Genomic DNA, 72,089 nt, shown 5'->3' with positions numbered 1-72,089 from the left:
CCCCCTTGGTTAGAAGAAAATGCCGGTCACACCCGTATTCATAAAGGACAGCAGAAGTGATACATAAAACTAGCGTTCAATATCCTTTATATCCAACTGTTGTAGAATCTTAGAATATAACCTTTGCCCAAATGTAAGGAGGTATCCCGAACACAATGACCTCGTCCATTCCTAGCAGTATGAAATGCAGTAACATCGATCATCTGGAACATAGCTCGCGCTCTTGTCGCTTGACATGCTGAAAGTCATGGACCAAGACAGTCAGGTAGATGCAGTATTTCTCGAATTTTAAAAGGCATTAGACTCTGTAGCACACCTACGTATCGGGGTATGAAGTGAAATTTGTGACTGGATTGAGGCTATCTTGTTAGGGCGCAGTATGCTACCTTGGATGGAGAACCACGGCACATGCAAAAATACTATCAGATACGTCCCAGAGAAATGTGTTGGAATACTTGAAGTTCATATTGTAATGATATGGCAAACAATATTGATAGTAATACTTATCATATGGTGTAGTTGTGAAATGTCCCCTTTTTAACAATTATACATGACTGTGCTTAAACTGACACACAATATTTTGTTAGCGCAACGCAATCTGACTTTCAAAATTCCCTACAAAAGAATGGCCCTGACTAACATTAAACTATACCTTTCACAAATCACTTGCCTCACAAAAATCTTCGCTGCTCAAGCTACTGCAATACAGCGAGCGCCACTACTGCCAGCTAAATAAAAGATTCAAACTATGGAAGGCACTAACTACTGATAGGGATAGTTAGCAAATGAAAGATATTAATAGAGAACAAACAATGTATTTACCTTGATATCATCATATATAAATATAGCAGTTCATGACAAATTTCAAAACTCCGCCATCTCTCTCCCCACATCCACCACTGCAAAGCAGCCACAGACTGCACACAGCACAGCCAGTGATTTTCATACAGAGGTGGCGTTACCAATAAAAAAACCTAAACAGCCTACTTACATAGAGAAAACATAAACAGCCTACTTACATAGAGAAAACATAAACAGCCTACTTACAGTTGTCTATAATGAAGTACTGTCAGAAAAGAACTGTACAAATATTCATTCAAATCGTGATAGGATTTCAAATATTATCTACATGCCTTACACTGAGGTGACAAAAGCCATATACAAGTGGCAGTAGTACTCATATACAAGGTACAAAAGAGCTGTGCATTGTTCATGAGATACACAGTGTCAAGAGTATGACGAGAATAACGAATCTGAGGCATTGCCTCCCACCACGGAAAAAGCAGTGGCGGAGTTTGCGTAGAGTTTTCAGTACTAGAGACAAGCAACACTGCGCGAAATAATCGCAGACATCAATGTGGGACGTACGAAGAACTATCCGTTAGGACAGCGCGGGGAAAATTGACGTTAATGGGCAATGGCCGCAGATGACCGACGCGAGTGTGTTTGCGAACAGCACGAGATCGCCTGCAGCCTCTCTCCTGGGCTCGTGACCATATGAGCTGTATGAGCTGGACCCTAGACGAATGGAAAACCGTGGCCTGGGAGTCCCAATTTCTGCTGAAAAGAGTTTGTGGGATTCGAGTGTGGCGCCAGCCCCTCAAAACCATCGACCCAAGTTCTCAGCTAGCCACTGTGCAAGCTAGTGGTGGCTCCATAGTGGTATGGCCAAGTTTACGTGGAAAGGACTGTGTCGTCTGGTCCAATTGAACCGATCATTGACAGGAAATGGTTGTGTTCGGCGACTTGGAAACCATTTGCAGCTGTTTATAGACGTCTTGTTCCCAAACAACGAAGGAATGTTTACAGATAACAACGCACCATGTCACGGGGCCACAGTTGTTAGCGACTGATTTGAGGAACATTCTGGACAGTCCGAGCAAATGGTTTGGCCACATAGATCCTCCAACACGAATCACATCAAATGTATGGGACACAATCAACACTGTCAACACTTTCACAATAGTGGACGGCTATAGAGGCAGCATTGCTCAATATGACTGCAGGGGACTTCAAATGACTCGTTGAGACCATGCCACGTCCAGCTGCTGCACTGCACCGGGAAAAAAGAGGTCCGACACGATATTAGGAGGTATCCTATGACATTTGTCATAGCATAAGTATTCAGGAATGCAAAATTGTGTACTTCATGAACCGTAAATGCGGAATACCATATGACTACATTATCAGTGTGTTACATTCGGAATCGGTCAAACCACATATATATCTGGGAAAAGCCAAGGAACGTTCATATACGCTAAGTCGTAGGTAAAGCGGTATTGATATAATACTATGGAAATACGAGCAATCTAGAAAGGAGATCGCTTACACAACGCTCGTGGGACTAACACTAGAATACTGCTCAAGTCTGTGGATCTCGTCCCAGATAGAAACTACAGACAGTAATGTACAAGGGCACCTCGTATGTGGACAGCTTTGTTTGACCTGTTGGAGGCCATCATGGAGATGCTGAAAGAACTGAAATGGCAAGCGCTTGGCGAAACACGTAAACTACCCCGTAGAAGTCAGTAAATTTCAATAAGTGATATACGACAAAAGCCTTGGTATCACTCCCCTATAGATCGCACAGACAAGATTAGACTAATTAATGCGCACACAGAGGCGTTTCAACTGTCATCCTGCGCTTCATACAAGAATTGAACAGAAAGCCCTAATAAGTAGTATAATGGAAAGTAGCCACAGACATGCAGTTGTAAAATAGTTTACCTATTTTGGACGTGGGCGTAAAAGTTGATGAGCTCAGTTACAGACGCCACCGACAAAACGATCCATCATCAGGAGCTGGGACTGGATTTTCATATCACGCCACAGCTGAGATTCGTTGATCACAAGAGCTTTAGAATGGTATTCGATGCTGAAAAAACAATACATACGTTGTTTATCTAGGCGTGACGGTAATAGTGGACAACACCCTTTCACGTACCAGTCTAATGATTAACCTACCCATAAAACATCTGTTAAGACGTCAGGGAAAAACTTCTGTGGTATTAGAGCTGTAGAGGGTAAAATCAGTATACGAAGAAAGCCAGAAGGATACATCGAGCAAATAAGTGAGGACGTAGGTTGCAAGTGCTACTCTGGGATGAAAAGCTTGGTGCAGGAGTGGAATTCGTGGCGGGCCGCTTCAAACCAGTCAGAAGACAATGAAACGCGCGCTAAATATATGAGGAAACAACTGTAGATAAGTTGTAAAGCTGACCTTCAACTTCGGCAAAGTGGGTGCTGCCACAGACGGTATCAGTTTAAGTGTTAGAGGAATGTCATTCTCTCTGGTTTGTATTACATCTAAAAATGCCTCCAGATGCCAACTGGCTGGCAGCGTTAAATGGCGAGGTGCGTGTCACTGGGTGAAAATTACTGGGATTAGAGAAATCAACAAGCAAGACACAGTAATGAGTGTGCAGAGATATGGATGTGTGTGATGTCCTTAGGTTAGTTAGGTTTAATTAGTTCTAATTTCTAGGCGTCTGATGACCTCAGAAGTTAAGTCGCATAGTGCTCAGAGCCATTTGATTTGAACCAGACGAACGATATTTTCGGAATCCATGCCGATTAGCATGGAGAACCTTATTCTGTTCGTGAAAACTCATTATGTTTCAGGTCAGAATATGTTCTAATATTCTACAACAAACCGATGTCATTGATACTTGACAGTATTTTTGTGGATCACTTCTGCTGCCCTTCTTGTAGACGAATATGATCTGCGCTCTCTTCCAACTACGGAATACAATCAAACTGAAGGTGTTCAGAGTGCTGCATTGTGTACACGTTCATCAACCAGTAAGTTTGCGGAGAATGCTAAAGAAATAATGGTTCTACTTTCTACCACCAGGAGCAAATTTGTCGCTGTCAGCAGTCAGGATGTGATGTGGGTGCAACAAAAGGGGAGGAACGATCAAACACATGTTAACGTGGTTCAGGCACGTTTAGTATTATACGGTTACAAGTTACAACATGTGTTCTGTTTGGTTTCCCGACTCAGCAACGTGCTGCGTCCATAACAAGACATAGTAGATAGCTGCTCGCAACACAGCCACTGTCATTAGAGTGACAGGTCTTCGTATCAGGAAATGTCCTAGTACATTCTTGATGGACAAATATCCCCACAACCAGAAGTCTCTTAGATTTAGGTCGGGGGATCTAAGGCCACGCTTCTTGAAATTGCCTAGGGATGATGCAGTCGTTACCGAAGATTGCCCAAAGCAAATTTTTCATGTGGCAAGCGACATGTGGTGTCGCCGAATTTTGCATGAAAATAGTGTGTGGACGCAGTTACGTTCCTGAAAATCTGGAATCACATGTTGCACAAGGACGTCCTTACGACGTGCAGATTTCACTGTACTTCTAACAGGAGCGCGAGGGGTCATTTCCTAGAAGAGGAACGGATAGAAAATTAAAGAATTTGTGAAACCACACAAAGCTGAGTGCAGTGGATGTTCCTGCACGGTATGTGGCGGCATAGAACCTCATATGCGACTGCTCTGTGCAGAGTGAAACGAGCCTCATCCAGCCTATCTTGGGGCTTCATTTGGTTCACGTTCTGAAAGTTGTATGCATATCAATATAAAATGCGCCGCAAAATCTTTGATCTTGCCGGCGAAAGGCAAAGGTCCCGAACTCGAGTCTCGATCCGGCACACAGTTTTAATCTGCCAGGAAGGATCAATCTTTGAGCTGTTTGACAGGGGAGAGACAATTCCCGTGACACAGCTCAATCACTGGTTGCAGAATCTGAGGCATATACTGCACGGTCAACTACAGCTACAGCAAATTCCTAACAACTGACATGGGAAAGGGCCGCCTACCTTTCCCTACTGCACTGCCTAATTTACCTGTTTCTCCAAATTTCTTGATCATATTCTTTAGTCCATTTATTGACTTGGGGCCTCTTCTCAACTGTTTCTGAAAGCGACATTTCCGCTGTTCGACGCTGCTATAGGTGCCATGCTGACAAAACAACTTTACCAGTAGCGCACGGTCTTTCTTCTCAGTGCAGTTGCGTTTCGTACGGAAAGCTGTAATTATTTTAACCCTCTACACCAACAGTAACTTCACTATAGAGATTAATACGTGTCGACAACTGACAAACAGCATACTGACGGCAAAGCAGGCAAATTCCACATTCTGGCTGCTTACAGCGCCGTACTTCCACCTGGTGCTAGGTACTGGAAATGTGTTTTCTTTTTTTTTCAGCAGTGTCTGCGAGCGCACCGATTAATGAACACATCTGCGACATTTCACCTTCCTGCAACGTATACAGCCTGTGCTGTAGCACTAGGAACATTGGCAATTTCATTATAACAAACCGACAACTGTCATGGTTCTTGCTCTAGAACTCTACGGTACATTATCGCTAAAGGACGGCTAACTCAGCTGCATGTTCGATATAGTGACTGATACCGATTCCGTAGGTTCCTAGAGCTGTGTTGAATTTTAGAAATATGACCTGTTTCCAGAGATCACTGACATCCAAATCACTCATCTTTGAAGTGATGCGACAGTTAAATTGGCGCTATAAGGTTAGATTTTACTTTGTAAAAGGGACATTTAGAAACAGATTTCAACATATCTCCTTTAGCTGCGTTACATTAAATTTTAGATCCCGTCTCGTCCATGAGAGTGCGGGCACTAACTTTCGTACCACTAACAGTCTTAATATACGAAAAAAATTTCTTTGGATATTATGAGAGGTTTTTCGATAGTGTTCTGCTAAGGCAGTCGTTGAAAGCTTCACGCATTAAAATCTTGACAGTCAAACTCGTTCCTATCAGTATCTCTATACATAGCCTATGATTTATTTTATACCTATTGTACAGTATCTTATGTTTATTTAGAAGTTTCGTTACACTGACATTATACTATGGAGGATCCCTCCCATCCAGATTTGTTCTACTAGGCATATATCTGTCGCATACATGGGCAACTATTCTGTTACACTTGATTCACAGTTCTTCTACACGCTCCTGTCCATTGCTAAATATTTCACCTTGTCAGAGTAGCACAATCTATATGATAATGTATTTATTTACAATAACCAGTATCAATTAGTGCAGGTCATCTTCAAAACTTCAAATTAATGTTAGTCTTAAAATTAAACTGCTGAACGAAACAACACGAAAGTTACTACTACCAGAGAAGTTGCTGTCAGCTCCGAATGTCCCAGAAAATCAACGAGGTGTAATGGGTGTGATTGACTACATCATATCACTATCAGTGATAGGATGCCATTATTCGTGCCTGTCGGCGCATCACAACTTGACAATTCGCTCTACAGTTGTCGCTCAGCATTGGAAGTTCCTCTTCCAATGACCGAGCCTCTCGGATATTCAAAGAGGTGCTGACGATGGATTCCACGAATACTCAAAGCGGACCACAAGTTTAAGAGAAAGGGCATTTCATCTTAATTGTTGGAGCTTAAAGATTCTCTACGGGGAACACACTTTGAAGATGACGAGAGTGTCTGTCATGCAGTGAAAGCATGGCTATGCCTACAGGACGAGAGCTTTTACCAGCAGGGAATACATGCTCTTCCACATCGTTGGCGTACGGCCATAGAAACTGATGGAAACTACGTAGAAAAATAGGACATGGAAAAGACATGATGATGTATATTGTCAACAAATTCTGACTCTTAACAACAAATACGTTCTGAGAAAAGAAACTGGGGCAAAAGTAATTCTGGCTTTCATTTCTATATTTTCTAGCTCCCTTCAGTTGTTAAACTGGGTAAAATAACGACTAGCATTTGATAATTACTCTTTAGTATGAACATTGGTGTATGCTGTACTCACACATACCTTGAACTGAATGGTCAGTGTGCATTTGCCTTGTGTTTTCATTTGTTTACTCTCATCTCCAAAAAGCTGGTGAGTTACGTCACTATATACTTACAGTAGAGTCGAAGTCAGTTCAGTGTAATGTTTTTAATAATGTCATGTTTACGTGAGTGGTACAATGTGATAGACACGTTCCTGAAAAATTCTTGATGAGAGGAAGTGGCCTACCGCATAAGAAATAGAGGTTGCTACTCAAAAAGAGACGCACTGCTGTTCATGTCTTCGTAACTAACAAAGTTACAAGAAAGACAAAAACGCTGGTAATGTCTCCCTAGTAAGTACTCAATATTGGCTTGGAACATTGATTATTTTCCTTCGGGACGAAAAATTATTAAAGTAATGATTTATTTTCACGAAAACAATGTATTCAATTCTTCTTTCATAGCTCTTGAAGACTGTATCTACATCTACATCCATACTCCGCAAGCCACCTGATGGCGTGTGGCAGAGGGTACCTTGAGTACCTCTATCGGTTCTCCCTTCTATTCCAGTCTCGTATAGTTCGTGGAAAGAAGGGTTGTCGGTATGCCCCTGTGTGGGCTCCAATCTCTCTGATTTTATCCTCATGGTCTCTTCGCGAGATATACGTAGCAGGGAGCAACATACTGCTTGACTCCTCGGTGAAGGTATGTTCTCGAAACTTCAAAAGCCCAAAATCCCATACCGAGCTACTGAGTGTCTCTCCTGCAGTCTTCCACTGGAGTTTATCCATCACCTCCGTAACGCTTTCGCGATTACTAAATGATCCTGTAACGAAGCGCGCTGCTCTCCGTTGGATCTTCTCTATTCTTCTATCAACCCCATCTGGTACGGATCCCACACTGGTGAGCAATATTCAAGCAGTGGGCGAACAAGTGTGCTGTAACCTACTTCCTTTGTTTTCGGACTGCATTCCCTTAGGATTCTTCCAATGAATCTCAGTTTGGCATTTGCTTTAGTGACGATCAACTTTATATGATCATTCCATTTTAAATCACTCCTAATGCCTACCCCCAGATAATTTATGGAATTAACTGCTTCCAGTTGCTGACCTGCTATATTGTAGCTAAATGATAAGGGATCTTTCTTTCTATGTATTCGCAGCAGATTACACTTTTCTACATTGAGATTCAATTGCCATTCCCTGCACCTTGCGTCAATTCGCTGCAGATCCTCCGGCATTTCAGTACAATTTTCCGTTGTTACAACCTCTCGATATACCACAGCATCATCCGCAAAAAGCCTCAGTGAACTTCCGATGTTATCCACAAGGTCATTAATATATATTGTGAATAGCAACGATTCTACGGCACTCCCCTGCGGCACACCTGAAATCACTCTTACTTCGGAAGACTTCTCTCCATTGAGAATGATATGCTGCGTTCTGTTATCTAGGAACTCTTCAATCCAATCACACAATTGGTCTGATAGTCCATATGCTCTCACTTTGTTCATTAAACGACTGTGAGAAACTGTATCGAACGCCTTGCGGAAGTCAAGAAACACGGCATCTACCTGGGAACCCGTGTCTATGGCCCTCTGAGTCTCGTGGACGAATAGCGCGAGCTGGGTTTCACACGATCGTCTTTTTCGAAACCCATGCTGATCCCTACAGAGTAGACTTCTAGTCTCCAGAAAAGTCGTTATACTCGAACACATTACGTGTTCCAAAATTCTACAACTGATCGACGTTAGAGATATAGGTCTATAGTTTTGCACATCTGTTCGACGTCCCTTCTTGAAAACGGGGATGACCTGTGCCCTTTTCCAATCCTTTGGAAGGATACGCTCTTCTAGAGACCTATGGTACACCGCTGCAAGAAGGGGGGCAAGTTCCTTCGCGTACTCTAAGTAAAATAGAACTGGTATCCCATCAGGTCGAACGGCCATTCCTCTTTTGAGCGATTTTAATTGTTTCTCTATCCCTCTGTCGACTATTTCGATATCTACCATTTTGTCATCTGTGCGACAATCTAGGGAAGGAACTACAGTGCAGTCTTCCTCTGTGAAACAGCTTTGGAAAAAGACATTTAGTATTTCGGCCTTTAGTCTGTCATCCTCTGTTTCAGTATCATTTTGGTCACAGAGTGTCTGGACATTTTGTTTTGATCCACCTACCGCTTTGACATAAGACCAAAATTTCTTAGGATTTTCTGCCAAGTCAGTACATAGAACCTTACTTTCGAATTCATTGAACGCCTCTCGCATAGCCCTCCTCACACTACATTTCGCTTCGCGTAATTTTTGTTTCTCTGCAAGGCTTTGGCTATGTTTATGTTTGCTGTGAAGTTCCCTTTGCTTCCGCAACAGTTTTCTAACTCGGTTGTTGTACCACGGTGGCTCTTTTTCCATTTCTTACGATCTTGCTTGGCACATACTCATCTAACGCATATTGTACGATGGTTTTTAACTTTGTCCACTGATCCTCAACACTATCTGTACTCGAGACAAAACTTTTGTGTTGAGCCGTCAAGTACCCTGAAATCTGCTTTTTGTCACTTTTGTTAAACAGAAAGATCTTCCTACCTTTTTTAATATCTCTATTTACAGATGTATAAGAAGGAATACACATTCTTTCCTAGAAAACCGATCGTAAGACGTACGAGGAGGTGGGTGAGCTGTAGCATCGAAGAGATGGAATAGAGCCATCGACGAGAACCAACATCAGGCCTCTTGTCGACAAATTCAGGAGATGGGGAAGTATACTTAACCAGGAACGTCCTGGACGACCATCAGCACCTGGAGCTACAGTCCGGAGCATTGCTGAGACCATTGAAAGAAGACCACGCGCTTCAGTTCGTTGGCTAAGCCGTGATCCTCGAAATTGCACGACCTATGTCTGACGTACTTTTTGGTTACGATTACAAAGGCGACGTATCGCATCCAGGATATGCATCACCTGGAGGATGAAATTAATGCACCCATAAGGAAAAGTGTTATGACATTTTGCAGGCCATGTTAAACGAAAACCTATTGGATGACATCCTTTCTTTAGACGAAGCCAAATTTTACAAATGTGGTTTTGTTGTCAGTCTCAGCTGCCGGATATGGGCCGGCAACAATACCCCTGAAGTGCAAGAATAGCAGAGAAACACCCTGAAACTGAACGTATAGCTAGGTATGGCCAAGGCTAATATTAGTGAAACATTCGTTTCTGCAAAGCAGACGATAACAAAGACATGTTACGTTGACGTGCTTGAGCTTTTCCTGTAACAGCGACTGGAGTTTTATAGATTTCTGAATTCTGTTGTGTACCAGCAAGATGAGCCACCTTTCATTTTGCTCTCATTGTTCGATATTATCTTAACCGCATGCAGCCTGGATGGTGGAACGGTAGAAGTTCATTGCGTAGATGGGCTTCTAGGTCGCTTGACTTTCCACACATTCCATGTGTACAAGATTCAAGTCAGTACCCTGCCATAGCTGCACGGCCTGATTGTGGAGGCAGGTAAGAGTATCACACCTGACGTGATCAGCTACCGAACGTATTGTAGTGGGAGTGAAAAAAATGGTTCAAATGGCTCTGAGCACTATGGGACTCAACATCTGAGGTCATCAGTCCCCTAGAACTTAGAACTACTTAAACCTAACTAACCTAAGGACACCACACACATCCATGCCCGAGACAGGATTCGAACCTGCGACCGTAGCTGTCACGCGATTCCGGACTGAAGCGCCTAGAACCGCACGGCCACCGCGGCCGGCGGGCGTGAAAAGGTGATGTCTTTTTCGTTGACGTGCAGCTTGGCCACGTTGAACATTCGTGATTTCTTATGCTTCATATGTGCCATATATATGTGTGTGTGTGTGTGTGTGTGTGTGTGTGTGTGTGTGTGTATGTGTGTGTGTTTTAAAAAGGTGTTTCATCAACACCCATTATATGTGTTATCACAGATTGAATTTTAGTACCAATTCGTGGCCTTACCCCTACGGTAATTTTCGTCCTAACTCATACATTTACGAATGTGGTTGGTTGAAGTTGCTCCTGCCGTTTCCGAGCCACTCACCCACATACACTGACAACCTTTCTGTGTATGTGTGTGTGCGTGTATATATGTGTGTGTGTGTGTGGGTGACACTATCCTCCGCAGTGATAATTTGTGGGTGTAATGCTTGCGCAGGTTCGAGACGGGCAACGGCATCAGACAGGAGCAGTTCGGCACCGAGGGCGACGGCGTGCGCCTGCGGGGCAGCTTCTCGTGGCAGCCGCCAGACGCTGGCGGCGCCACCTACAGCGTCACCTACGAGGCCGACGAGAACGGCTACCGGCCCGTGGTCGCCTTCGGCAGCCGACCCGTCGCGGTGCGCCCCACACCGCTGCCACGTCCGACGAAACCGACACTCCAGCAAGCTGTGCCGATCATTGGAAGTAATGCGGCACTTACACTGGTCGGCTGAGCGGCCGGTCACTTCATGTCACCGAATTATTCACGTGCCTGAATATCAAAACCAGTTTTTGACCCGACCCTTCAAATCAGTCGATAAAGTGTGCAACGCCTACCCCTGTCACCTGGTACATTGCTGTTAACTTTTGGCAGCTAACAGCTCTAGTTTTCAGGAGATGTCACGGTCAGATTTATTTGTAATTTGTACAAATGCTTCAACCAACAACAAGATAGTTTCTTAAATTTAGAACAGAGCTGCATTAATTAAATTTGTGTAGTGACGTGTTCTTTACTTTTCCCTGTTTACATACCCTGTTATGTTTTAAATGGCAAAACTGCTATATTCTGGCGACAGTACAACTCATCCTCAAGTATTTTGTAATGAAGGCAATTACTCAAACTTGTTTTGAGCGACGTGCCTTCCAGCCAAAATTGTTAGATCAATGACAAAATTTTCCCAACATCATATGGCATCGCCAAAAATTTAATCTATTTATCGACACCCGGACTTGATAAATCCTCTGTCGAGAATCACACCTGTCTCAAAGTAACAACTTTACCGTTATAAATTTACAGGTTCTCATAAATAAGATACTGAGGTAGCAGTATTTTGTTTATGAATATGATGTCTCTGAGAAATCAAATAGTTTTGGCTCTGAGTTATCAGTGTCACAGGATGATTAATAACAATACTGGTTTGCTCAAACAGTGTCCTAAAAATAATGACACTACTATCCAAGCCTATTCTTTGTCATGCATCTCTCATGAGAGTCTGCTACAATAACTTACACTTACGTAGCACTAAGCAAGATATTCCATATTCTTTCAGAATATCGCATGTAAAAAGTCTTTATTATTACACACGTGTTAGATTTTCGGTTCTGATTATATCATATACCGAAAATTCATGATCTATAAAGATGAAGTCTCAAAAATCAAGAATTATTCTTCCTATAACCGTAATAGTTTCAACGATAGGATTATATATAATTAAACTTGAAGTTAAATGTATTTTATAATTATAAGGAATTCGTGTAAGAAGCGACTGCGTTAAAACGCTTTATAATATAACTTTGAGCTGAAACACATTAGCAATATCCAGAGGAAGAAACTAGCTCATCTGACAGAAAAACCTATATGTAAACTGTGAGAATAGGTATGAGAAATTCGGCATACGGCAGATCAAATAAAGCAATGTGTATAGAATCTCACAAAATCAAGGTTATATGTTCACAAAAGATTGAGACAGTAAACGAAGGCTCTTAACCAAAATGTGGCTTGCTGGCTAAGTAGCAAAATAGAAACATAAATGTGCAAGACTCAGTCCTAGGATCTAATCTCTCCTGTATTACTTCTTTTATCTTTGGGAATTATTTAAGAATGTAGAATGAAGTAAATTGCATGGTGGTTGACAGCCCTCATGTAAATGGGTGGTTAAGACAGTTCAGAGCAAACCGAAGGAGCACAAGCACGTGTAATAGAGACTTGTAGTTTGCGTTCTTTCAATAAAACTATACCTTACTTAGCCAGAAACGAAAATATGTTGCGGGTTTGAAAAATGCAAAAGAAAGTAAATGACAAACGTAAAATAGCTTCTACAACGGAAAATGTGAGAGTTTCTGGGAAATTATGAAACGAACTTGGGACAAAGTATGGTAGGCTTCGAAAATTTGATAATACGAACAGATCAAACTACAAGAAAAATAAGGAAACGAATAGCGAGGTCTTCGATGAATACTGTATGGATATTTGCGTAGTTGAAGCAATGAACAACACTAGTTTCTAAAGAAAATAATGACTTTCCAAACGTAATAGCCAATATGATAAGTAAAGTTGAACGAGGTGTAATGGAAGGTGTCTGATGATGTTGGTGCTTAAATTTTGGTACAAAGGTGGACTAAAAAAAGGAATTTGATCAATTACCAGTAGAATCTGCTTCATTTGGAAGAAGGAAAGGATCCTAGAATAATGGAAGGAGTCTGTCATCTGCCCTATACTAAAGAAGGGAGACCCAATGAGATGTAGAAACTATAGAGGAATCACACTACTACATACAGCTTATAAGATCTTGACATGTTGTTACTATACCCACTAACACCACACGTGGAGAAAGTACTATCTCCGGCGTTGCTGCAACCAGTACCTGTGTCACATAAAGAGCGCGAAGAGACAACCACGTCTTCATGGTACCAAACATCTAAAATTACTGAAAGTTAGTTACCAAGTGTCAGGAGACACCCGTCTTAGCGCTCTGAAATATTCCTCGTTATTTAGCGCAAATATCAACACAAAGGGAAATTACGCTCTTTTCCCGACATAAGGACACGTCCCTTCGTCGCTCATACCAGTGCACTGAAGTAAACGAACAAGTGGTTGGAGAACATGTTATTTCGTAACATCCAGTGGGGTAAAAGGTATCCTGTGAACACGCAGACCTAGCAAAGATACGCAGCGCTAATTGTGCATAACGCGGCGAAGATTCTAAGGTGTGTTCTCTTCTCTCTCAACGCTAATTGATACTGGTCCCGAGTTACTCGTCTCAGCGAAGCGCAGAACATCGCTTTCCTTGCTCATGTATGATTCAGTTACATTGAAATGATTCTGGTGGGAGACTAGCGTTGAGTATGTACGAGGATTCTCTTGTTGTGTCGACATCTTCACTCTTTTTGGAGACATCTATTCTCTGACAGCAGAAGTTGCACAGAGTCACCAAACTACTGTAAGTAGTCAAATGATGTCTCCTCGAAAAGAGAATGTGTGGTTAAATGCGGAGCTCATCTCGTTCGGAGAACATCCAAACTCATCGGGTTTCCATTTACCACATTTTGTCGGTGAGAAACATCGCTTCTGTCTCGTGATGTGATGTGACATGTAGCTTCCGGTGTCAATGTCGGTTTATACATCACTGTCGAAACACAGAATGTACGGTGGTGTAAAACAGGGCATCAAAACGATAACGGAAATATAACACACAAGAGTCCTCTAGTGGTCTTCTTCCTCTACAGTTTTATTGAAACGACTTGCTTCCATTTAACAATACGTCCATATTTAGTGGCAGCTTCTCGTCGAACGTAAAATTTGCTGTGTGTTTTTGTCTACTACGAAAGACGCTGTTCCCCATTGATATTTCATGCGTTTTAAGTAAATGGAACAGCTACGTGCACGAGAATTTATTGACTGACACTAACTTTGAATGCTCTCAAACTGAAAGTCGGCTGGAACCATGACGACTTCATTTATTATCGTAGGGATTATTAGTTGGACGTTTACAAGACATTCACAAAATTAGGTATGCTCTGACTATTACTAAACTTCGCCACACATACCTGTCCATAACGAGTCAGACAATTTCACATTTATCACAAATCTCACTTGCAATGATCGGTACTTCTAACTGAAAAGAGCTCTAACCAATGCTTAATGTACACGTATAAACAAAAAGGTACACAGAATCAGGAGATATCGCTTGAGTAAAACACAGCACAGTTGTTAACGAGCAGAGAAGTTCATGTATGTGTGAAAGGCATTAGCTACAGTACTAGACCAGGAACATGATACAAGACATCGAATGTTCAACCTAAATGGAAATAACTTGGATATTACACTAGGTTAGATTTACTTTCATTCCAATTGATCCGTAGTGAGGAGGTCTTCCAGAATGTAGAACATGTCAGAAAAACAATATTACATGACAAATATTTACAACTGAAACAAATAAGCTAATGTACTTTCCACAGGTACAAGTGGAATGATCATCATTTTTTAATGAACACTATATGAAAGAATCATTTTACAAATACAAATGCACTGAATTTAAAATAAAATAGATTTTATTTATAAGGAATAAACATATAATAGAACTCCTATAATACTTATTTACCATGAACACATTACTGCACTGAAATGGTGCAAAAGTTAGTTTGTACTAACACACACACATTTACAATGAACACATTACTAAATTGAAATTGTGCAGAAGTTATATATATATATATATATATATATATATATATATATATATATACTCCTGGAAATGGAAAAAAGAACACATTGACACCGGTGTGTCAGACCCACCATACTTGCTCCGGACACTGTGAGAGGGCTGTACAAGCAATGATCACACGCACGGCACAGCGGACACACCAGGAACCGCGGTGTTGGCCGTCGAATGGCGCTAGCTGCGCAGCATTTGTGCACCGCTGCCGTCAGTGTCAGCCAGTTTGCCGTGGCATACGGAGCTCCATAGCAGTCTTTAACACTGGTAGCATGCCGCGACAGCGTGGACGTGAACCGTATGTGCAGTTGACGGACTTTGAGCGAGGGCGTATAGTGGGCATGCGGGAGGCCGGGTGGACGTACCGCCGAATTGCTCAACACGTGGGGCGTGAGGTCTCCACAGTACATCGATGTTGTCGCCAGTGGTCGGCGGAAGGTGCACGTGCCCGTCGACCTGGGACCGGACCGCAGCGACGCACGGATGCACGCCAAGACCGTAGGATCCTACGCAGTGCCGTAGGGGACCGCACCGCCACTTCCCAGCAAATTAGGGACACTATTGCTCCTGGGGAATCGGCGAGGACCACTCGCAACCGTCTCCATGAAGCTGGGCTACGGTCCCGCACACCGTTAGGCCGTCTTCCGCTCACGCCCCAACATCGTGCAGCCCGCCTCCAGTGGTGTCGCGACAGGCGTGAATGGAGGGACGAATGGAGACGTGTCGTCTTCAGCGATGAGAGTCGCTTCTGCCTTGGTGCCAATGATGGTCGTATGCGTGTTTGGCGCCGTGCAGGTGAGCGCCACAATCAGGACTGCATACGACCGAGGCACACAGGGCCAACACCCGGCATCATGGTGTGGGGAACGATCTCCTACACTGGCCGTAAACCACTGGTGATCGTCGAGGGGACACTGAATAGTGCACGGTACATCCAAACCGTCATCGAACCCATCGTTCTACCATTCCTAGACCGGCAAGGGAACTTGCTGTTCCAACAGGACACTGCACGTCCGCATGTATCCCGTGCCACCCAACGTGCTCTAGAAGGTGTAAGTCAACTACCCTGGCCAGCAAGATCTCCGGATCTGTCCCCCATTGAGCATGTTAGGGACTGGATGAAGCGTCGTCTCACGCGGTCTGCACGTCCAGCACGAACGCTGGTCCAACTGAGGCGCCAGGTGGAAATGGCATGGCAAGCCGTTCCACAGGACTACATCCAGCATCTCTACGATCGTCTCCATGGGAGAATAGCAGCCTGCATTGCTGCGAAAGGTGGATATACACTGTACTAGTGCCGACATTGTGCATGCTCTGTTGCCTGTGTCTATGTGCCTGTGGTTCTGTCAGTGTGATCATGTGATGTATCTGACCCCAGGAATGTGTCAATAAAGTTTCCCCTTCCTGGGACAATGAATTCACGGTGTTCTTATTTCAATTTCCAGGAGTATATATATATATATATATATATATATATATATATATATATATATATATATATATATATAGGATGGTCCATTGATCGTGACCGGGCCAAATATCTCACAAAATAGGTGGCAAACGAAAAAACTACAAAGACCGAAACTTGTGTAGCTTGAAGGGGGGAAAACAGATGGCGATATGATTGGCCCGCTAGATGGCGCTGCCATAGGTCAAATGGATATCAATTGCGGTTTTGAAATAGGAACCCCCATTTTTATTGCATATTCGTGTAGTTCGTAAAGAAATATGAATGTTTTAGCTAGACCACTTTTTTCGTTTTGTGATAGATGGCGCTGTAATAGTCACAAATATATGGATCACAATTTTAGACGAACAGTTGGGAACAAGTAGGTTTTTTAAATTAAAACATTGAACGTAGGTACGTTTGATCATGTTATTTAGGTTGTTCCAATGTGATACATGTACCTTTGGGAACTTATCATTTCTGAGAACACATGCTGTTAGAGCGTGATTACTTGCAAATACCACATTAATGCAATATGTGCTCAAAATTATGTCCGTCAACCTCAATGCATTTGGCATTACGTGTAACGACCTTCATCTCAACAGCGAGTAGTTTGCCTTCCGTAATGTTCGCACAATCACAGACAACGTGCTGCCGCATGTTGTCAGGCGTTGTCGGTAGATCACGATAGTACATATCGTTCAACTTTCCCCACAGAAAGAAATCCGGGGACGTCAGATCCGGTGAACGTGCGGGCCATGGCATGGTGCTTCGACGACCAATCCACCTGTCTTGAAGTATCCTATTCAATACCCCGCCGGTCGAAGTGGCCGTGCGGTTAAAGGCGCTGCAGTCTGGAACCGCAGGACCGGTACGGTCGCAGGTTCGAATCCTGCCTCGGGCATGGATGTTTGCGATGTCCTTAGGTTAGTTAGGTTTAACTAGTTATACGTTTTAGGGGACTAATGACCTCAGCAGTTGAGTCCCATAGTGTTCAGAGCCATTTTTTTTTTCAATACCGTTTCATCCGCACGCGAGCTATGTGCCGGACATCGATCATGTTGGAAGTACATCGCCATACTGCCATGCAGTGAAACTTCTTGTAGTAACATCGGTAGAACATTATGTAAAAAATCAGCATACATTGCACCACTTAGATTGCCATCGATAAAATGTGGGCCAATTATCCTTCCTCCCATAATGCCGCACCATACATTAACACGCCAAGGTCGGTGATGTTAGACTTGTCGCAGCCATCGTGGATTTTCCGTTGCCCAATAGTGCATATTATGCCAGTTTACCTTACCGCTGTTGGTGAATGACGCTTAGTCGCTAAATAGAACGCGTGCAAAAAATCTGTCATCGTCCTGTAATTTCTCTTGTGCCCAGTGGCAGAACAGTACACGACGTTCAAAGTCGTCGCCATGCAATTCCTGCCGCATAGAATTATGGTACGGGTGCAATCGATGTTGATGTAGCATTTTCTACAGCGACGTTTTTGAGATTCCCGATTCTCGCGCAGTTTGTCTGCTACTGATGTGCGGATTAGCCGCGACAGCAGCTAAAACACCTACTTGGGTATCATCATTTGTTGTAGGTCGTGGTTGACCTTCCACATGTGGCTGAACACTTCCTCTTTCCTTAAATAACGTAACTATCCGGCGAACGGTCCGGACACTTGGATGATGTCGCCCATGATACCGAGCAGCATACATAGCACGCGCCCTTTGGGCATTTTGATCACAATAGCCACACATCAACACGATATCAACCTTTTCCGCAACTGGTAAACGGTCCATTTTAAAACGTGTAATGTATCACGAAGCAAATACCGTCTGCTCAGGCGGAATGTTACGTGATACCACGTAGTTACACGTTTGTGACTATTACAGCGCCATCTATCACAAAGCGAAAAAAGTGGTCCAAGAAAAACATTCATTTTTCTTTACGTATTACACGAATATGTAATAAAAAATGGGAATTCCTATTTAAAAAAACGCAGTTGATATCCGTTTGACCTATGGAAGCGCCATCTAGTGGGCCAACCATAGCGCCATCTGGTTTCCCCCTTCAAGTTAGACGAGTTTCGTTCTTTGTAGTTTTTTTCGTTTGATGCTTATTTCGTGAGATATTTGGCCCGGCCACTATCAATGGACCACCCTTATATGTAAAAATCAGTTGGTTCTACTGAGAAATTCATCAATGGAGTAGAAAGAGTTGGTCACCAATAAATCCTTTAGGCTTCTCTTAAACTGAATTTCATTGGTCATTAAGCTTTATATGGCTGCTGGAAAGTTATTGAAAATGTGTGTTGCTGCATAATGCACACCCTTTTGCTCTAGAGTAAGAGACTTTAAATCCTTGTGAATATTATTCTTATTTCTACTATTTATTCCATGAATTGGGTTGTTGGTTTGAAAAAGTGATACATTTTAATGACAAATTTCATTAAGGAAAAAATATATTGGGAAGCAGTAGTTAGTATCCCTAGTTCCCTAAACAGACCTGCAGGACGTTCTTGAGTTCACACCACATGTAACTCTTACTATACGTTTTTTTGCCTCGAAAACTTTAGTTTGGCTTGATGAATTACCCCAAAAAGTAATCCCATATGACATTATGGAATGAAAGTAAGTATAGCATGCCAGCTTTTTCATTTTTATATCACCTATGTCTGACACAATTCGAATTGCAAATAGAGATTTGTTAAGACGCTTCAGCAGTTCCGTGCTGTGCTCCTCCGAGTTTAATTTATTATCAAGCTGTAATTCCAAGAATTTAACACTGTCCACTTTTTCCATCTTCTTGTCATCGTATGTTAGGCTTATACTAGTGGACACCCATTACAAGTTCTAAACTGCATGTAGTGGGTTTTTTCAAAGTTTAGTGACAAAGAATTGGCTAGGAACCAGTGATTAATGTCCATAAATATTTTGTTAGCCAATCTTTCTAAGACTACACTTGATTTGCTATTTATTACAATGTTTGTATCATCGGCAAACAAAACGAAATTGGCATTGGTAATGTTACTGATAAAGGTCATTTATATACAGAAGAAAAAGTAAGGCCCCTAAAATGGAATCTTGTGGCATCCCACATGTAATTAGTTCCCAGTTGGATGATGCCTGCCCGCATCTCGTGGTCGTGCGGTAGCGTTCTCGCTTCCCACGCCCGGGTTCCCGGGTTCGATTCCCGGCGGGGTCAGGGATTTTCTCTGCCTCGTGATGGCTGGGTGTTGTGTGATGTCCTTAGGTTAGTTAGGTTTAATTAGTTCTAAGTTCTTGGGGACTGATGACCATAGATGTTAAGTCCCATAGTGCTCAGAGCCATTTTTTTGATGATGCCTGATAGCTAATACGTGTCTCTTTACTAATAACGCCCTTTGTTTCCTGCCAGAGATATAAGTTTCAACCATTTTGCAGCGTTTCCTGTTACACCATAATATTCTAATTTACTTAAAAGGATATTGTGATTTACACAGTCAAATGCCTTTGACGGATCACGAAATATACCAGTTGCCTGCAATTTTTTGTCTAATGAATTATGCACATTTTCACTGTAAGTGTAGATAGCCTTCTCAATATCAGAACCCTTTAGAATTCCGAACTGTGACTTTGACAGCATGTTATTAGAGATAAGATAGTTATAAAACTGATTTTACATTATTTTTTCTAAAATTTTTGAGATTTCTGGCAAAACTTAAATTGGACGGAAATTTCATGCTATTTCTTTATCTCCCTTCTTAAACAGTAGCTTAACTTCTGCATATTTCAACCATTCAGGAAATATTCAACTGATAAACGACTGGTTACACAGATAGATTAATATGTTACTTAACACATAATTACATTATTTAATTAACTTCGTTGATATTTCATCATACCCACTAGATGCTTTTGATTTTAAAGATTTTGTGATGGGTATTATTTCTGCTGGGGCAGTGAGAGCCATATTCTCGTTATGGAAGTTACTTGAAATGTCTGGTCTGTGGTATTACATAGCAGCATCTACAGAACCTGACAACCACATTTTTTCCGTAACAGTTATAAAATGTTTGTTAAAAAGTTCTGCAACACTATACATTTCCGTCACCAATGTATCATTTACCCTTAATGAAGCTGTTTAGGATTGACAGATACAGTTTTCTTTTTGTTTTACAAGATACCCATATGCCTTAAGTAATCAATGGTTTCTTTGTAGACTTTACTCTAACCCTGGTTGGTTTTGGGGGAAAACATTGTACATATAAGGGAAGCACTTTATTAGCAAAACTGTTATATTTTTCATTCATGTCATGAGCACTGTAATCATCAGTCCAGTGAATGTCTCTGAGGAGTGTCCTGAAATAATCAATTTTTGAATTCTTGATTACCCCCTTGAGCTCAGATTTAACAGATTTTATTTCTTGTTCAGTATTAACATCTAACAGAAGGAACTGCATGTCATAGTCTGAGAGGCCATTGACTATTGGTCTTGTAATGTAATTTTGTTCATCGGACTTTTCTATAAAGATATTATCAATGGCTGTTTCTGAGCAATTGGCTAGCCTAGTCGGGAACTTTACAGTGGTAATTAAGTTGAATGATAGTGTTACTAACGCAAAAACGTCTTATTGGGAGAGTCTTTAGGGAAATCTACATTGAAATCACCAGTACAGCTTCAAGGTGGTTTGTGAACAGATTAAAGTTACCTGCAGGTGCTTGATATACACTTAATATTATGAAGGATTTTTTGTGTAATTCTAGTTTTGTTGCACATGCTTCCATATGCTATTCTAGGCAATATTTATGAATGTGGATATTCTTAAATTTATGACAGTTCCTGATGAATGTGGCAACTCCTCCTTTCTCCATTTCTGCTCTACAAAAGTGAGATGCTGACTTAAACCCTGTAACACTTAAAAGTTCTATACCCTTGCTCACATGATGTTCAGAGAGGCAGATTATGTCAGGTGGGTTTGAAGACAAATTCATCTATGCAGATAATTAATTCATTAGTTTTATTTCTCAGTCCTCGAATATTTTGGTGCAATAAAGGTAGCTGACATTTCACATTGGGTAGATTGAACTATCTCCCGACTGTTGAATATTCTTAACCAATAGCTGTGTATGCTGATGTAATAAGCTAAAATGATGGTTTGTTCTTGTTTCCTTCTCAAACCAAAGGTTTGTCTCAGTCCTAACCTCTCTTAAAATTTGTTTTCTTTCTGTCTTCTCTACCTTAAAAAAATCTTTTCTGAACCTTATAACCACTGGTATTTTGTCACTCATGACAGTGCCTCCCCCCTTTAAATTTCCTTCTGTTTTCCCAGCCAGTTTACCTTTCCCTTTCCTGTTGAGGTGAAGGCCATGTCTAGTATAATCCCATCTATTGTGAGAATCAACACGAACCACACCAATGTGTGACCCTGCACCCGACATAAGCAGCCGTTCCAGCTCTAAATTAACTCTCTTGACAGAAGAGTTCAAATGAGGTCAGTCTACCCAGGATCTCTGTCAATACTATGCCCCACCCACTATAACCATGGTGTCTTCCATAGTGAAATCATTGCAAAGTGATCCTAAATACTCTGTCACCTGCTCCAGACCAGCACTTGGTTTAAAAAATTGGTGACCAGGTATTCTGATCCTAGTTCATCCTGCAAAAGTTGGCCAACACCTCTTACATGGGAAGTACCTAACAACAACACTTTCTTTCTCTTTACTGATTTCCCTACATTCTTACTTTTCAATTTGCTGCTGAAAGTTTGTTGTGCCCTGTCTACACCTGCAGCTGCTTGAGGCGCACCAGCTTCTAACTGAAGCAACAGGTCAAATCAATTCTCCACATTCACCACGAAGCTGTCAGACAAAGTTCTAGTCCTGTTCCTCCTGTTGCCTCTGGCCACTTCCCACCTCTCTTTACCCTTCTCCCTCCTTAACATGTCAAGATCTCCCCTGACCTTGTCTAACTCAGCCTGAAGGGCGGCAATATTCCCCTCCTGTTCTAATATCTTCCTATCTATGTCTCCAGTAAGCATAACACAGTGTCTAACGTTAATAACATCCACAAAAGATTTATGAATTAGATCCAGCAGCGATTGAAAAAAAAATTGTTCGTTGACGCTATTGTTCTCAACTGCAAAGTATGGTCTCCAAAAAAAATGTTCAAATGTGTATGAAATCTTATGGGACTTAACTGCTAAGGTCATCAGTCCCTAATCTTACATATTACTTAACTTAAATTATCCTAAGGACAAACACACACACCCATGCCATTGGAGGAGTCGAACCTCCGCCGGGACCAGTCGCAAAGTCCATGACTGCAGCCCCTAGACCGCTCGGCTAATCCCGCGAGGCTATGGTCTCCAAACATGAGTAAACTAACGTAACCGCTAGATCCCTTGAGAAATCAAGTACTGTCGAAATAAATGTGAATGGCATTGACGTATAATTTACAAAAGATACACTAGATACACTATGTGATCAAAAGTTTCCGGGGACTCCCAAAAATACACGTTTCTCTTATAAGGTGCATTGGGCTGTTACGTACTGCCAGGTACTCCATATCAGCGACGACAGTACTCATTAGACATCGTGACAGAGCAGAAAGAGGCGCTCCACGGAACTCACGGACTTAGAACATGGTCAGGTGACTAGGTGTAACTTATGTAATACGTCTGTATGCGGGATTTCCACTCTCCTAAAAATGCCTAGGGCCAATGTTTTCGATGTGATAGTGAAGTGGAAACATGAAGGGACACGTGCAGCACAAAACCGTACGGGCCCACCTCCTCTGTTGACTGACAGAGACGGCCTACAGTTGAAGAGGGTCGTAATGTGTAACAGACAGACAACTATCCAGACCATCACACATGTATTCCAAACTGCATCAGGATCCACTGCAAGTACTATGACAGTTAGGCGGGACGTGTGAAAACTTGGATTTCATGCTCGAGCCGCTGCTCATAAGCCACACATCATGCCGGTAAATGCCAAACGATGCCTCCCTTCGTATAAGGAGCGTAAACATTAGACGATTGAACAGTGGAAAAAAAGTTTTATGGAGTGACAAATCACGGTACACAACGTGGCGATCCGATGGCAGGGTGTGGGTATGGCGAATGTCAGGTGAACTCATCTGCCAGCGTGTGTAGTACCGATAGTAAAATTCGGAGGCGGTGGTGTTATGGTGTGGTCGTGTTTTACATGGAGGGGGTTGCATCCCTTGTTGTTTTGAGTGACACTCTCACTGCACAGGCCTACATTGATGTTTTAAGCACCTTCTTGCTTCCCACTATTGAAGAGCCATTCGGGGATGGCGATTGCATTTTTCAACACGATTGAGTACCTTTTCATAATGCACGACCTGTGATGGGGTAGTTACACGACAATAACATCTCTGTAATGGACTGGCCTGCACAGAGTCCTTACCCGAATCCTATAGGACACCTTTGGGATGTTTTGGAACGCCGACTTCGTGTGAGGCCTTACCGACCGACATCGATACCTCTCCTCAGTGCAGCAGTCCTTGAAGAATGGGCTGCTATTTCCCAAGAATCCTTCCAGCACCTGATTGAAAGTATGCCTGTGAGAGTGGAAGCTGTCATCAAGGCTAAGGGTGGTCAACACCATAGTGAATACCAGCCTTTAAGAGAAAGTAGGATGTCAGACGTTGCACAGAAGAGATTCATTTCTGTATCCACCCTTCCGAGCACTGAAAATGATGTCCGTTGCTGATAGAGACGAGACATTAATTCCTGTGAGTCAAATTAATGACAAAGTTTCAGTTACAGATAACCATGTAGTAATATGCTGTTCTGTTTTTTATCTTCTTCATCATCTCCCTCAACCATTAGACCAGTTGATGCAACGATACATCTTGACCAGTCCATCTCTTCTTTGGTTTACCAATGTTTATCGATGTACTGTAGCAATTGTTTCAGGATACGTTCAACGCCAATTATTTCGATTTGTTCTTTCCTTAACTTTTATTTTAACATAAAATTCCTTCATTATTTGTCATGGTCCCATTTTTAATCAATCTTGTTACGCCATAGTCTGTTGTCAAATATCTCATCTCGGCAGCCTAGAATACGCTACATATTCTAGAGTTCAAAGTATAGTTTTTCACTTCAATGTCGTCCACTTCGTAAAATTTTAGCATTGTTGCATTATTAATTGTTCCTTACAGTTTTTTAGGGTACCACGCATCACATTGAACGTCGCAATCCTATTTTTATGTATTCATTTCGTCGCGACATGATTGTCGCATCCCAAGAATCTGAAGATATTAACTTGATCAATAGCTTTGTTTTCCATTATGAATATACATTTTAAAGGCTGAGAGCCCTGAAGCACCATCAACTTGTTTTTACTTGTCGAAATACCTGTTGCTTTGTTAGTACGTATAGTTTATATAGTGCTCTCTGCAAGTTACATTTGTTGTCGGCAACTGGAATCATGTTATCAGTAAACATAAAGCGTTTTCAACAATTTCTTTCTTTGAATCTGTCTTCTATATGGCTCTGAGCACTATGGACTTAACTTCTGAGGTCATAAGTCCCCTAGAACTTAGAACTACTTAAACCTAACTAACCTAAGGACATCACACACATCCATTCCCGAGGCAGGATTCGAACCTGCGACCGTAGCGGTCGCGCGGTTCCAGACTGTTGGGCCTAGAACTGCTCTGCTACTCAGGCTAGCAGTCCTCTATATCAAATTTCATAATCCGTTTATACTATTCCGTCACAATATCGTCAACATGTAAATTATAGAGTACCGATGGAATGCACACTGGTCTGAACTCTTTATTAATATTTCCTTGGGACCTATTTGCAGATTCTAGCTATAAATTGATCTTTGATCTATTTCGGATAGCTTCAATGAGATATAGTGGTGTCCCTCTTTTTCTATGATACTCCAAAGTTTTCCTCTGGGCACACTGCAAAAGGCTTTAACATAGTCTGCAAAGATTTTAAATTATTTTCTCTTCTTTTTTATGTGTTTTATTTTAATGAGAAAATATAGCTTTAGCAGGCCTTCCTTTCCGAACACCAGTTTATTCTCCGAATAATGTGATATTTACCATGTGTCTCATTCTCTTTACTGCTATTGACACAAGTATTTTGTATTACGTATTTAAGCGACTTAGTCCTCTAATTTCCATTGTTATTGATGCTCTTCTGAAAATAAGAATTACTGTTGGTTTCTTCTATTACATTAGTAATTTTCTTTGCTGTCAGCACTGATTTACAAAATATAGAGCCTGTGCTAGCTTCTTACGGTAGGTATTTGCAAAGTTCTCTATTCAGATTGTCAGTTCCTTGAGGTCTTCGGATTTTCCAGCTTAGTAAGGTGTCTTGAAATTTCTTAAAATCTATTTTCTCATTTTCCGCAAGACATAGCTTCATTTCTTCTACTTCCTCATTCTCCTTTTATTCCGATCGCCGATTTTTAGACAACATTTTTTTCCATTTGTTATTAAATGATGTTATTGTTAAACATCTCCCGAATATCCAGGTAAACTCGTGAATCCGTCTGCTCTAGTAAAATTTATTTTCTGTTCGTGGTGAATTTAAATTTACAAAGTTTCTAGAAGTTTTTCCATTCTGATTAACTGCAGATTCTCCGTTTATTCCGATTAGGTCTTTACTGGGCTGTTTTCCTGTTCTAGCATTTATATCTCCTCGTGTGACAATATAGTCTTTCTTATTTATGGAATCAAGGACACTTTACAGGCTCTTCTAAAATTTATCAGATTCACTCTTTCTTCTTCCTTGTGGGTCATAAGCTAATGTAGTACTCTTACATCCTGAAGCTATTTTAAATCTGTGTGTTAAAACTGTTTCATTTACCCAGCCGTAGGATGTTACCCTGCTTTTCCGGAGCTTATGATAAGTCCGTCTAGAGAACGTCAGTCGTGCTCCCCAACCACAGAAATGAAGTGATTGTTTTTTAAACTGCTGGGCTGTGGGCCACTCGATGCTGAATCTGCCAATGAGGTTGTGCTGTACTTAATGCAAATGGGTGATGATGATGATGACGTGACTCGCTTGGGTGGTGGAAACGTAACTAAGTCTAAATCCGAAGTTAGCTATTTTTGCGAAAAACCCAGACAGTGAAAGAAATTTCAGTGCGGCAGGGAACCTTATCTCGGAAAGACGAAGCAGACTCGATCCGAAACGAGTAGATGATATACTAACAATTCATTGTAATTACAATGCTAATAAAGTATAGTAAGGATTTCTGATTTTTAGATGGTAACTAACATATATAAAATTGAATCAATAAAGGAGATGATGTTATACAGAAACTTAATTTTTTCACTCTGAGACCGACCACCATTACAGAAGGTGGTAGTTCCTTAACTTTTCTTTGGAACTTTTAACTGTTTCAAAATTATGTAGTCGTCTAAAGCAAGCTCTTTTCTCTTGTGGGTCTTAACGAGGTCGCGATTACACGCTACCATACAGAAATATACGTCTACAGCATAACTAAATGGATGTTCGGTTAGTTTCAACAACGTGGTCCGACCGAGACGTGAAATAATTCTACAATGTGTTATTATCTTTGTCGATATTCGACTTTCTAGGGCTCATCTGCTATGCTTGTCGTCTTTGCGTATGAAAGACGACAATCTGTGCACGTTATTGGTGTTTGTTAATATTGCCGTTAATTTTTAAAAGGATTTTTCCCCTTTCTTCGGTGAAGAACTGCTGAGCATCTGCCGAATATTCACATGTTTTTGATACCCATTATTAATAATTTTGTTATGATAATTTTCTGCTTTACCCTAATCTTGAATTTGTCTTACTGTCTTTAAACCTACATGTGGATTGGGGTGCAAGGTCACAAGTTAAGTCAAAGTCTTACAATAAACGGTTGTATCTGATTACTACAGAGAGGTAAACACAAGTTTAGTTTACCAGGTCTATTCGTACCGAAAAGGGTTCTCTTTATCGCAAATAAGTAAAACGTGTAGCAGTGCCTGTTCTTAATTTTATAAAACGTAGGAATCTTTCGACAATATTAATCGATTTCTCTAACTGCAAGCACCGGCAGGACAGGACGACTGCTCAGGTGCAAAATTCAGATGCCTCTTTGTTCATTTCTGGAACCATAAACTGGCAGACGGTACCCAGAAATGACAGAGATTGTACGCTCGCATTCTATTTTGGAGATTACTGTGCTTGCTGTTACTTCAGCAGAAAAATTCGTTGTCGCTATTTTCCAGCTGCATTATCGTGATATTTTAGCTCTTTGATTTAACATTTGAAGGCAGAAAACTTCAATTATCCGTGCATCTGACGCGTCGCAGGATTATCTGATCCCTGGCCGTAGGACTGTAAAAAAGTGAACAGCCGGCTAATAATGGGGCATTACCTTGAGCAATTTCAAGCAAGTTTCTGGCACAGCTCATGGAGATGACTAGCGCGGTCTTTGGCGGCCTACCGGTGAGTGGGGAACGATGCCCTCCAAGGACCTTATATATTACGGCGTGCGCATCGGAGGGCACTAGTTCTCCAGGCACCTCCAGAAGAAATGGCGGTCATCAGGGTGAGTCACCGGGATATATTCTGGTCCTTGTGTAATAATTATTACTAGTAAAACCTGTCCGCTACTGTTGGTGTCGTAAATGCCTGAACAAAGGCCTGTCATTTTGCGTTTCAATGGACTGGTAGACCTGTAACACAATTTACATACTCCATTAGCAAATTTTTAATAAGTAAAAGTTATCATAGCAGGGCAAGTTGGTTTTTATTAACTCCTTTTTAAATTTTTTGTGACTTGTCGAAGAAATTTTACTGAGCGAATAGCAGAATTTTGCTAGAAACTCTACGTCAGCTTCATTATGTAACTGCGAAATAATTCCCGCTATAGTTAATGAAAAGAATAAAATAGGTTACATACGTAGGTCATAAATATAGTAAGCGGACAACTTTCTGAGTAGAGAGATTCATAAATGAATATCTGAAAGGTTCAGTCTGATGTCCATCATGTAAGTAAAAGACGCATTTAATACACAACAAGCAGTACTAGCACTTTTAGCAGATGTATGTCAATATACGGAATCAACAGAAGAAATTCTAAATAACATGTGTAATCAAACTGGTGTCTTCAAAATTCTCTCTATGTTAATAACGACGGCAGCCTTAATTCTCACAGTAGGGACAGTATTTGCTGCCTAGACACTGAGGAGAATTTACTTTTGTGAAAAATAAATAAATAATTAAGTAAACACGTTTGAGAAATCGTGAAATGCTTCTGTTAAGTCACTTTATTTTGTGCTTTCTCAAGTCTAGGAGACAAACTACTCCATTTACTCATTTTTGTATTTTGTGTCATTACAAGTTGTGGACAGAAACTGGCATCCTACTGTTTTTACTACCACTGCTGTCCTGTAGAATTGTATTCTGTAGTAACCTACATTTCGTTGCAAGAAATTTGTAGTGAGGGTAATATGCTGTATTCACGCTGGATCATATTGTACAGAAATGCTAGTTCTGTCATTTCGTCACAGTATCAACAGTATATTCCCATTAGAAACACGTTTCAAACAATTCATTAGAATTTAATTTAGCGTAGACATTTGTGTACTATACTACTTTCAAAACTTTTGGTGGCTGATTTAGTAACAGACGACTCCTTTCACTCCATCAAAATTTTTTTATGGAATGTGTAACTTCATTAATATTACTACTATTGTTATTATTTAATGGATTTCTCCTTTTGCACGATACTGTTTTCTTGAGGTCAGTTTGAGCAACACGTTATCAGTAACCTGTGTGTTAACCGAGAGCCCCATGTACTGCTCTGCAGGTGTTCTGCACAAGTGTGACCTGCAGTCGCCATTACAGTGAAAGTAGCAGATAAGGTTCCTGTAGACTCTTCACAGTTTGTTTTGGGAAAATTCCGTTCTTGAAATTTGTACTGGGTCAACGTAGACATATATAACTTCCTACACAACTTTTACGTCGTCTGACATATACCTATATTTACTCATGTCCTGCGTTTAGGTTATCTGCAGATTATGGGTTGCACTTAGCGATGTTTATGAAAAATAGTTATTATTGGCACCAGACTTGCGCTACAAAACTTTGTCACTAATATGCAACCTCAGTTCGTTGCCTTGATTTCAATAAATGCTCAGTGGCCAAACGTATTAATGTCAGGCTGCCAATGATCAGGATTCTAACTTCTGCCGATCCTAGGATTTTTTGTGCCACTTGTCGCTTCTTTCACCTCCTAGAATCATTTTTTTTTTACTATAAAAAGCGTCAAGAAGTACTGTGGGTCTGTGTTTACGTCAAATTGTACTTGCCCCTGTAATTAGCCACGTAAATAGTTTCAAAGGACAAATGAAAGCAACGTCATGCAACTTCCAAAATGACCCTATGTAGTAAAGCTCTCCGGTGCTGAAACAAATCTCTGTATTGAGGATGACTTTGGTTTTTCTACACACTGGCCTATACATATAGCTCTGCTCTAGAATTAGTTTGATATGACTCGGTCTCTGAATAGGAGCCGCACATACACTACTGGCCATTAAAATTGCTACACCAAGAAGAAATGCAGATGGTAAACGGATATTCATTGGAAAAATATATTATACTAGATCTGACATGCGATTAAATTTTCACGCAATTTGGATGCATAGATCCTGAGAAATCAATACCCAGAACAACCACTTCTGGCCGTAATAACGGCCTTGATACGCCTGGGCATTCAGTCAAACAGAGCTTGGACGGCGTTTACAGGTACAGCAGCCCATGCAGCTTCAGCACGATACCACAGTTCATCAAGAGTAGTGACTGGCGTATTGTGACGAGCCAGTTGCTCGGCCACCATTGACCAGACGTTTTCAATTGGTTAGAGATCTGGAGAGTCTGCTGGCCAGGGCAGCAGTCGAACATTTTCTGTATCCAGAAAGGCCCGTACAGGAACTGCAACATGCAGTCGTGCATTATCCGGCTGAAATGTAGGGTTTCACAGGGATCGAATGAAGGGTAGAGCCACGCGTCGTAACACATCTGAAATGTAACGTCCACTGTTGAAAGTGCCGGCAATGCGAACAAGAGGTGACCGAGACGAGTAACCAATGGCACCCCGTACCATCACGCCGGGTGACACGCCAGAATGGCGATGACGAATACACGCTTCCAATGTGTGTTCATCGCGATGTCGCCAAACACGAATGTGACAATCGTGACGCTGTAAACAGAACCAGGATTCATCCGATAAAATGATGTTTTTCCATTCGTCCACCCAGGTTCGTCGTTGAGTACACCATCGCAGGCGCTCCTGTCTGTGATGCAGCGTCAAGGATATCCACAGCCATGGTCTCCGAGCTGATAGTCCATGCTGCTGCAAATGTTGTCGAACTGTTCGTGCAGATGGTTGTTGTCTTGCAATCGTCCCCATCTGTTGACTCAGGGATCGAGACGTGGCTGCACGATTCGTTACAGCCATGCGGATAAGATGCCTGTCATCTCGATTGCTAGTGATACAAGGCCATTGGAATCCAGCACGGCGTTCCGTATTACCCTCCTGAACCCACCGATTGCATATTCTGTTAACAGTCACTGGATCTCGACCAACGCGAGCAGCAATGTCGCGATACGATAAACCGCAATCGCAATGGGCTACACTCCGACCTTTAGCAAAGTCGGAAACGTGATGGTACGCATTTCTCCTCCTTACACGAGGCATCACAACGTTTCACCAGGCAACGCCGGTCAACTGCTGTTTGTGTATGAGAAATCGGTTGGAAACTTTCCTCATGTCAGCACGTTGTATGTGTCGCCACCGACGCCAACCTTGTGTGAATGCTCTGAAAAGCTAATCATTTGCATATCACAGCATCTCTTTCCTGTCGGTTAAATTTCGCGTCTGTAGCACGTCATCTTTGTGGTGTAGCAATTTTAATGGCCAGTAGTGCATTACCGAGCTCATACATATAATTGACTGCCATGACTTTCTTCAGCTGTGGAGAGTCACAGCATCACTCCTACGTGAATTGCCACGCTCAAGGTGATCAGTCTGCTAATTTCAGGTCTTGACATTTCATGCTACATGGAAAACGCATTTTTCGGAAGTAACTGAATTTTTTATTGGAGGTACATGGACGATACATTTAGCCTGTTATTTTAAGCATAATTTATCCTTTATTTTTATAGTCATCACGAGTATACTTCGGTTCAAACGTTTTTCGCTTACGATACTATCATATCTGATCTAAAGTTTTCCTGTATGTGCAATTTAGCCATTTACTGAGGAACGAAATGTTTTTAATACCACTATAATAAAGATGCAATGAGATATTTTAAGTATGTATAATCAAGTTAGTGGCTAGTATCTCTTATAAAAGTCATATCACATCAACATTCACTGGACATCAGAACATTTTGAGGGTACCATTTTCAACCAAATAACAGTTTCCAACCTTGGAGCCACGAGGAAGACCGATTTGGAGAGTATGATGCAGTGGAAAATTACGTAACGATCACTTGTTTTGTTAGAACTCGTATCGCCCTCTGAGGTGTGAAACGATTGTAGAATGCATTGCTGTCACTGTCGATCTTCGATTTTGGAGGGCTGGTCTGCTGTGATTATCGTCTTGGTGTTCGAAAGAGGACAATATGGGCACCTTCTCAGTGTATAATAATAATGAAATTTCTGATGGTTTGAAAAAAGTATCTTCCTACTTTCTTCGTGGGAAAATTCTGAGCAACTGTTGAATGTTTTTTTTTTTAATTTTGTGTGTGTAGGGCACCAGTTGAAGTCAAAGTCTTACAATAAGCCGTTGTATCTGATTACCACAAAGATGTAAAAGACAAAGTTTATCGAATAAGCTGTTCATACCTAGAAGAGTTTTCTATAACACAATTAAAAAGTGTAGTAGTGCGTGTTCTTCGGTACTGTTTATATATTTGTTTTTCTGCAAGTACCGGTACGATACGAAAACTGCTCTGGTGCGAAATTCAGATACCCAGTCATTCATTTCACGAGCCATAAACAGGCAGACGCTACCCAGCAGTGACACAGATTGTACCCTCGCATTCATTTTAGGGAAATACTGTGTTTGTTGTTGCTTAAGCAGAAATACACGCTATTGCTTTTTCGAGCTCCATTATCATGACACTTCACCTCTTCGATTTAACGTTTGGAAGCAGAAAACTTTTTTCTGTGCGTGGCAAGATTAGCTGGGTACAGCAGTAAGACCACAAGAAATTGAAGAGCCGCCTAGTAATGGATAATTATGTTGAGCAATTTCAAACAAGTTTCGAGCACAACGTCTTGTAAGACGACTAGCGCTGCCCATGCCTCCCTACCGGCGAGTGGGGGGGGGGGACTGGTCGATTCCCTCCGAAGAACCTATATAATACAGCGCGCGCATCGTAGGTCACTAGTCCCCCAGTCCCCTAGAAGCCTCCAGCAGAAATGGATACCGGCAGGGTGAGTCACCCGTATATATGCTGGTTCTTTTGTGATAACATCGTTACGCAGTCTATCTGCTACTGTTACTGTCGTAGGTATTAGCACAGGACTGTCGTTTTGCATTTTAAAAGACTGGAGGACTTCGAACACAATTTACATATTCACTTATCACATTTTTACAAGTAACCTATGTCACAATCGTCAAGTTGGTTTATATTCGCTTCTTTTTGTTTTATTTTTGTGACCTGTCCAAGACATTTTACTAACTAAATTGCAGAATTTTGTTTGAAACTCTTTCTCAGTTTCATTATGCATCTATCAAATAATTCACGCTCTAGTTAACGAAAGGAATAAACAGGCTGTGCCAGGTAACTCATAAATGTAAACAGTGTATAACGTTATGAGAGGAGAGATTCATGAATGTATATCGACAAGATACGGTCTTATTTCTACAAATGTCCATCGTATAAATAAAAGACCAATTTCACGAACATCAAGGAGTCCTAGCACTTGGTGCAGGTGAGTGTTATAACCAATATCAGTACATGAACAGCAAGAGAAATATATGTAAAGAAATATGTGTATGAACATTCCCTCCCTGCTCACAAAAATAGCAACCTTAGACCTCACATTATAAATTACAACTCCAGTAATACGTCGTGGACAGTAGTTAATAGCCAGGTGAGAATATTTTGTGCCTAGACAGTGAGGAGAATTCATCTTTGTAAAAAAAAAGATAAAAGCAGCTGCATCCTGAAACGATACTATGAAGTCGATTTCATTTGAACTTTTCCAACTCGTGGAGAGAAACTTCTCAGTTTACTCATTTATGTTCCTTTTGTTATTAAGAGTTAGGGGGAAAGCAACAACCCTCTGTTCCTACAATAAGCACCATTCTGTAGTATTTGGTGTAACTTACTTATCGTTCCCAGAATGAGATTTTCACTCTGCAGCGGAGTGTGCGCTGATATGAAACTTCCTGGCAGATTAAAACTGCCTTTCGCGGGCGAGTGCTCTACCATCTGAACTACTGAAGCACGACTCACGCCCGGTCCTCACAGCTCTACTTCTGCCAGTATCTCGTCTCCTACCTTCCAAACTTTACAGAAGCTCTCCTGCAAACCTTGCAGAACTAGCACTCCTGAAAGAAAGGATACTGCCAGGAAGTTTCATATCAGCGCACACTCCGCTGCAGAGTGAAAATCTCATTCTGGAAACATCCCCCAGGCTGTGGCTAAGCCATGTCTCCGCAGTATCCTTTCTTTCAGGAGTGCTAGTTCTGCAATGTTTGCAGGAGAGCTTCTGTAAAGTTTGGAAGGTAGGAAATGAGATACTGGCAGAAGTAGAGCTGTGAGGACCGGACGTGAGTCGTGCTTCGGTAGCTCAGATGGTAGAGCACTTGCCCGCGAAAGGCAAAGGTCCCGAGTTCGAGTCTCAGTCGGGCACACAGTTTTAATCTGCTAGGAAGTTTTACTTATCGTTGCAAGAAATTTGAAGTAAGGCTACTGTTTTAAGTTGACTCACGAGCATATTGTACAGCAAAGCTAGTTTGAGCACCTCATCATAGTATATGTATTCTCAGCAGCAACTCGCTTTAAATAGTTCATTAGAATTGAATTCAACCTAGGCATTCGTGAACAATGATGACTTGTTACTAACAGGCAATTTCTTTTTATTGATGCCGCTTTTTTCACCTCTGGAAATTATTTGTTATTGTGAAAAACATCAAGAACCATCGTGGTTCTGAGTTTGCTATAAACTGAAGAATCCCTTGTAATTGTCCACGTAGGTCGTTCCAATAGACAGATGAAAGCAACGGCATGCAACCTGCAATAAGAGCGTGTCTAGTGGAATTCTCCACTAGAAGATAACTTTATTTTACAGTTCACTAAACTAAACATTTATCTCTGCCCTGTAATTAGTTTGATTTAATGTAGCTGTCCATGCTACTCTATCCTCTGCGAGCCTATTCATCTCGGAATAACTTTCGCTACCCATATCCTTCTGAATCCGCTTACTGTATTCATCTCTTGCTCTCCCTCTACGATTTCTAACACCCACACTTTCCTCCAGTACTAAGTTGGTGATCTCCTGATGTCCCAGAAGTGTCCCATCGACCGATCGCTTCTTAAGGTCAAGTGGTGCCACAAATTTCTTGTCTCCCCAGTTATTATTCAGTACCTCTTCATTAGTTACGTGATCTACCGACCTAACTTTCAGCATTCTTTTGTGGCAGCACATTTCGAAAGCTTCTATTCTCTTTTTCTCTAAACTGTTTATCGTCAATTTTTCACCTCTATAGATGGTTACACTCGATACAAATAATTTTAGAAATGAATTCCTAACATTTAAATCTATTTTCGTTGTTAACAAATTTATCTTCTTCAGAAAAGCTCTTCATGCCATTGTTAGTCTTCATTTTATATCCCCTCTACTTCGGCCATCATCAGTTATTTTGCTGCCCTAATAGCAAAACTCGTCTTTTAATTCGACTGCATTCCATTATCCTTGTTTTGGTTTTGTTGATTTTCATCTTATATCTTCCTTCAAAAACAACGTCCGTTCCATTCAACTGCTCATCCAACTGCTTTGCTGTCTCTGGCAGAATTACAATGTTATCTGCAAACCTCAAAGTTTTTCTTTCTTTTCCCTTTCTTATTTCTTTCCCGTGAAGTTTAATTCCTACTACTTGTTCAACGTACAGATTGGATAACATCAGGGACAGGCTACGAACCTGTCTCACTCCCTGCTCAGTCACTGCTCCCTTTCATGTCCGTCGACTGGAGTAGTATTTATTCATTTATTGCTTACTTAGCCGGAACTGATTAGGGCCTAAGGCCATCTCCTACAGTTAACCCGGAACAGCACATAGCAAGGAAATTTTACAACAATAAATTCGCCAAACCCAAATACTACCGTTGGATTGCCATAGGGTACAGTCTGACTCATCACTCCATGTCACTCGTTTGCAGTCAGCCTCTGTCCAATGGCTTTGCTCTTTACACCACTCCAAGTGTCGCATAACAATGACTACAGAAATTCGTGGAGTATGAAGAGCTGGGCGAACACTGTGTCCCAGTCTATTTAACTTCTAACGCACAGTCATCGTGCCGACTGCTGGAAGCACTTTGGAACTCAGGGGTCATTCTTTCCACTGATTTCATACGATTTTTTACAACGACTCTTCACAATGCTCGGCGGTCCCTGTCCGTCAATACGTATAGTCCGCCTGTTTTTGGTTTAGCTGTTGCTGTACCTTCACGTTTCCACTTCACAGTCACACTACTAGCAGTCGTCATTCAAAAACTCAGTAATTCACGCGCTTTCAAATCTAAACTGATGAGTATCCTCGCGGGCCACTCCTTCCAGTCTGTCGATGATGATAATGATGAAGTTTGGTTTGTGGGGCGCTCAACTGCGAGGTTAGCAGCGCCCGTACAAATTCCGAACCTTTGCTTAGTTCAAACTCGCCACTTTCATGAATGATGATTAAATGAGGAGGACAACACAAACACTGAGTCATCTCGAGGTAGGAGAAAATCCCTGACCCCGCCGGGAATCGAACCCGGGACCCCGTGCTCGGGAAGCGAGAACGCGACCGCGAAACCACGAGCTGCGGACTCTAGTCTGTCCAGGAAACCCTTGAAAAGTTAAAGTGATCCCTACGTTATATTGTTGATTGCGCTTTTATAAACTTATAGTCTGTCGTCCTTTTAGGATTCATAAACATTTTATTTTATTTATTAGTACTTTTCTGTTGTAATTTCATGTACTGACACGTTCTGTGGCTACGGAGGTTTGCTCCTCAGTTTGGTCCTATGCAACTAGACGTGTTAAAAAGAAAAAGAAAATATTAGCAGCTGTAGAAGGGTTTTAGATCTCCCTTACGATTTCTTACCCATGTCATAGCGAATGACTAGTCCACATACGAAGTCAGTGAGCACTCCTGACGGACACATCCTGCTGTTACTGGTCCTCTACTTAAAACAGCGCCCGCCTCCTTTTATAGTGGCTGCCCCACATCTAATGGTCAGTTCTGCATTATATGGTGTGCACAGATTAATTTTATAGGGGAGTGTATAAGCGGTACATTTCATGTGCACTCGCATTTGGCCGTCATATCTGGGTGATGTGTGGCTGTGGTCGACTGATCTAGCTACAACACTTGCACTGTAGGTCGCGACTGATTGCTAGATGGAAATGATGGGTACTTCGTGGATGATGGGAGGCCGCTCTGAATTCCCGTCCCCCTCTTGGCGGCTCATATGTTGTCACCATCAGAGGTAGCTTAAGAGGTGCTCTGGCATCCCCAAGCAGCGTCCTTTTTCACAGGTTTCTTTTACTGAATGTTTTAGAATCAAGTATCTTATACCTAGTACAGTGTGTAATATGGCCTCAAGGGGAAACAGTCGCTTTTGACTGCTGGACAGTTGACTGCAATGGATACAGCTTCTCCACCGCTAAAACCTCTGGGGTTCCTCCGACGTGAAGCTGCTGATCACCAAGGGTTTACCATCGCTGTTTTCGTCCGCTGAATTAGTGTTTGTACAATTTCCGTATTTGATTTCTCCGGTACTTACATTCCTGGAAATCATTCCCCTGTCTGAGACCTAGGGAACCGACGGATGAAAGGCTAACAGTCCGCGAGTTGTTACTGTTATATTGTACTAAAATAATTATCATTACACTACTACTAGTTGAAATTACAGAACAAAGAATAATAGCAAAAGTTTAAATACTACTTACGACTGTATTAGGAATAATACTGCTCTACGTACGCGTGGTCTAGGGGTAGCGTCTTTGATTCATAATCAAAAACGTCTTCGGTCCCGGGTTCGATCCCCGCCACTGCCTAACTTTTGATAAATAATCAGCATTGGCGGCAGAAGACTTCCGGCATAAGAAGGCAGCCTCATTCTGCCAACGGCCTTGTCGAAGAGGGCGGAGGAGCGGATAGAGGTTCAGGGCACTATCTTGTCCTAGGGGTGGGAAATTGCCCCTAAAGGCGGAAGAATCAGCAATGATCAACGGCATGAGGATGCAGAAGGCAATGGAAAGCAACTGCATTAAAGACACGTAACGTGTATCCACAGGACATGTGGCCTGTAATTGAAGAGGTGTCATGATGATCTCTCCATTGGCAAAAGATTCCGGAATAATCCCCCATTCGGATCTCCGGGAGGGGACTGCCAAGAGGGAGGTTACCATGAGAATAAGATTGAATAATCAACGAAAGGGTAACCTTCTACGAGTCGGGGCGTGGAATGTCAGAAGCTTGAACGTGATAGGGAAACTGGAAAATCTGAAAAGGGAAATGCAAAGGCTCAATCTAGATATAGTAGGGGTCAGTGAAGTGAAGTGGAAAGAAGACAAGGATTTCTGGTCAGATGAGTATCGGTTAATATCAACAGCAGCAGAAAATGGTATAACAGGTATAGGATTCGTTATGAATGGGAAGGTAGGGCAGAGGGTGTGTTACTGTGAACAGTTCAGTGACCGGGTTGTTCTAATCAGAATCGACAGCAGACCAACACCGACAACGATAGTTCAGGTATACATGCCGACGTCGCAAGCTGAAGATGAACAGATAGAGAAAGTGTATGAGGACATTGAAAGGGTAATGCAGTATGTAAAGGGGGACGAAAATCTAATAGCCATGGGCGACTGGAATGCAGTTGTAGGGGAAGGAGTAGAAGAAAAGGTTACAGGAGAATATGGGCTTGGGACAAGGAATGAAAGAAGAGAAAGACTAATTGAGTTCTGTAACAAGTTTCAGCTAGTAATAGTGAATACCCTGTTCAAGAATGACAAGAGGAGGAGGCATACTTCGAAAAGGCCGGGAGATACGGGAAGATTTCAATTAGATTGCATCATAGTCAGACAGAGATTCCGAAATCAGATACTGGATTGTAAGGCGTACCCAGGAGCAGATATAGACTCAGATCGCAATATAGTAGTGATGAAGAGTAGGCTGAAGTTCAAGACATTAGTCAGGAAGAATCAATACGCAAAGAAGTGGGATACGGAAGTACTAAGGAATGACGAGATGCGTTTGAAGTTCTCTAACGCTATAGATACAGCAATAAGGAATAGCGCAGTAGGCAGTACAGTTGAAGAGGAATGGACATCTCTAAAAAGGGCCATCACAGAAGTTGGGAAGGAAAACATAGGTACAAAGAAGGTAGCTGCGAAGAAACCATGGGTAAATGAAGAAATACTTCAGTTGATTGATGAAAGGAGGAAGTACAAACATGTTCCGGGAAAATCAGGAATACAGAAATACTAGTCGCTGAGGAGTGAAATAAATAGGAAGTGCAGGGAAGCTAAGGCGAAATGGCTGCAGGAAAAATGTGAAGACATCGAAAAAGATATGATTGTCGGAAGGACAGACTCAGCATACAGGAAAGTCAAAACAACCTTTGGTGACATTAAAAAAAGCAACGGTGGTAACATTAAGAGTGCAACTGGAATACCAATGTTAAATGCAGAGGAGAGAGCAGATAGGTGGAAAGAATACATTGAAAGCCTCTATGAGGGTGAAGATTTGTCTGATGTGGTAGAAGAAGAAACAGGAGCCGATTTAGAAGAGATAGGGGATGCAGTATTAGAATCGGAATTTAAAAGAGCTTTGGAGGACTTACGGTCAAATAAGCCAGAAGGCATAGATAACATTCCATCAGAATTTCTAAAATCATTGGGGGAAGTGGCAACAAAACGACTATTCACGTTGGTGTGTAGAATATATGAGTCTGGCGACATACCATCTGACTTTCGGAAAAGCATCATCCACACAATTCTGAAGACGGCAAGAGCTGACAAGTGCGAGAATTATCGCTTAACAGCTTAACAGCTCATGCATCGAAGCTGCTTACAAGAATAATATACAGAAGAATGGAAAAGAAAATTGAGAATGCGCTAGGTGACGATCAGTTTGGCTTTAGGAAAAGTAAAGGGACGAGAGAGGCAATTATGACGTTACGGCTAATAATGGAAGCAAGGCTAAAGAAAAATCAAGACACTTTCATAGGATTTGTCGACCTGGAAAAAGTGTTCGACAACATAAAATAGTGAAAGCTGTTCGAGATTCTGAAAAAAGTAGGGGTAAGCTATAGGGAGAAACGGGTCATATACAATATGTACAACAACCAGAGGGAATAATAAGAGTGGACGATCAAGAGCGAAGTGCTCGTATCAAGAAGGGTGTAAGACAAGGCTGTAGCCTTTCGCCCCTACTCTTCAATCTGTACATCGAGGAAGCAATGATAGAAATAAAAGAAAGGTTCAGGAGTGGAGTTAAAATACAAGGTGAAAGGATATCAATGATACGATTCGCTGATGACATTGCTATCCTGAGTGAAAGTGAAGAAGAATTAAATGATCTGCTGAACGGAATGAACAGTCTAATGAGTACACAGTATGGTTTGAGAGTAAATCGGAGAAAGACGAAGGTAATGAGAAGTAGTAGAAATGAGAACAGCGAGAAACTTAACATCAGGATTGATGGTCACGAAGTCAATGAAGTTAAGGAATTCTGCTACCTAGGCAGTAAAATAACCAATGACGGACGGAGCAAGGAGGACATCAAAAGCAGACTCGCTATGGCTAAAAAGGCATTTCTGGCCAAGAGAAGTCTACTAATATCAAATACCGGCCTTAATTTGAGGAAGAAATTTACGTGGATGTACGTCTGGAGTACAGCATTGTATGGTATTAAAACATGGACTGTGGGTAAACCGGAACAGAAGAGAATCGGAGCATTTGAGATGTGGTGCTATAGACGAATGTTGAAAATTAGGTGGTCTGATAAGGTAAGGAATGAGGAGGTTCTACGCAGAATCGGAGAGGAAAGGAATATGTGGAAAACACTGAAAAGGAGAAGGGACAGGATGATAGGACATCTGCTAAGACATGAGGGAATGACTTCCATGGTACTAGAGGGAGCTGTAGAGGGCAAAAACTGTACAGGAAGACAGAGATTGGAATACGTCAAGCAAATAATTGAGGACATAGGTTGCAAGTGCTACTCTGAGATGAAGAGGTTAGCACAGGAAAGGAATTCCTGGCGGGCTGCATCAAACCAGTCAGTAGATAGATGACCAAAAAAAAAAGGAATAATATTTGCAGGTGATGTGGAGACATACAGGGAGAAAAATTTAATACGGTGGTTTACCTTTTTTTAGCAGCAGCAAAGGTACTAAACCGGCAGGCCATCGATTTGAAATGAGCTCGGATGATAGATAAGGGTATTTGGGCATCGTCGTACGGGACCAGCACTTGACCGTTATGAGCTGGAGTATCACTGGGTAAACGATATACTTTCGCACGTTGCCGATGCTGTCGCTACCTACCTCGCTACAAGGAGTGTTCGACTGATGCTGTGGCGCCGGCCGAAGTGGCCGTGCGGTTCTGGGCGCTGCAGTCCGGAACCGCGAGACAGCTACGGTCGCAGGTTCACATCCTGCCTAGGGCATGGATGTGTGTAATGTCCTTAGGTTAGTTAGGTTTAACTAGTTCTAATTTCTAGGGGACTAATGACCGCAGAAGTTGAGTCCCATAGTGCTCAGAGCCATTTTTTGATGCTGTGGTCGTCACATCCTTCAGATCCCTCAATCATTGCCACGGGTCATGGGATGCTGCTTCCACTCAACCATGCCAATTTTTGGTCATCCCATGACCCGATGTTTGCAATGATTGATAAATGTGAAGGATGTGACGACCAGAGCAACAGTCGAACACTCTTTGTAGCTCATAACGTCAGGTGCTGGTCCCGTTCGACAATGACAGCTGTAGTCTGGCACCGTTCGTTGTCCATGGTTTCACTATAAATGGTTCAAATGGCTCTGAGCACTATGGGACTTAACATCCGAGGTCATCAGTCCCCTAGACTTAGAACTACGTAAACCTAACTAACCTAAGGACAGCACTCACATCCCTGCGACCGAAGCAGCCGTGTTGTTCCGGACTCAAGCGTTTCACTGTAAAAGAAACCGGAATACTTGACTACTCCTGTCTCCAGTGTTGCCGTCGGACCCACCGCTGTTCATGTGCCTGTCCCTGCTGACACGTCACGTGAAACTGCAGCAATAATAGCTGTGCTAACAGTCTTGGGTGCTCCACATGTCATCGCTCGGTCCATTTGGATATACATACATCAAAAAAGTTTTGCATCACCTCGGTTCCGTAAATTCCGGAATTTGTACAGAAAATTGGAATAGAGATCAACATAAACATCATTTCTGCCCTTTTTATTGCTCGTGAAAACCAGACATTGCATGTTGTACCATCCTATAGCGAGACCTTCACAGGTTTATGGATCAGATTTCTGTACGCAACGGTACCTCTAAAACCTAGTAGAACGTCCTCTTGCATTGATGCATGTCTGTATTCGTCGTGACATACTATCTACAAGTTCATCAAGGCACTGATGGTTCGGATTATCCCAGTCCGCAACGGCGATTCCGCGTAGATCCCTCAGAGTAGTTGGTGGGTCACGTCGTCCATAAACAGACCTTTTCAATCTATCCCAGTCATGTTCGATAGGGTTCATGTCTGGAGAACATGCTGGTTACTCTAGTCGAGCGACCTCGTTATCCTGAAGGAATTCATTCACATGTGCACGACGGGGGCGCGAATTGGCGTCCATGAAGCCGTTACGGCGCCTATCATGACCACCAGCGGTGTATGTCAGCCCCACATAATGCCACCCGAAAACAGGAGGGAACCTCCACCTTGCTGCACTCGGTGGACAATGTGTCTAAGGCGTTCAGCCTGACCGGGTTGACTCCAAACACGGTTCCGACGATTGTCTAGTTGAAGGCATATGTGACACTCATCGGTGAAGAGAACGTGATGCAAATCCTGAGCAATCCATTCGGCATGTTTTTGGGGCCTTCTGTACCGCGCTGCATGCTTTCGTGATTGCAAAGATGGACCTCTCCATGAACGTCATGAGTGAAGCTGCGCGTCATGCATTCTATTGCGCACAGTTTGAGTCGTAACACGACGTCCTGTGGCTGCACGAAAAGCATTATTCAACATGGTGGCGTTGCTGTCAAGATTCCTCTGAGCCTTAATATGTAGGTAGCGGTCATCCACTGCAAAAGTAGTAGCCCTCGGGCGGCCTGAGCGAGGCATGTCATCGACAGTTCCAGTCTCTCTGTATCTCCTCCATGTCCGATCAACATAACTTTGGTTCACTCCATGAAGTCTGAACACTTCCCTTGTTGAGAGCCCTTCCTGGCACAACGTAACAATGAGGACGCGATCGAGCAGCGGTATCGACCGTCTAGGCACGGTTGAACTACAGACACCACGAGCCGTGTACCTTCTTCCTGATGGAATGACTGGAGATGATCGACTGTCAGACCCCCTCCGTCTAATAGGCGCTGCTCAGTCATGGTTGTTTACATGTTTGGGCGGATTTAGTGACATCTCTGAAGAGTCAAAGGGATTGTGCCTCTGTGATACGATATCCACAGGCAACGTCTGAGTTTTGAGCGCATATTTTTCGCTGAGAACAAGCCACATCCTAACTCGAAGTGAGTTGGCTGTACGCATGAGCAAAAAGTCTGACCTCTCGCGCGCTAGTCGCGTGGGGCTAGAGCCTGCAAGGCTTTGATTGTGGCCCTCCTTAAACCATCCAGTCCGTATTCGCATTACAGTTGTGGGATGCTGATTAACGTGAACACCAGTATCGCGAAACGATAAACTGCAATCTCGGTAAGCAGTATTTCTGCCACTGGCGATTTCCGATACAAGTTCACAGACGTTTGCCCTTTTTACACAAGCCTCTCACAAACAACCATCGTTTCAGTGCAATGTCAGTGCAGTGTAAAATTTTCTTACGCATAAAATCTACATCTGCTTTCATGGATTAGGTTCGAGGAAGCTGTTCTGGTTTCAACTTCTTAGCTCCATCGCTTCCTGCGCTCACCTATGTTCCTAACAACTGTAGGGTATATATTGCAGAAATTTCTAGTGTGTCTGCCATCCTGCTCCTGTTTGGCATGTTTCTTCCATTTATGGTTATATGTGTCGGTTTTCTCTCTTATTACAAATATTTTAAGGTCATTGCTTATGTCTTTGTTTCTTAATCCACTGTCCTTTAACTCAGGTGCGACCAAAAATTCGGCCCAAGGGCCAGGCATTGGCACGAGTGCCATGCAACTCAACCTATCTGGCACATTTTCCTCCAACACTACGCCACGCTTTCTGACGATGACGAGGGTGAAACGCGTAGATTTGAAATTTCAATGCACCAGTACTGTGGAGGATTTGGTTTTATATTTCACATTCCTCAACAACATAGACGAAAAACAAAACAATGTTTCAGTGTTATACAACCATTTTTGGCCCGCTGAAGACCTATAATTTTTTATAAAAACAAATCTTTCTCACACATTCGTGTATGTTGATCGAAATAATTTAGCACTTTTGCAACCTCGTTATGGAAACATGGAAACTCTGAAGAAAGAAATGTACAAGTCCTGATCAGTCAGCTACATTTCTACTGAAACGGCATACGATCTCTAAAACAGCTGTGAAATTGACAGTGCCCTCAAAACGTGTATTGAGTTAAACTTATAATTTTTGCAAGGCCACAATGAATTATTCAAACATCGCGATTTCTTTAATAACATTGAGCTTAGGGACTGGACTCTGTCAGAATGTGTCCTTGCTATAATGCGATTTTCTCTTTAAATGCATCCCCAGCAAATCAGAAATAAGTTGTTTATCCGCTTGCAGTGTCCTGCTGTCGGCAGTGTGCAGCCAAGCACACTTAAAATGCAAGGTCAGCAATCCATTCTGGGTGTTCTAATTTTCGTTCCTGCACTCGTTTTTCCTTTAAAAATTCAACAAAAGCGAGTTTTAAATTGAAAAATCGATTCAGGCATGCAGCTTGAGTTTACTTTTCAGTAATATATAAAGTCTCGATACTCTTTGTTCAGTTTCATCGAAAATTGTAGAAAGTGACAGCGGAATATTGCATGAACGTATTCGCCATTCCAAATATGGATGGCCATCAGCTGTAAACTTGAATGACGACAATGGAAATTTGTGCAGGACCTGCACTCGAACCCGGATTCGGCTTATCGCTGCTTACTGCTCGCGATAAACGGGAACTGGTGTGTTGCTAGTGAATTAGTGCGAAGGACTAAGAGTGAATGCGACAGAACCATCGATTAGCCGTGTTTGTAAACGCGCTTGCTACAGTGCCACACATATACACTAATGATGATGCTGATGTTGGGTTTGTGGGGCGCTCAACTGCGCAGTCATCAGCGCACATACAAAGTCCCAATTTTTTACACAGTACAATTTCTACACAGTCCAATGTATACAATGTCGCGAATGATGACGATGAAATGATGTGGACAACACAAACACCGAGTCCCCGGGATTTACATTAATGAAGAATATGCAGGTATGGTGTATGTTTACGGCTTCTGCGAAAGTAGTGCTCCTCCAGCTATAGAAGAATACCATCGGTGCCTTCCGAATCGTCGATTTCCTGATAGATTGTTTGCCACAGTTTTCAACAAAGTATGTAAAACAGGTATTCTTCCAATGTCCCATTTTTCTTTTGAACGTGTAGTTCAACGACCTGTTCAGCAACTGCAACATATTGTTGAAATGGTGCAGCCTAGTCCTATCGCCAGTCCACGGCAGCTTTCCGCACTAACCAATGTCCAACAAACACGGGCATGGCGAATATTACTTGCAGAAAACTAGTAGCCATTTCACACACTTCATCTCCACAGTCTTCACACTGACGACAATTTCACAAGACTTGACTTATGTGACTGATTAAATGAAACTCGTCATTTGCTTCTATTACTACCATTCGCTGCTGAAGCCACTTTTACACGGTTTGCAATCAACATCACACGTAATAATCGTTGACTGTCGCAGGAAAACCAGTGGGCTACAGTGGAAACCAGTTTCCAAGTTCCATTTTAGAAGGGCGAATGACTGGACAGAACGGGCTTTTTTTTCCGAAGCTTGTCCACGTTTTACGAGACATGCTGTGGAATATCTCAGCCGCTCTTATCCTAATCGCTGCGTTGGTCATGGTAATACAATTAACTGGCCATCAAGAGTGCGATACCTTACGCCATTAGATTTTTGTTTATGGCATTGGATGAAGGCTGAGGAGTACAAATGAGCGGACAATACGCGACATGAACTGCTTGGTCTATATCTACATCTACATTTATACTCCGCAAGCCACCCAACGGTGTGTGGCGGAGGGCACTTTACGTGCCACTGTCATTACCTCCCTTTCCTGTTCCAGTCGCGTATGGTTCGCGGGAAGAACGACTGCCTCTGTGCGCGCTCTAATCTCTCTAATTTTACATTCGTGATCTCCTCGGGAGGTATAAGTAGGGGGAAGCAATATATTCGATACCTCATCCAGAAACGCACCCTCTCGAAACCTGGCGAGCAAGCTACACCGCGATGCAGAGCGCCTCTCTTGCAGAGTCTGCCACTTGAGTTTATTAAACATCTCCGTAACGCTATCACGGTTACAAAATAACCCTGTGACGAAACGCGCCGCTCTTCTTTCGATCTTCTCTATCTCCTCCGTCAGACCGATCTGGTACGGATCCCACACTGATGAGCAATACTCAAGTATAGGTCGAACGAGTGTTTTGTAAGCCACCTCCTTTGTTGACGGACTACATTTTCTAAGCACTCTCCCAATGAATCTCAACCTGGTACCCGCCTTACCAACAATTAATTTTATATGATCATTCCACTTCAAATCGTTCCGCACGCATACCCCCAGATATTTTACAGAAGTAACTGCTACCAGTGTTTGTTCCGCTATCATATAATCATACAATAAAGGATCCTTCTTTCTATGTATTCGCAATACATTACATTTGTCTACGTTAAGGGTCAGTTGCCACTCCCTGCACCAAGTGCCTATCCGCTGCAGATCTTCCTGCATTTCGCTACAATTTTCTAATGCTGCAACTTCTCTGTATACTACAGCATCATCCGCGAAAAGCCGCATGGAACTTCCGACACTATCTACTAGGGCTCTTCTGTCGTCCTTATGGAAGCTGCAGAGGCACTCAGACAAGCGACACAAGCGACACAACATCGTCTCCCACAACTACACAAATATATTGAAGTTTACGGTGAAATATTCGAACATCTATTGCGAACCATGCTGCATGTGTAATGTGACATCAACGATAACGTTTGGAGACGGATTTACTTGTTAATATACGTATTATCCAACCGATACTTCGTGAAACGCATGCTTTAACGTTTACTTACTGTTGTATATGTGTGCTAGTTTAAACCTGAGAATGTACTGAATAACACAGAAAATAAATATCAGTTTACATTGAATTCAGAATATGGCATATGTCCATATGAAATTTATTGCTCCAAGTAATAGCTTGTCACACCTCTGAATGTTGACCGTTGCTCCTGACACACGCTATACACGGTGATTCAGTTGCCCCTACTACTGGCTTTCATGCAACCTGTAATGCGTTCTAATACCCATGTGCAAGATTTTCATATTCATCGTTTGCTACGTGTGAACTATTAGTCATACAGAAGAAAATGAATAAGACGTTTTTGTCATCCTGGGATGCGTTTTCGCTAGAAGCCGTAGTTTTCGAATTATTCAAGGAAAACGTACAAAAGTAACCTTCAAACGCATTTTTCTTGATTAACTGGAAACCCTTGGCCTCCAGCATAAAATTTAATTACATTATGTTTCCTACAAAAACGGCCTGTTCAATTTTTCTCGGTACAGCTTTCCGCTTAGCGAAAAACATAACATGAAAATCTTGCATGCGGGTAGCTGAAGAGGTTACAAGTTGAAGGCGTTGCGGGCTGCACGAAACCCAGTGACATGGGCAGCTGAATAATCCTGTATAATACATTCAACAGACTTGTGAAAGACTCAAGCTTGTTCAACTCCTTGGTTAGTTATAATGTCGTACTTAATTCGTTTATTTCTTATTTTTCTTACAAATTTAGTTTCATTCTATGAATTTTAAGGTCTATATCAAGTGTCATACAATTCCCATTTTTAAATCCGTATTGTCTTTAATTAAATTTTGTTTTCTATTATACAAACCAACCTGAAAATGGTAATCATCCAAATGTATTTCGACTTTGTAACAGAATAACAAGTTACGTCATATATCATACAACTGAGCCAAGGAACACATACTAAGCTGCACTATATCGCTGTAGACCATTTCTCAACTCTTACTAGTGTCATCAGCTGCGGTAAAGGTTTTTTATGTTTAGACAGATTCTTGAGTCATTTAAATAGTTTCATCTGCGCTTCTAAATAATGTGGATTTGTCGTCCTACACGGTGTCTACTTGTCGATCGATTTTGACCTCGCTGTCTGCTTGAAGTACCACGCGATAGCAGTTTGGAAAGGCATGTCTTAGGTGCACAACTTTTTGCTAATGAACTTTCGTATCAAAAACATGTAATTCTCTTCAAATGCTACCTGCGTGCTTTCATTTGGACTAATGTGAAAAAGGGTAAATGGTATTAGATGAAATTGAGCCCACAGTCATTTGGTGACACACACACACACACACACACACACACACACACACACACACACACGCACACACACGCGCGCGCGCAGTGTTCAGTCACGGAGACTCATCTGCTATGAGATTGACTGTCTCTAATAGCATGAACAGATGCAGTTGTGAGGGTAATGGAATCTCTACTTCGATAACATGTTGGAGGAGAGACAGCCCTTAATAGTAGCTTCCCGGCGGAGGTTCGAGTCCTCCCTCGGGCATGGGTGTGTGTGTTTGTCCATAGGATAATTTAGGTTAAGTAGTGTGTAAGCTTAGGGACTGATGACCTTAGCCGTTAAGTCCCATAAGATTTCACACACATCTGAACATTTGAACAATAGTAGCTTTATAGGAGAAATCTCTCCATCACTTGGCGCTTGCTTCGTACAGTGGTATAATGAATTGTATTAAATCTCTTACGGTATGTGCAAGTAGGTGTTCTTTTGTTTTCTTCTGACGTATGGGATAGCCCAGCATCTGGTTTCCCTTTTTGATAAATTGTTTTCTCGCGAGAGCCGACGAGGTTCATGTACACAGGGCAGCCTCGGTGCAACTATATACTCAAGACCAGGGGGTAATTTGACCTTATTAGCCAGGACGAATATAGTGTTTCATCCAGTAACTCAATCAGGAGCAGTGGTGGAAGAGCGAATAGTGGAGGTGGAGGCGTGAGAATGCGAGTTCAACAGCCTTTCAGGATAATATGAAAACAAATCTTACACCATTTCGTAATCCACTTAGCTGTAGAGCACAACTTACATATATGTGAAGTTTCATACATACGGTGATTCACATTTCCTTTTAAAGGCTTCTAGAGTTTGTAGAAGGGACTAGGTAAAGTTTTGATAAGGAAATCATTTCCGAAAATGTTTCATTTGGATGTAAAATAAGTTTAAAGATTGGACTATTTTCGTATCTCCCGCTTCAGCGCACGCACACAGCGGAGACAATGTGCTCTGCCCTTTGAGTTCTACAGGTGCACTCTTCGTCGGGTTCTCTACTGCGTGACGAAGGATTTCCTCTTCAAAGTCAACAATGCGGCGCCTCCACGGAGCACCATAGTCCACGCTCCTAGTGGAGAACATACCAGTTTTTAAGCCATTGTTGTATTCGGAAAAAACGGCATGCGATTTTATAATTACGGCGAAGACTGACGATGGTATCATCTTCTCAGTGTGCCTTAAGTGAAACAGGGGATCCCATTTTCAAACTCATTTCGTATATAATCGATACGTCCCAGATATGAGTCTTCATTAACGCTTTACCTACTATGTCCTCTCTACAAACCCTAGAAACCTGTAACAGGGATTGTGAAATATCTTGTAAAGAGCGAAAAAAATTGCAGCCTACTTTTCAGTTCAAGAGATATGCTCACCTAATTTAACGTCTTAGAGACGCTGGTACGGTGATAAAATATGCTTCTCCTTTTCTACACATTAAACTTCACGTCTGCGTTAGTTGTGCCCTTGTCAACTATGATACCGCTGAGTTCTTATTGTTTAAGCTCCATCCATTTTCCTTTTCATATTCCTGCGTGGATCACGAAATGCGATAACATGAACGTAATTTTCAGTTTGGTACCCCTTGATAATACCCATGAAGGCGCATTTCGGTAATAGGTAGTGATGAGTCATGCAGATAAGTTTTGAACCAAGCGTATAAATTTATCAGATGATTGTGCACCAAACGATTCAGTAAGATACAGAGGTCTTCTTGCCATGATATTTCCTATGAAGATTAACTTTTCGCCCAGTTAATAAATAAATAAATTTGTACATAAAGCCAAATTATGTTGAACTTTTCCGGTATGACTGACTGGTTGCCCCACATAGACGAGTTCTTCTTCTGCTGTCGCTATAACTACGAACATAAAGAGACTGAAAAGGAAATCTCGTCACGTTCCTGCATTCTGAAGAACAGTTTCATATGATAAAGAATTACTGTTCGAAAGTCTTGCAGGCCATTATGAATTATTTGTTATTGTTGCAAAGGACAAAAACATTATTTCCAGTCAAAAGCTTCACTTTTGAGAACGATAGAATCAATTAACGTTGCACACAAAGTGAACTATGTTTGCGGTGTTGATTTGCTTTGTGTTAGACCTCGATTTGTTACAGCTCTTTGACACATACACCCACAAAAAACGTTCTGAACAAAATATGGTGCTCCTTTGAAATTTACAGATGGACATTCGGTTGTAGAATTCCATTTCTTATCGAGATAAATCACAAAAGTAACCATGCTAACGTAAGTACAAATTATGTCAGTGTATTTTAGTAACTTGTTACACCACTAAAACTGAACAAGAAAAAAAAATTAGCACTGGGTCACACTGTCACTCATTTGCCAAATTTGTGTCGTTGTCACGAAAAAACTAGATTTTATGTGAATGTGCACCCGCGAGTAAGGGTGACTATGATTGTGCTTGTACATTTGGTATGTACGTTCTTAGTGGTTGTGTTAGAGAGCAGTCTAGTGTTTCAAATGCAGTTATCTTTTATGTTGTACATATTTTTCAGATTTTCTTGGTTGCTGTGTTCCTGAACGCTGTTCTAGCAGCACCGCAGTTTAGCCCGGGAGACGCTACAAGTCTACTGGAGAATGACTTCAATGGAATTGACCCATGGCACTGGAAGTATGTCACTAATGTATTATGATTAACACACACGCTGTCACACTTAATGCTAATACATTTAAATAAAACGTTTCCTATGATTTCTCATTAAACATGGAGACTGTGCTCAGTATAGTAAAAGTAGAGAAATAATGACAGTCTCTCAACTAATCACACTGTACATAGACCTTAAAATAAAATACGGGACACTGGTGCAGAGACTATGTTGTGAGGAAACATTTCTCCGGCGTTACAGATGTCGAGAAAACCAAGTGTGGTTAAACTCCCCATCGAAGACAAGGTTACTTTATCATTGGGGACAGAGTATAGACTCACGTTTGACAGATATACCGGTTCTGTTCTGTTGGAAGAAAATGAAAATGAAAATGGTGCGTTAGAGATGTGATTCTCGCACCTACAGAATGCGAGTCCAACTCCTTAACCATTATACAATTTACCATTGTTCTATGGAACCAGCAACCTCCTGGATTTCTTACTCCTTTCTGATTTTTGAACCTATGTCTCGCCACGATGTTATTCAGCCTGTATCCTCCCGTATCTGTCTTTCCTAGGTAAATCTTATTTTCTTTTATTTTGAGCAGTATATTTATCACCACTAGCTCAGATTTATCACAGAACTCAAGGAGGTGTCGTCTCTTTTATTCCGAATGGCTATAATATATACTCTGTATTTCTTTTCTTTTTCCTTTGTCTTCACCCTCGTACTACAAAACTAATCTAATCTTTCTCCTCTCTCATCTCTACTACCGGGCCAATATTCTCCCTTGATGCAATCTTTTTTGCTTTCCCACCTACAGTGTTCCAACCCCCACGATTATTAGATTTTCATCTCCTTTTCCTAACTGAGTTAGCTATTCAATGCCCTCACATACTCTAATTCTTCATCGTATGTTTTTGACGCTGAAATGTATACCCTAACTGTTGTTCAAGTACAAATTATTGTTCTTGGCGTTGGTTTCCTGCCAATTCTGATGAGAATATATTTGTCACTGAATTGTTCACAACACCTCAGTCACTACCATGAGTTTCCTATTCGTAACGAATCCTACTCCCGTTTTCCTGAGACAATCTGTTTTAACATTCACGTAAATAATGTAACCTCCCTGACAGGCAAATACTTTAGTGCTGGCTTGCTTTTGTAAGTCACTGTCATTGTACGTAAAGTTCCGTGTTAATATGCGTTTTCAAAAAAGTGTTGAATCTAGATCAGTTTTCTGTAGTAACATGGATATTTGAAAGGAAGTCATAAAACAAGATAGGATTTTCAATGTAAGTAAAATAAAACTAATTCAGTTCTTTTCTTAGAAAATTATCTATTTAGTTTTAGTGCATTGTTGGCTCAAATTACAGTAATGTAGGAGTTTTCAGCAGCAGAAAGTGGTATAACATGAGGTGGATTCTTTACGATTAAGAAAGTACAACAGAAAATGAGTTACTGTGAACAGTCCAGTGGAAAGTTGTTCTCATCACATTCGACAGCAAATCAACGCGGACTGCGATAGCTTAGTTATACCTGCTAAGGTCGCAAGCAGAAGATGAATAGGTAGGAAAAGTATATAAGGATACTAAACGGGTCAGATGACAGATGTCAAATGAAAACCTAATGATAATAGCGACTGAACCGCAATTGTATGGGAAGGAACAAAGTTACGGGTTAATATGTGCTTGGCAGTACGAATCAGAGAAGAGAAAGACTAATTAACTTCTGCAATAAATTTCAGATGGTAATAGCGAATACTGTGTTCAAGAAACAAAAGAGGGGGAGGTATGCTTGGAAAATACCTGGAGACGCTGGAAGATTTCAGCTAGATTACATAATTGGCAGACAGAGATTCCGAAATTAGATACTGGATTGGTAGCGATGAATTGGGGATTTTCCCGTACAACAATTTCACGAGTGTACCGTGGACATTAGGAATCCGGTAAAACATCAAATCTCCGACATCGCTGAGGCTAGAAAAAGATCCTGCAAGAATGGGAACAATGCCGACTAAAGAGAATCGTTCAGCGTAACAGAAGTGCAACCATTCCGCAGATTGCTGCATATTTCAACGTTGCGCCATCAATAAGTGTCAGCGTGGGAAACATTCAACAAACATAGTCGATATGGGCTTTCGGAGCCGAAGGTCCACTCGTGTGCCCTTGCGGACTGCACCACACGAAGCTTTACGCCTCGCCGCGACCCGTCAACATCGACATTGGACTGTTGGTGACTGGAAAGATGTTGCCTGGACGGAAGAGTCTCGTTTCAAGATTTATCGGTTGGATGGACTAGTATGGGTATGGAGACAACCTCATGAATTCATGGAACCTGCATGCCAGCAGGGGACTGTTCAAGCTGGTGGAGGCTCTGTAGCGACGTGGGGCGTGTGCAGATAGAGTGATGTGGGACCCCTGATAAGTCTAGATACGACCCTTACATGTGACATGTACGTAAGCATGGTGTCTGATCACCTGCATTCATTCATGTCCATTGTGCATTCCGACGGACTTGAGGATTTCCAGCAGGACAATGCGACATCCCACACTTTAAACACTTGCGCTGGCCTCCATACTCCCCAGAAAAGAACATCATTGAGCATATCTGGGATGCCTTGCAACGTGCTTTTCAGAAAAGATCTCTGCCCCCCGTACACTTACAGATTTATAGACAGCCCTGAAAGATTCATTGTGTCAATTTCCTCCAGCAGTACTTCAGACATTAGTCGAGGCCATGCCAAGTCGTGTTGCGGCACTTCTGCGTGCTCGCGGTGGCCCTAGACGATATTAGACAGTGTAAAATACGTGCAAGAAATTTGCGTGCCTCAACGATACAGATAGCCGTACCGTAGGTGCAACCACAACGGAGGGGTATCTGTTGAGAGGCCAGACAAACGTGTGGTACCTGAAGAGGGGCAGCAGCCTTTTCAGTAGTTGCAGGGGCAACAGTCTGGATGATTGATTGATCTGGCCTTGTAACACTAACCAAAATGGCCTTGCTGTTCTGGTACTGTGAACGGCTGAGAGCAAGGGGAAATTACAGTGGTAATTTTTCCCGAGGGCATGCAGCTTTACTGTATGATTAAATGATGATGGCGTCCTCTTGGGTAAAATATTCCGGAGGTAAAATAGTCCCCCATTCGGATCTCCGGGCGGGGACTACTCAAGAGGGCGTTGTTATCAGGAGAAAGCGGAGCGTGGAATGTCAGATCCCTTAATCGGGCAGGTAGGTTAGAGAATTTAAAAATAGGTTAAAGTTAGATACAGTGGGAATTAGTGAAGTTCGATGGCAGGAGAAACAAGACTTTTGGTCAGGTGAATACAGAGTTATAAATACAAAATCAAATAGGGGTAACGTAGGAGTAGGTTTAATAATGAATAAAAAATAGGAGTACAGGTAAGCTACTACAAACAGCATAGTGAACGCATTATTGTGGCCAAGATAGACACGAAGCCCACGCCTACTACAGAAGAACAAGTTTATGTGCCAACTAGCTCTGCAGTTGACGAAGAAATTGATGAAATGTATGATGAGATAAAAGATATTATTCAGGTAGTGAAGGGAGACAAAAATTTAATAGTCATGGGTGACTGGGGTTTCAAGAGTAGCAAAAGGGAGAGAAGGAAACATAGTAGGTGAATATGGATTGGGGCTAAGAAATGATAGAGGAAGCCGCTTGGTAGAATTTTGCGCAGAGCATAACTTATTCATAGCTAACACTTGCTTTTAGAATCTTGAAAGAAAGTTGTATGCATGGAAGAACCCTGGAGATACTAAAAGGTATCAGATAGATTACATAATGGTAAGACAGAGATTTAGGAACCACGTTTTCAATTGTAAGACATTTCCAGGAGCTGACCACAATCTATTGGTTATGAACTGCAGATTAAAACTGAAGAAATTGCAAAAAGGTGGGAATTTAAGGAGATGGGACCTGGATAAACTGAAAGAACCAGAGGTTCTACAGAGTTTCAGGGAGAGCATAAGGGAACAATTGACAGGAATGGGGGAAAGAAATACAGTAGAAGAAGAATGGTTACCTTTGAGGGATGAAATAGTGAAGGCAGCAAATAGGTAAAAAGACGAGGGCTAGTAGAAACCCATGGGCAACAGAAGAAATATTGAATTTTATTGATGAAAGGAGAAAATATAAAAATGCAGTAAATGAAGCAGGCAAAAAGGAATACAAACGTCTCAAAAATGAGATCGAAAAGAAGTGCAAAATGGCTAAGCAGGGATGGCTAGAGGACAAATGTAAGGATGTACAGGCTTATCTCACTAGGGGTAAGATAGATACTGCCTACAGGAAAATTAAAGAGACCTTTGCATGAATATCAAGAGCTGAGATGGAAACCGAGTTCTAAACAAAGATGGGAAAGCAGAAAGGTGGAAGGAGTATATAGAGGGTCTACACAAGGGCGATGTACTTGAGGGCAATATTATCGAAATTGAAGACAATGTAGATGACGATGAAATGGGAGATATGAAACTGCGTCAAGAGTTTGACAGAGCACTGAAAGAGCTGAGTCGAAACAAGGCCCCGGAGTAGACAACTTTCCATTAGAACTACTGACAGCCTTGGGAGAGCCAGTCCTGACAAAACTCTACCATCTGGTGAGCAAGATGTATGAGACAGGCGAAATACCCTCAGACTTCAAGAAGAATATAATAATTCCAATCCCAAAGAAAGCACGTGTTGACAGATGTGAAAATTACCGAACTATCAGTTTAATAAGTCACAGCTGCAAAATACTAACGCGAATTCTTTACAGACGAATGGAAAAACTGATAGAAGCCGACCTCGGGGAAGATCAGTATGGATTCCGTAGAAATGATGGAAGACGTGAGGCAATAATGACCCTACGACTTATCTTCGATGAAAGATTAAGGAAAGGCAAACCTACGTTTCTAGCATTTGTAGACTTAGAGAAAGCTTTTGACAATGTTGATTGGAATACTCTCTTTCATATTCTGAAGGTGGCAGGGGCAAAATACAGGGAGCGAAAGGCTATTTACAATTTGTACAGAAAGCAGATGGCAATTATAAGAGTCGAGGGGTATGAAAAGGAAGCAATGGTTGGGAAGGGAGTGAGACAGGGTTGTAGCCTATCCCCGATGTTATTCAATCTGTGTATTGAGCAAGCAATAAAGGAAACAAAAGAAAAGTTCGGAGTAGGTACCAAAATCCATGGAGAAGAAATAAAAACTTTGAGGTTCGCCGATGACATTGTAATTCTGTCAGAGACAGCAAAGGACTTGGAAGAGCAGTTGAACGGAATGGACAGTGTCTTTACAGGAGGGTATAAGATGAACATCAACAAAAGCAAAACGTGGATAATGGAATGTAGTCGAATTAAGTCGGGTGATGCTGGGGGAATTAGAATAGGAAATGAGACACTTAAAGTAGTAAAAGAGTTTTGCCATTTGGGGAGCAGAATAACTGATGATGGTCGAAGTAGAGAGGATATAAAATGTAGACTGGCAATGGCAAGGAAAGCGTTTCTGAAGAAGAAATATTTGTCAACATCGAGTATAGATTTAAAAGTCAGGAAGTCGTTTCTGAAAGTATTTGTCCATAGCCATATATGCAAGTGAAACATGGACGATAAATAGTTTAGACAAGAAGAGAGGAGAAACTTTCGAAATGTGGTGCTACAGAAGAATGCTGAAGATTAGATGGGTAGATCACATAACTAATGAGGAAGTATTTAACAGAATTGGGGAGAAGAGGAGCTTGTGGCACAACTTGACTAGAAGAAGGGATCGGTTGGTAGGACATGTTCTGAGACATCGAGGGATCACCAATTTAGTATTGGAGGGCAGCGTGGAGGGTAAAAATCGTAGAGCGAGACCAAGCGATGAATACACTAAGCAGATTCAGAAGGATGTAGGCTGCAGTAGGTACTGGGAGATGAAAAAGCTTGCACAGGATAGAGTAGCATGGAGAGCTGCATCAAACCAGTCTCAGGACTGAAGACAACAACAACAACAACAACAATAAGACTGGACGAAGACTGAAGATCTCGGTTTGAAAATGATGTAAGGCAGGGATGCCTCTACTGTTGAATCTATACATCGAAGAAGCAATGACTGAAATGAAAGGAAGGTTCAAGAGTGCGATTCAAATCCAGGCAGAAAAAAATATTTATGATAAAATTTCCGGCTGACATTTCTATTCTCAGTGAAAGTGAAGAAGGAAACGAAGAAGAATGACAGGATCTGTTTAGTAGAAGAAACAATCTACTGAGTACGGAATACGAATTTCGTGTACACCGAGAAGGACGTAAGTAATGAGAAGCAGCAAAAATGAGAGCAGTGAGAAAATTAACATCAAAATTGATAGTCACGTAGCGAGAAACTTAGGAAATTCTGCTACCTTGAAGGAAAATAACACATGACGGACGAAGCAAGAAGGATATAAAAAGCGAACCAGCACAGGCCAAGAGAAACCAAAAGGAAGCCTGATCATGGATAATGGAAAACCTGAAAAGAAGAGAACGTAAAGGTTTGAGATGCGGTCCTACAGAAGAATGCTGAAAGTCAGGTGGATGTAATGGATGAGGAGGTTCTCCATCGGATCGGCGAAGCGAGGAAAGTATAGAAAACACTGAAAAGTTGAAGGGACAGGTTTATAGGTCATAAGATAACAGGGAATAGCCACCATAGTGCTAGAGGGAACTGTAGAGGGTGAAAACTATAGGGGCTGACAGAGCCTGGAATTCCTATAGCAAGTAATTGAGGACGTAGGGTGCAAGTAATGTTCTGAGATGAAGAGGTTGGTGTCGGAGAAGAATTCGCAGCGGGCCGCACCAAATCAGTCAGACTGCTGACTCAAGATGGAAGTTCTATTCTTTAAATCGTTTCTTGCTATTTATCACCACCAGCACAAGCAACTTCCACCGCAACGAAAGTCAGCCAACATGGCATGTGGTTTAAACATCATTAACCTTCGTAATACCAAAGGGACGGATGGGGCTATTTTATGAACACCTTTTGGAAACATGGCAATCTAGTTAGTTTTTTTATATTTTAAAATTTTGAAAAATCTTGTACTTAATGAATCCTCCTACCACATTCTAGAAATGTTTTAAATTCTCCAGTTAAACTTAATCCAAAAATTTAAGTCTTCGTATTAGATGCTACTCTTCCCAGTGAATGTCGTATTCAATATTTTCAAGTTCAGGACCTTATTTACACATCAATATTTCTTGAGTCAACAATAATTAACGAATTTTGAAATTTTTTGTATGGGCTCAAGATATCCCTCTCGCCCCCTAACCTTCTCGTATAGCGCGATAAGCGATATGCATTGGTCTTGCTGGGGTTAATAGTGGCTGGTTATGATTTAAACTGTATTTTACGCAAACACGACCTCAGAACGTAAATTTTCGACATAACTGCGTGTCAAGAATACTTTTAGACTTTCATTAAACGTTTACGTGATTACCATTACTCGTACGTGAGTTCCGTGTTTAGTGACTCGTGCGTTACTTCGCAGTCGCTGGAGGACTGGCACGACCAGGTGGTCGGCTGCAGCAGTGCGACCTTTCGCACCGCGACCCACATTCGTACAGCTGTTGAGTAAACACTAGCCGCAAAGATCGCAACACGCTATTGGATTCGTCATTAACTCGCATCCAATTACGACTTGTGTGCAGCGTGAAACATAATTATGTGAATAGAAAAAAATGCTAGGCTGACGTGAAAAACAGTGAGTGCTCGTTACGAATCATCTTTAGACCTCTTGCAAAAACCAGACTTACGCTATACCTTAAAATAACCCTACATCAATTTTGAGAGCCATTTGAGAATAATAAAAATGAATACTCGCTCAAGTGTGTTCTCGTTTTTAAAAAGAAAAATTAGGGGTTAACTCCCATTGGACGACAAGGTAATTAGAAACGGAGAAGAAACTCTGGTTAGTGAAGTATAGGGAAAGAAATCGGTCGCGTTCTTTCAAACGAACCATCCGGACATCTTCCTTAATCAACTTAGGGAAGTAGTACGTAAACCGTAGTCTGGATGGACACCCGGAGATATGAACAGTTGATCTCAAAGAACTAGTCCAGTGTCCACTATCTGACTAAAACGTCAGGTCCCTCACCTTTTTTTTTCTTTCAAATCGGGCATCTCGTCACACAGTTCTTTTTTTTTATCTTTTTTGCTTTACATTATAAGGAAAAATATTTATGCGTTGCTAAACATTATATCTGTGTTGCTGATTAAGCAGCGTTGATTTGGATGTAAATTAAACTATGTGCAACACAAGGTATCCTGTTATATAACATCTCAAAGGTAGTTTTCGTTTTGAGCAAAGTGTACTTCTGTGGCGAAATTCGCAAAGTCATAGTACATGATTGTGCCACACAGCGTTTCCGAGACACACACATATACAGTCGACACCCCACAAGCCACTGTCCAGTGCATGGTAGAAGGGTACTTGGCATTTTACTAGCTATTACGGCTCTTCCCGTTCCGTTGCTTAAACATATGGAACTCTGTAAGAATGATTCCTTGAAATCATCTGTGGGCGCTGTAATTTATCTAATCTTGTCTTCCTACATTTTTCTCTTAGGGCTGGTCCATGAAATTTTGTAACTACGGTTTCTAGAGATACTTTACGTCTATGTTCAAGACTTGCACAAGTTTTTTCAGCATCTTCATGACACACTCCCACGGGTCAAAAAACATGTTTCCTTCGCATACGTTCAACGTCTCTCGTTGATTCCATTTGGTATGTGTCCCATACATTTTCTAACACGCGTCGCAGAAATGTTTTGTAATCAATCTCCTTTATAGACCCATTGCATTCCGTAGTACGAGGGGCGTTCAGTAAGTAATGCAACACTTTTTTTTCTCTAACAGTTTCAACTGAAAAAAATGCGGAATTTGCTGTGGGACATATTGAAATATTCCCGCTTCAGCCTCTATAGTTTCACGAAGTACCGATAGCTGGCGACTCTATACATAGCCTTCAAAATGGCGTGTGTAAGGCAGGTGCGTTCCGAGCAGAGAGCAGTCACTTAATTTTTTTAGTGCAAAATCAGACCAATGCGGATATTCATTGGCGCTTGCAGAATCTCTACAGACACCTGACAGTGAACCAAAGCACCGTGAGTCGTCAGCAACGCAACGAGGTCGTTCAAACCTGTCCATCTCCCTCGTGCCCGTTGGTCGCGCATAGCTGTGACTTCTGCAGTGTTCGAACGTGCGGACACTCTCAATCGAAGTGGTGGACGGATCACAATCAAGCACCTCGCTGCACAATTGGACGCCTCTGTTGCTAGTATTGCCACACTCGTCCACCACTTGGGATACTCAAAAGGCGTTTGCTCGCTGGGTACCTCGCCGCCTAACAGAAGACCATAAATGGCAACTAAGGATCAGCTGTGCAATGAAGGACGCACCCCACAGGAACTAGTATGTGAGTGCTGAGGAGGTTATTGGCGCAGCAAAACTTTGGACTCTAGGTCGATCAGTAGAGCGGTACCATGAGCCTTCCAGTAAGGTGGCGCAAGGCCGTCGCATTATGGTGAAAAACAGCATTGTGTAACCAGAAGAGTGGGGAATAATATGACGTATTGCAATCCTGAATAAAATCAGACAAAAATGTATTATTTATTGAACGCCCTCGCATTTTACCACTAAACCAAAACATTTATCTACCATTAATTGTAAGAGTTGATCGATTCTAGTTGTGACTCGTATACATTATAGTCATAGAATACAATGTTACTTCATTTTCTGAACATTTAAAACAAGCTGCCAATCTTCGCACCAATTTGATATCTTTTCAAGATCCGACTCAATATTTGTTCATATTGTTCAGATGGTTCTGAGCACTATGGGACTTAACATCTGAGGTCATCAGTGCCCTAGAACTTAGAACTATTTAATCCTAACCTAACCTAAGGGCATCACACACATCCATCACCGAGGCAGGATTCGAACCTCCGACCGTAGCGGTCGCGCGGTTCCAGACAGAAGCGCCTAGAACCGCTCGGCCACACCGGCCGGCAATATTTGTTCAGTTTTTCTCAAAAAGTACTTCATTATAGACATCCGCATTATCAGCGAATATTCTGACGATATATTTAAAGTCGTACAACACGAACAGTAAGTGTTCCAATCCCTCTGAAACAAGTTATACACCTGTCAACGGCTCCCTATCGAACATAACATGTTGCATTCTCCCGACTAAGAAATTCTGAATCCAGTCACAAATTTCATTTGATACACCAAATACTCGTAGTATCAAAAATAAGTATAGATATACTAGTGATCCAAATACGAGGGTTATTCGGAAAGTAAGGAACGATCGGTCGCGAAATGGAAACCACTGTGAAACACCGATGTTTTGCACAGGTGTGTTGGGCAGTGTCTCTAGTATGCCCGTCGATCGCGTTACGTCGTTCTTTTTATTTCCGAGCACACAGGGAGCACATAGAGATACGTGTCTCCCTCCGAGGACGTGGGTCTGGTGAGAAATTTCGCCTGAAGCTGTGCAACCAACATTACATAACTCTCGTGCGTTTTCTTCTTCAAGACAATTCTCAGCCGCATTCTGCAGCGGCAACGAAGAAGTTCCTGTATCGTTTTCAATTGCAAATGTTTGAGTACCCACAAAACAGCCCGTCATTGTCTCCCTCTGAGTTTCATCTCTGCTCACATGAACCGCTGGCTATGGAGACAACATTTGGGCACAGACAACGAGCTGTAGGCCAGCGTAGAGAATTGGTGGAAAGCACTAGCGGCTGCCTTCTATATCGAGGATATTGGAAAGTTGGTACAACGCTGCGACAAACGTCTAAGTCAAATCGGCGACTATGGAGATAAGTAGCTGTCGCATATAAAACAGTTTTGATTTTCACTGTGGTTTCCATTTCGCGACCTATCGTTCCTTACTTTCCGAATTAGCCCTCGTACTTTGTGGGAAAAAAAACTTACATATCTGCGACAGCCTTGATTTATGGCTTTCGGGATGTCATGTGAGATAAGTGCAACATGGTCTCCAGAAGATCATTATTTTCGGAACCCATGCTGGTTAGCAAGAATGATCTTATTCTGTTTGAGGTACTTCATTACATTTGACCTCAAAATATTTTCTAATATATTAAGATCAATAGTTGTCATGGATACTGGGCGGTTCTTGTGGGCCACTTCCGTATCACACTTGCAGACAGGTGTCACCGGTGCTCTCTTCTAACAATCTGGCCCTGTTTTTGGTTCTAGGGATGTTCGGTATATTATGGCTAAAGAAGGAGATAAATGAGCAGCGAATTCGGTTTGGAGTCTGACAGTGAGTGTCAGGCCCTAGACCTTTGTTCAGTTTTGAATCGATCAACTGTTTTTCAATGTCACTGACCCTGATATCCATACCACTCATATTTGAAGTGATGTGACCATTAATTTGTGACAATACTGATATATTTGGCTTTGTAAAGGGAGCATTTAGAAACTGAGTTTAACAGTTCCGCTTTTGCTTTGTTACCTTCAATTTTAGTTCCTGTTTCGTCCAAGACTGTCCGAACATTAACTTTCGTACCACTAACAGCCTTTACATGTGGATAGAATTCCTTTGGGTTTAATGAGAGACTTTTTGCATAATATTATGCGAAGGTAGCCATAACGAATGGTTCATTCGTCAATGTGTCAATCCTCACCGTACAGCAAATACGCTGTTCACGATGACGTTTCGTTCAAAAGCAGATAATTAATATGCTCAGTTCAAGAAACTGACGTTAACTTGGAGACAATCTTTCGGGACCATGTGCACATGACATATTCTCGTTTTTTACATGTGAGAGACGTGAAGAATCCGTCGTAGGTGACAATGTCATAGATTCTTCGAAAAGTTTGTTAAGAAAACCAGAAACCACTGTCCGTCTACTCCGACGAATAATAATACAAGACTGACACGATGAAAGTCATTAGCTGAAGGCCGTATTTTGGAAACAAACAAACTGGCCTCACAGAATGAAAATAGCATGCCTCATTGAGACTGGCTTGAAGCACAGTTGAATTACACTTTCAGTTCTTCTATTATGCACGGAATTCCACGAAAAAGTTCGTCTGTCTATCCAGAGAGTTCAAGTTCCCGTGGAACAGTTTACAGTGTATGTACTACAAGAGTAATTTAAGCAAAGTTTTACGACATTCACAACCACGATGACAGATCTGTCTTCTGCGTCGTGGCGAATCAGGGCGTTATCCGTGCCGGTGGCGGCTCGTTGGGGCGGAAATGTGGCTGGACGTCGAGTCCTAGCTCGTAGTGAAATGCCGATGGACGGCCTTGTGGCAGTCTACATACTGTACCGCATCAGAATCTCTTGGGATCTAGTTTCGGTCACGTGTGTTGCGGAAGCAAGTAGGTTCCTGAGACCCGCGAGCCCTGGTGGCGTTGCTACGACCGCCCTCTGGAAAAACAGCTAATCTACACTCCTGGAAATGGAAAAAAGAACACATTGACACCGGTGTGTCAGACCCACCATACTTGCTCCGGACACTGTGAGAGGGCTGTACAAGCAATGATCACACGCACGGCACAGCGGACACACCAGGAACCGCGGTGTTGGCCGTCGAATGGCGCTAGCTGCGCAGCATTTGTGCACCGCCGCCGTCAGTGTCAGCCAGTTTGCCGTGGCATACGGAGCTCCATCTCAGTCTTTAACACTGGTAGCATGCCGCGACAGCGTGGACGTGAACCGTATGTGCAGTTGACGGACTTTGAGCGAGGGCGTATATGGGCATGCGGGAGGCCGGGTGGACGTACCGCCGAATTGCTCAACACGTGGGGCGTGAGGTCTCCACAGTACATCGATGTTGTCGCCAGTGGTCGGCGGAAGGTGCACGTGCCCGTAGACCTGGGACCGGACCGCAGCGACGCACGGATGCACGCCAAGACCGTAGGATCCTACGCAGTGCCGTAGGGGACTGCACCGCCACTTCCCAGCAAATTAGGGACACTGTTGCTCCTGGGGTATCGGCGAGGACCATTCGCAACCGTCTCCATGAAGATGGGCTACGGTCCCGCACACCGTTAGGCCGTCTTCCGCTCACGCCCCAACATCGTGCAGCCCGCCTCCAGTGGTGTCGCGACAGGCGTGAATGGAGGGACGAATGGAGACGTGTCGTCTTCAGTGATGAGAGTCGCTTCTGCCTTGGTGCCAATGATGGTCGTATGCGTGTTTGGCGCCGTGCAGGTGAGCGCCACAATCAGGACTGCATACGACCGAAGCACACAGGGCCAACACCCGGCATCATGGTGTGGGGAGCGATCTCCTACACTGGCCGTACACCACTGGTGATCGTCGAGGGGACGCTGAATAGTGCACGGTACATCCAAACCGTCATCGAACCCATCGTTCTACCATTCCTAGACCGGCAAGGGAACGTGCTGTTCCAACAGGACAATGCACGTCCGCATGTATCCCGTGCCACCCAACGTGCTCTAGAAGGTGTAAGTCAACTACCCTGGCCAGCAAGATCTCCGGATCTGTCCTCTATTGAGCATGTTTGGGACTGGATGAAGCGTCGTCTCACGCGGTCTGCACGTCCAGCACGAACGCTGGTCCAACTGAGGCGCCAGGTGGAAATGGCATGGCAAGCCGTTCCACAGGACTACATCCAGCATCTCTACGATCGTCTCCATGGGAGAATAGCAGCCTGCATTGCTGCGAATGGTGGATATACACTGTACTAGTGCCGACATTGTGCATGCTCTGTTGCCTGTGTCTATGTGCCTGTGGTTCTGTCAGTGTGATCATGTGATGTATCTGACCCCAGGAATGTGTCAATAAAGTTTCCCCTTCCTGGGACAGTGAATTCACGGTGTTCTTATTTCAATTCCCAGGAGTGTACAATGGATGGAACTTTAATAGTGGAAAATATTTATTTACAGCACGTACAAGATAGATTAAAAGCCGTAATGGCCTTCAAAGCAGTCACCAGCATAGTGTATAACCCGCTGCCAGCGATGTGGAAGTCGTAGGATAGTCTTAATAGTGCCAGTTGTGTTGACAGTTCGAGCAGCGCGGCGTTTTGCCCGACGAATTTGTAGCAGTCCTGAAGCGAATGCCGTGAAGGGTTTCCTTCAGTTTAGCAATAGAGTTGCACTCACGAGGGCTTAAGTCAGGGGGGTGCAGTAGGTGTATTGCAATCAGCAGCCCCATCAGTCAAACAAATCAGTAACTGTTTGCACTGTACGTGTTTGAGCATTGTCCTGCAAAATGATGGTCAGGTCCTGCAGAAAGTGTCAGCACTTCTGTCTCTAAGCTGGTTGTAGGTTGTGTTCCAAATACGAACAGCATGGAGACACTTTCTGCAGGACTTTACTATTATTTTGCAGGACAATACTCAAACATGTACAGTGCAAGCTGTTACTGATTTGACTGACGGGGCTGCTAAGTGACATACACCTAGTGCACTCCCTCAACTTAAGCCATCGTAAGTGAAACTCGATTGTTAAACTGAAGGAAACACTTCATGGCATTCACTTCAGAACTGCTACAAATTCGTCGGGCAATAGACCGCGCCGCTCGAACTGTCAGCACAACTGGCACTGCTAAGAGTATCCTACGACTTCCACATCGCTGGAAACGGGCTATACACAATGCTGGTGACTACTTTGAAGGTCAGTAAAACTTTGAAACACATATCTATTTTGTAAGAGCTGTAAGTAAATAGTTGCCACTATTAAAGTTCCAACTCTCGTACTTTTCGGTGAAAATTTGTAACCTGCCTAGTGGGCAACTTCTAACCCTGGGAAGTATGATGTGTTGTCTACCTTGCAGACAACTTCGCGACATATCGGAATATTTCCTGAAAGTTTGGCCATGTATTTTTCTTACACCATGTATAGAAAACAGGTCACGTCTCAATGTAATTTTGACCTTTCCCGTATTTTCTGGCGCCCTTAAATTGTTAAGGTATATATTATCAGCACTTAAGAATGACTCTTGAGTCTGAACACTGTTGTGCATTGTACTCGCACACACCTTCAATAGAAGATAGTCCACTGAATGACTAGTGTGCGCTTGCTCGTGTTTCCATTCGTTTACTGTTATCTCCAGCAAGTGGATGAGTTGCGGTACGGCGGGTACCTGTACTGTGCTAGTGCGGGACGCTCGAAATCAGTTTTGTGTCACGTTTTTAGTAATGTCTTGTTTGTGGTTTATGGGGATAGTACATTACAACATACATTTCAACAGTTCTTGAGGAGAGAAAGCGGATTGCCGAACAAAAATATCTGGCGCCATTTAAAAAAGACGAACTGCTGTTCACATCCTCGTAATGAACGACGCTATAAGTAAAACAATCATGCTGCCTAATGTGCTGCGGTTAGGTAAATAACATTTGCTAGAGACGTTTTTTTATTTTGCGTCTGGACAAAGAGTTATTCACAGTGGCCAAGATAAATAGAGCACCCTTTAAAAGGTGACCCAAAACTAACGATTCATGAAAGAATTATTGTAATCTATGCATCCATACGTCTCTCTGTAGTGGAAATGAGAGCCATTGATTACTAGGAACTTGGTAATGAAACATTCTAAGAGGTGAGTGGGCTGCACAGTCGAAGATAGAGAAAAGAGAGAAAGAAAGAAGAACCAAAATCCGGCCTCATGTCAACAAATTCCGGAAAATAGGTAGTATGCTTGACAAGGAAAGTCCTGGACGGCCATCTACATCTGACGAATAAGCTTGGGGCATTCAGAAGGTCGCTGGAAGGTGCGTATTCCTTTTCACGCTGACGGCGTATCGCATCCTGGTATTATATTACCCGGAGAAGGATGAATACATTGTCTATAACTGTGTGTGTGCTGACCACTAAAATACTGTTAGATAACCTCCTAAGCTTAGACAGGCCACATTGCGTACATGTAGTTTTGCGAACCGTCACAATTGCCATATATCAGGCGGCAAGAGTCATCTGATGCAACAAGGTAAGAGAAACACCCTGAAACAGAACGGTTTGCTAGTGATAACAAAGACTAGGATTTATGGACCATTCGTTTTGGCAAAGCAAACGACAATAGGTACTACTTACCTTGTCGTGTATTAGCTTCTCTTGGAACTGCAGTTACAACCTGACTGAATTCTGAAGGGACACGTACAGCACAAAAGGGTGCAGGCCGACCTCGTCTATTGACTGACAGACCGCCAACAGTTGAAGAGGGTTTTAAAGTGTAATAGGGAGACATCAATCCAGACCATCACACAGGAATTCCAAACTGCATCAGGATCCACAGCAGGTAATATGACAGTTAGGCGGGTGGTGAGAAAACTTGGATTTCATGGTCGAGAGGTTGCTCATAAGCCACACATCACGCCGGTAAATGCCAAACGACGACTCGCTTGGTGTAAGGAGCTTAGACATTGGCTGAACTGAACAGTGGAAAACGTTGTTTGGAGTAACGAATCACGGTACACAATATGGCCATCTGATGGCAGCGTGTGCGTAGGGTGAATGCCCGGTGAACGACATCTGCCCACGTGAGTAGTGCCAACAGTATAATTCGGAGGCGGTGGTGTTATGGTGTGGTCGTGCTTATATAGAGGGGGCTTTCACCCCTTCTTGCACTATCACAGTACAGGCCTACATTGATGTTTAACCACCTTCTTGCTTCCCACTGTTGAAGAGCAATTCGGGGATGGCGACTGCATCTTTCAACGCCATCGAGCACCTGTTCATAATGCACCGCCTGTGGTGGAGTGGTTACACGACAATAACATACCTGTAATGGACTGGCGTGCAGAGTCCTGACCTGAATCCTATAGGACACCTTTGGGATGTTATGGAACGTCGACTTCCCGCTAGGCCACATCGACCCACATCGATACCTCTCCTCAGTGCAGCACTCCATGAAGAATGGGATGCTATTCCTCAGGTAACCTTCCAGCACGTGACTGAACATACGCCTGCGAGAGTGGAAGCTGTCATCAAGGGTAAGGGTGGGCCTACACCTTATGGACTTCAGCATCACCGATAGAGGGCGCCACGAACTTGTATGTCATTTTCAGCCAGGTGTCAGGATACTTTAGATCACATAGTTTATGGGCTCTTGTAGTACATATATTTTTAATTAACCTTTAACTGCTTTTTTGGGGTAATTTATTACTGTACGTGTCACTCTTTTATTTACGATTCCCATTGCAACATTGCGACTTCGATTTTATGCAATCTTGTACTGGCTGTGCTTCTACACTGTGCAGCTGTGTTCTAAGCAGCGACCGTTATTTCCGTAGATACGTACCAGTTGAGGTGGAAACATACCGCACAAAGCTATAAACGCTTACTTGTTATCATAAATCATTTTTGACTGTTTCAGACAGAATGGAGCAGTGTCAGAACAATGATGAAATTTTAAATTGGCATTAGCTAGTGAAGACTGACTCATCGAATACATCAGTTTATTTTTAAGTGGCAGACAAGTGCTGTGACAATGAAACAGAAATATCTGATGATGACAATGACAGCGAAATAGGGAACTTTTATGAAGAGAAACAAAAAATAGTAAGAATGTGGCTATTTTTATATATAAACATGTAGGTCTTGACTGTGATGACTGAAAATAAATTCCATGATTTAGACTAGGATATTTTTCGTTGTTTTAGATGATTCGTCCATGCACCTACTGTTATTTTTTATTGAAAATCATTGTTTATTTTTCTTTATATTTAACTTAATTCATCATTATTTGATCTCAGAACGTATTCGTGAACTTTGGTGAAGTAGATTTCTTTATATTTTAAGTAAATTCCAAAAACTATTTAAGAGAACAATGGTAGTGTAAGAGCCTTAACTGTGTGAAAGGTTATTTCTTTTTTTATAAAGACAGATTTTTCATAAACAGAAGCCTTTCTTTTACTGATTTCTTAACGATACTCTAGATAAACGTACAAGTACATAGATTTCACGTGGTTTTTTTATTTTTGCAGTTGAAAACTACTTCACGAAGCTATTCATATCAGTCTAAATCGCGAACGTAGCTAGTGGCTGACTAGGTGAGCATTAGTAACGTTAGTTGGGGACGCCCTGCACATGTATTTTTAAACACTGAATTTTAATACCAGTTCTTGGTCTTAACCCCACAGCAAGCGTTTGATGGTACTAATTCATACATTTACCAGCTCTGGTCTTAATTGTCCCTATCGTTTTGGAGCCACACTCCCACACATACTCAAGATCATCTTGCTCTGTAGATATCTTCGCACTCCGCCCTCTGCAGTAATGATTGGTGGGTGAAATGCTTGCGCAGGTACGAGACGAGCAACGGCATCCGGCAGGAGCAGTTCGGCACGGAGGGCGACGGCGCGCGCCTGCGGGGCAGCTTCTCGTGGCAGCCGCCGGATGCTGGAGGCGCCACCTACAGCGTCATCTACGAGGCCGACGAGAACGGCTACCGGCCCAAAGTCTCTTTCGGCAGCGGTCCCGTCACGGTGCGCCCCGCACCGCAGCAGTCGCTGCTACGATCCTCCGCATTTCTTGGAAGCAACGCTGGACTTACACTTGTCGGCTAACTGGACTGCCACTGCTTACCTCACGATCATTCAAATGTATAATATCTCAACACAAGTTTCTGAACTAACAGCTTAAAATCGTCAAGCAAGTGCTTAACACTTACCACTTGTAGCTGGAATGTTGCTGTTAATTCCTGGCAGCTAAGATCCGCATATGTCACGGTCTCACAGATTAAATGGGAATTTGAACCAACGGTATACTCTTCATCAATATAACTTATTGAAGTTATCGTACGTAGAAGTGAATGAATTATGTTTACATTCTTACTAAAAAAAAAATGGTTCAAATGGCTCTGACCACTATGGGACTTAACATCTGTGGTCATCAGTCCCCTAGAACTTAGAACTACTTAAACCTAAATAACCTAAGGACATCACACACATCCATGCCAGAGGCAGCATTCGAATCTGCGACCGTAGCGGTCACGCGGTTCCAGACTGAAGCGCGTAGAACCACACGGCCACACCGGCCGGCATTCTTACTACAATGATGTGCCTCTATTTACGAGGGTCATTCGTTTATTAGGGTCCGATCGGTTTTATTCGCGATAGTTGACTTCACCTCCCAGCTACTTCTCCACGCAGTGGCCATTCCGACTTAGACATTTGTCATAGCACAGTACCAACGTTCCAGTACCCTCGCCATAGGGTAGAAATTTCCGACAATTTTCTGCGCTGGTGTGCAGCTCCTTGTCTGTGCCAAAACCCCGTCTTCATAGCTAACTGTTCATGTGAGCGGAGATGCAACTCACAGGAGAAACAAATCCGGCCTGTGATCAAACACTACCCATCGTAAATGCTATTGGGGCGTCTTCATTGCCCCTGCAGTGTGCTGCCGAGAATTGTTATGAAAAAGGAAATGCGTGGCAGTTATGTTAGATGGGCTGCATAAAATCCGGCGAAATGTCACGGCAGGCACTTTTGCTTGGCATGGTAGACTGTTTACTATGCATCTTTATGTATTCGCGGTGTGCTGAGAACTGGAAAGACAGACGTGACGCTGTAGACGGACCTACTATAGCGACTGCCCAACATTTGTGAAAAGTTCCATTGAATTTTTGCTGTTGTTTTCATTTCATGAACGATCGGACCTTAATAAACGAATACCCCTCGTATTATTGTTCATAAACCCTGTCTTATTTACAATGGCACGATCGCTATATTACTGTCACACTGCGACACATATGCATGTGTTTTGTAACGAAGACAATACACGAATTTTTTCTGAGCACCATGCCTTACTGCTAAAGATGTTGAATGACATAATTTTCGCAAATTACTTATCGATTCTTCAAAAATTTATTGACCCTCTCATAGATATGCTTTGAAATAATTCCTCTACAGACAGTCAGACCAGTCTTAAATAAAACAAATTTATCCTTAAACATTTGCAGGTTTTCATAAGCAAAATATTGGTGGCCGTATATGTTTACGTGGCTGTGATGGTCTATGAACTAGAGCAATGGTATTTGGCCCCGAAGATCCCAGTTTCAGTGTCAGATATGGGTGTTAATTTTTCCTCGTTCTAATCCCTCCACGTCGGCCCTGGTTCCAATTAGCCTGCTATCAAATGAGCACCGGGGTCCAGAATGAGATTTTCACTCTGCAGCGGAGGGTGCACTGATATCGAACTTTCTGGCAGATTAAAACTTTGTGTCGGACCGAGACTCGAACTCGGAACCTTTGCCTTTCGCGGGCAAGTGGTAGAGCTCTTGCCCGCGAAAGGCAAAGGTCTCGAGTTCGAGTCTCCGTCCGGCACACAGTTTTAATCTTCCAGGAAGTTTGAGTACCGTGGTCTCTCTCGGAGGAGAGCGACTGGGGTGCTGGGCTTGCTACTATCCGCCTCCTAGTGACGCGCTGAAGAAAGGCAGACCAATAGGGCAGTGGCGGGCTTATGCCCCATCTTTTCCTTTTTATATAGTGATATCACTCAAAAAGAACAATACTTTGCCTGTGAATTATCACTAAGGCAGGTCGATTAGCAGTAAAACTGATGTCATGTGTTCCTTTCTCAAATAACGTCCTAAAAGTAATGATACTAATATGTAAGTCTATTCTTCGTCGTAGATCTGTCGAATATATTTTGCAATAGGTCACAAGAACTTAAATATAAAAGTACGATACTCCATGTACTTTCAGAATTCTAGGAGTGTCAAAATGTCCTGCGAGCTTTGTGACTGCTTTAAACCTCGTTAAACTTTTTTTGCTGAAATATGTGAATAATAATCACAATAAAGTTTCACATAAGGCTCTAAGAAATCAACTCATCTAGGAATGGAACAGATAAGTACCATG

At 42.3% G+C, this 72,089-nt stretch overlaps 1 protein-coding gene across 1 annotated transcript; it reads left to right on the top strand.

The window, feature by feature from the left end:
• Window positions 1-33,061: 33,061 nt before the first annotated feature.
• On the top strand, window positions 33,062-69,987 carry LOC124712548 (cuticle protein CP14.6-like). The gene is made up of 3 exons (XM_047242856.1): window positions 33,062-33,100; window positions 51,180-51,295; window positions 69,533-69,987. Exons 1-3 carry the CDS (start codon window positions 33,086-33,088, stop codon window positions 69,792-69,794), a joined length of 393 nt encoding a protein of 130 aa, XP_047098812.1. The 5' UTR covers window positions 33,062-33,085; the 3' UTR covers window positions 69,795-69,987.
• The last annotated feature ends 2,102 nt before the right edge of the window (window positions 69,988-72,089 follow it).

This window comes from Schistocerca piceifrons, chromosome 8, assembly GCF_021461385.2.
Source record: "Schistocerca piceifrons isolate TAMUIC-IGC-003096 chromosome 8, iqSchPice1.1, whole genome shotgun sequence".
NCBI classification, from domain to species: Eukaryota; Metazoa; Arthropoda; class Insecta; order Orthoptera; family Acrididae; genus Schistocerca; species Schistocerca piceifrons.
Note: the sequence above shows the minus strand (reverse complement) of the source record. Positions and strands in the feature narration are given on the sequence as shown.

Excerpts from the sequence above, each read along its gene's own strand:
- LOC124712548 (XM_047242856.1), top strand. Across the intron at positions 51,296-69,532 it reads ATTGACCCATGGCACTGGAA|GTACGAGACGAGCAACGGCA; the intron begins GTATGTCACTAA and ends ATGCTTGCGCAG.